The 72,089-nt window shown below is 44.6% G+C and overlaps 1 protein-coding gene across 1 annotated transcript; it reads left to right on the forward strand.

Annotated features, from left to right (window-relative positions):
* Positions 1-5,623: 5,623 nt before the first annotated feature.
* LOC147717226 (keratin, type I cytoskeletal 17-like) lies at positions 5,624-50,463 on the forward strand. Its single transcript, XM_086924176.1, has 8 exons — positions 5,624-6,265; positions 28,350-28,432; positions 34,862-35,018; positions 38,143-38,304; positions 41,268-41,393; positions 43,735-43,955; positions 47,262-47,308; positions 49,917-50,463. The coding sequence occupies exons 1-8, from the start codon at positions 5,690-5,692 to the stop codon at positions 49,931-49,933; spliced, it is 1,389 nt and encodes a 462-aa protein (XP_086780302.1). The 5' UTR covers positions 5,624-5,689; the 3' UTR covers positions 49,934-50,463.
* The last annotated feature ends 21,626 nt before the right edge of the window (positions 50,464-72,089 follow it).

Here is a 72,089-nt window from a genome sequence, read left to right on the forward strand (position 1 = left end):
TTGCTGCTCGGCGTTGGCGTTTAGCTTTGGTAGCCCGGCTCCATACCGCTGGAGCACTGCGCTGGCTGGCAGCCCGCACGGAGGAGGATGCAGCTGTCCCCGTGGACGTTGTTGTTGTACCAGACTGCGTCTCCTCCTCCTCCAGGGCCACCAGCCGCCGATATTCAGCGACAGTGGCATCCAGCCTCCGTTGCCGGGCCATTCGAGCCAGCTCCTTCCTCCTTGATGGTGTCTTGGATTTGGAAGGAGCAACTACATGAAGAAAGAAAGACATAGTCTGTAACCAATGCTCCTTAAGATTAACACAAAATGATTGAGCAGAAAGTTGTCACAGTACAAGTAGCAAATTGAAAGCACAGTACTTAACTATTGAGGACAGTATCTATGTAACCTCCGACTTCTTCATACTTGCTCTAACATTAGTGGGAGTTTAAGGAACAAATTCTACAAGCACTATGGACTTCCATTGCAGTCGACTATGACAGTACACCAGTCTTATTCTTCTTCTTCTCTCTTGTTTAGGAAAATTGGTACGTTATCTTATGCAAGCCGGCATAATGCCAGCGCAGTGAACTTGCACCCGAGAAAAACAGACGCACACCATGGTGAGTGAGACAGACTTGCGTTACTGTATCGGTCCAGTACATGCAGGTGGTGAAGCTCTTACTTTTCTATTAAGGGTGGCACTGAGAATACTCTGTTAAAAGGGCTACTGCTTAATTAATTTAGCTTTCACCCTACAGTGCAAATGAGTATTAGAAAAGGAAAATAAAGAAGCTAAATAATCTGATTATCTATCACTTCACATGGGATGTATTTGATGACATATGGGATGACTTTAGGTGCTTTGCTTATTATTGGGTGAACAGTGATACCCCCACACATGAATGACGTACTACTAATAAACTAAAGTTATTAAGAGAGGTAGGGAGTGTCCACCGTAATAACCGGATATATGCTGTGCTTGCAGTTGCAATACAAACTACTGCTACTATTCATGGTAGTATTTGGACAAAATTACAACTTCTTTTCCTTGCCTTTCCTACACTGGAACGGACGTGCGGGTGCGGTGTTACATGCTCTTCAAAGTAACACTTAGTTCATCCAGTGACCGTCTACTCTCTCTAGATACACATATGCTATCTAAGAGTCAGATAGTACCATGAATGATCCAGGCATCCATCCATTCAAAGTATATGCACACATACAGTTTCTGTTTCACCCACCCAGGCTGTTCTCCTTACACCCATCCTTGCTTCATCATTCACCCAGCCATGCACCATACCATATTCTTTCCTTCCCAGCCACCTCGGGGACCAAGCAAACACATATCATTCTTCTTTGCCAGTCATCATTACATTTCTCGTCCTTCCACACTTACTTACACCCTTCTTTCGCTTTTCGTTCATCCCTTGGGATTCTTCTCGCCAAAAACTTCACAGCTAAGTCGAAGTACATTCAGAGGAGGCTACTACCTGGTTTATTTATAATACACCCGTGCAGAAAGCACACTCTGCAGTCTTCAATCTCAAATGAGTAAGGAATGTATAGCTTACCTCTGCCCGCCACCACCGTGTCATCCCCCACAGATTTGTCCGGCACTTCCACCGCCTCCGCCCCAGAGTTGTCCTCGTCCAATGCCACCACCACCTCGACGCTGGCCCCGCCTCCAGATGTTCCACCTACAAAGTACATTTAATAATGTTAGAATACACCACTCACTACTATATAATATTTGGTCTAGGAGGAAGAAAGAAATGTGAAAAAAACAGTATACAATTTAATAATTTGTGACTGTCTACTGTAAAGTAAAAATGTCCCTTTTTCCAGGGAAGGCTGTGGTCTTGCTGCACTTTTTGGCACAACTGATGAATGCTTGCTTTTTATTTTTAACACGCACCACTTTTTCTCCTAACAGACAGAAGCTTGACTTCTAAGAACAAGAGCAGGATCAAGTTCAAACCAGGTGAGAGCTCGGCTTGACCACAAGAAATGTGTCCAATTAATCGTCAGCACTAAGCACTTTTCCATTTCCAGTTAAACGTTTACTTTTATGACAAACTTGATTTCAATAAATGTGTTTACTTTTAATAAAGCTTTTAAACTCAAATAGACTCTGTGGTTTTTGGTCATCCAGACTAGAGTGGATGAGCTAAAGGTTTTGGAATTTTTGCAAGCATAAATCCATGCCTCTGCCATCGGTGACTTTGGGAGCTAAATGACTCTGCCACACTATCTAGTCAGTAAGGAGATTGGGGGTTCAACTACAAAGTCTGTTATCACTGAGGTATGTGGAAAGTCTAACAGCACCTAATATAATTGATAAGCTAAGCAATGCATTATTTAGTGTCCATAGTTCTGTTTGTGCAGATTTGTCCCTGCAACAGTAGTAGAATGGATTGTCCTCCTATCCAAACCAAAAGTAAAGTAGTATCTTATTCTTTCTTGGTGGTCATTCACCTTTTTATTGTTGGCAATTGTCAAAGCATAAACATTTAGAATACTTGAAAAGGCATTATGGACAATCCCAGAGGACTGCACTCAGTGCATAGAGCTATTGCTGACTAGAATGGGAGTCCAATGGAAATGCCAAATGTGCAATCTTAGTTAGCTACACAGACAGACTAATAAGAATAATCTAGTAATACCACACGGAGTCATAGTCGAGGCAGGATAAGAATTTAGATCCTGTCTACAAGAAGATCAAAGACGATTTAGAAAAAATCGAATGAGGAACGCTAGGAAAAAATAAGTACTCTATATTAAAATTAAAATTTACTGGGGCCAGCAAAGGAGCCCTCGCCTGCCCGGTCCTGGCCTGCATCGTCAACAGCACCCTCCTCCTCCTCCTGTGTCCTCCTCTTGCCCCTGGGGGAAGCTGATGTACAACATGAAAGAAAGAAAAACAGAAAACATGGATGATATTTGTCAAACAAATCAAACATTTCAAAAGAAGTAACAAAATATTTTTGCGAAATAGCAAATAGACAACTACTCCACGGGATATATTATTGACCAATCTCATGTGGTCGACTACGTTATTACTTTAGTATTGCTTGATTTGCGGACCGTCGAATTGGAAATTACCTTATGTAACTCACTAAACAAAGTACTAAAAAGGTTTGCCTAGGATTGGCAGGCAGCAGTCCGCAGCACGCGAAGTGACAGCCAAAGTCCATCGTGATTGAAGATCAGCGACAACACTAAAGTTTCCTACTACATTAACCAGTCATTAAAATACTCAAACTATCAATCCACCACCACTATTTCTTCTTATCGCCATGTGTACAAAGGAAGGACTGGACTTGAGTCTGTAGGGGCTGATTTAGAAGCCCCTTGCGGCTCTTTTGCTCCATTGTTGCGTGACTTTTGTGACGCAGCGGCAGCACAAAAGAGGCGCAATGGTGCGGTGTATATTAACAACGTGACGCATATGGGAGATGCATCACGTTGTAAAGCCCTGCGCCAATAGGGGGCGTTCCGGCGCAAGGGAGGGCGTTCCTGCGCAGGAACGCATCCTAAAAGTGGCTGAGGGAAATCTACAAGATTTCAATCAGTCACTTTGAGGACAATGATGTGTGACTCAAACCCTGCGCCTGCTTGAAGCAGACGTACGGCTTGACGCAGCATTGGGGAGATAGGGCACCCCAGAGCATTGATGGAGCTGCACCATCGTTGCGACGCAACTCCAGCATTACGCCGCCTTTACGGCACAGATGCGTAACGCTTTGGTGACGTTTTGGGCCCATGGTGCGCCGCATTGTAAATACGGCGCACCATGGGTGATGGTGGCGTGACGCACAATTACTGGCGCATCCCTGCTACTTTGCAGGGATGCGCCGGTAATTAAAAATCTGAACCTTAGTGTGTAGCATTACGCAGTTCTTTAAACTACACTCATACATAATTTCACAGGCCAATGAAATGAACACAAAATCTAAAACAAATAAGCATAGTAGCAACACTACTGAGAAGAAGGAGAGCAGTGTACCTGAAATGCACAGAAGATTTTGAAATATAATTTACCTACAATGTAATGAGCAGCATTATTGCTCTTGGTAAAAAACAAAAATTTGCAATATAATAACACAGCAGGAGAAAACATAGTAGTAAAGAAATAGCTACTACTACTCACCAAGCCCGGGGATCTCAAGGCCAAGGAGGTCGAGAAGATCTCGCTCACGGGTCAGGACATCCGTCCAGCGGTGGGTGGCCTGGTTGTAGGTGCGCCAGACCCGAGAGTGGTGGTAAATGGCCTGGCACACCTTCTCCCACCGCTTCCGGCGCTCCCGGACCCCGTACCCAGCACTGATCTTGCCGCCTCCCATGATGGTCCTGGGGAGGCGGCGCTGAACATAAAAAATGAGTTGGCCCACCTCCTCCGGGGTAAAGATCTCCCTGGGTACGACCTCCTCCCCCCTCAAACGCCCACACGGGAGCCGGACACGGGGTGCGGGACCCTTCCCCTTCTCGGGATGCTTCCCGGCTCCCTTCACCATGGTCTGGGCGGAAAGGAATAAAGAAAAGAAAATAGGGAAGAGAAGAAAAGAAAAGAGTTTAAAAAAGTAGTTTAAAATTAACCAAAAGTAGCAGCAAACACAAAAATATAGGGCTAGAAAAATAGAGGGATAGATAATAAGTAAAATAGATAAAAAAAACTTCATACAAGCAAAGGATGGCAGAGATTTAGAGAGGATACAAAGACCATGCCCAGAACCATAGCAATGAATGAGAAACAAGATGGCCGCGCCCGTTCACGACCGCGCGGGTACGTTCGCGCGAGATTTTCCTTGCGAACACTCGCGAAACTGTACTGGCGAGCCGCACACTTTGCGAGATTACACTTCGCGCCCGGAAACGGAAATACGTCAGGCAAACAAGATGGCCGCGCCCTTGAACGACCGCGAGGGTAACTTCGCGCCTTGCGCTACGAGCGGCTCGCAAAAACGCACAAAACCTTGCGAACTAACACGCCGCAAAAAAACAAATTGCATATTCGCACGAATTCGCGGCTTCCGAATCCGATCTCGCGAGTGTTCGCGCCCCGCAAGGCGTATTTTCACCATTGATCAAAATTCCTTCATTGCTGGACATTCCCATAATGCATATAGGAGAGTTAACTTCTGCCCACAGCTGTGTAGGCAGTACATTCAAGAAAGTTTTAAAAGGTAATTTGGTTACTGATATTGGCTTGCTTCTTCTAGGTAAGGACACCACATTGAAGTCAATACTTTTGTTAATCACAGATCAGATCAGAAGTCACCTCTTTCCTTGGCACCTGTCCAAGACTTCTGTTCCTCCCGATGTTTAATTTGTAATCCGCAAGGAGCAGAATCTTCTTCCAGGTACTGTGTGTTTTTTTAGGAACTGAAACAAAGACAATGATAATCCCTTCCAAAGGTGGAACCACCCTAGAGAGATGAACTGTCGCTCCCAACAAACATGAAGCTGAAACCCTCTGATGGACAGGTGGGTGTAACAGGCATCTGTGCAAACCTCAGCATAAATCAGTTCCTCCTTGGCATACAGCTCCACTGCTGGCGCGCGCTCTGGGAAGGAGCAGATGCTTGGGGTGCCACCCACCGGGATAGGTATTTAAGGAGGCTCTGGGGCATTTTTCTTCGCACAGCTCAGGTGAGGGATTCGGCTGCCACACTGTACTCTGATAGTTCTTCGACTGATTAGCACCATGTCCCATTACTCCTCCTCGCGGTCCTTCAAAGGATCTAGCGGCTCGGTTCAGTACTCTTCAGATGGTGCGGGAGGCGCTGGTGGCATGGGGGGCCAAGGCTCCTTTGGGAACTTTGCCTCTGGTGGAATCGGTGGTTACGGGGGTTTTGCTAGTGGTGGGGGCAGCACTGGGTTTGTTGGCAGCTCTGCTGGAGGTTTTAGTTCTGGCGGGGGCTTTGGGGCAGGTGGGGGACAAGAGGTTCAGTTTGGCTATGGAAACGCTGGGGCCTATGGAGCTGGTGGAGGGTACGGATTTGGTGGGGGCTCTGGAGGTGGCTTTTTGCAGGGAGGTGGAGGTGGCTTTTTGCAGGGAGGCGGTGATGGGGGCCTCCTTGCTGGGAGCAATGAGAAAGCCACCATGCAGAACCTCAACGACCGCCTGGCCACCTACCTGAATAAGGTGAAGGAGCTGGAGGATGCCAACACTGAGCTGGAGCGCAAGATCCGGGAGTGGTATGAGAAGCATAAACCTACATCAAGCACAGGAGGCGACTACAGTGGCTACTACAAGACCATCGAGGAACTCCAACAAAAGGTAGATGATGTTTACTCTTCCCATAACTGTGATTGGAGATTCAAAGCCAAGTCTCCTCACGAGACCTGGGGCAACTGCAGCCAATCCCATCCTATTTAATAACCATACCACCCGTTAGTACTCAGTGGAACCATTCCTACTGGTGGAAGAAAATAATGGCCAGCCGCCATTCTTTTTCCAATAAATTTGGGGTTGAATACTATAGTTGCCAGAAGGCATTGCAAAGTATCTTTATATTTCCATTCAGAATAGATCCATTTACTGATTTACTAAAGATTGTGTAAGCTCCCCTATACCTTCACATCTGCAATTCTTCCAATAAGTTTCAAAGAAAGGCGAGCGTGTTTAATTATTCAATTTGTGTAAAAAATCGGGGCTTGTGTTGGCGGCACCTCCCCAATAGTATGGCGTGTCGTGTCTGGTTGGCCATTGTTTGTCACTTAATCATCGTCGATTCATTTGTAAAGACTCTGGGCCTTATTTATGAAGGCCTTGCGCCGCCGGTGCGTCACTTTTTCCCATGTTAAAAGTGATGCACCGGCGGCGCAAGGCCTTCATAAATAAGGCCCTCTGAGCTCATGTAGCGAAAGACAAAAGTCTGGTGTCCCCTATTGGCCACTGTCCCTGCACCACGTGACGCATTAGATCCAATTCTATGCAGGAACCTAGCCTGTGCCAGTTGCTAACTGTGTTACAGCTATTCAACTGCACTCTCCCTCAGAAAATGTGCGCATCCTTTGTGAATGACGAAGTCTGATATTTTCTGAAATATGCACAAAGACGAGGAATATTTCTTAGCACATGTTTGTGAATATGTCTCAAGGAAATACTTGTTTTATGCTAAAAGCTGAATTGGAGCTGTGTTTCTAAAATGTTTTATTTTGGTGGGGTATGATGTCATAAAAAGGTTTCTGATATTTTATTGGATAAGGGAGCACTCCGTTCACCCTATTGTTCGATTCTTCTCTATGGTGCTACGGTTACTGGGTTTGTCAGTCCCTTGTGGTTATAGCTTGTTTATGTTGGGTATGTTGGCCCAACGAACCATGCACTGTTCACTTGGTGCTATGCACCTAAACTTATTTCATTTGTTCAACAAAACATAAACCTGTTATGATTTCAGTATCTTCTTTTTTATTTTAACTTCTATTATCTCTTTTTATCATATGTGTACTTTACCACATGATATTGTTAGCAATCGTTCATATTTCATATACAATCAAAAATAACAGCCAGAATAACCTTAACATTTCATATTCATGTTATGATTTACAGTGCCATATAATGTACATTTTTTGAGAGAGCCCAATGCATTTCGGCACTGCCAAAGTGCCTTCATCAGGGGCGAACCTGTAAAAATAAACAAAGTGACCTTGTAAAAATAATTATTGGGTGCCCATGTGTGTTGTTGAGTATATATTGTGATTGTTTTACCTTGGTACGATGTACTCAATGCTCTAACCTGCGTGAACAAAATTATAATATTTATAAGAACCTGATTTTCAATTGATCACACATCAATGATCCATGCCAATATAAAGTCCAACTAATTGAAATCCAAACAGTCAGCTTACCGCTAATGTTGTAGCTTCAAAAACTCCCTAAGTAATAAACAATAAACAAAGAACAAATTCAGTGTCCTGCTCGTTACTGATACTTTACTGCAAGCGCTTCAAAAGCGTATGAAAATGTGCCTACCTGATTGTCAAAAAACTCTGACTTTCTGTAAAACAAAACAGACAATACCGCGTATTCGATGTTTAAAAATCCAACCTTATGAGCAGCTAATCAGAACTTCTCATCTTCAGTAATGCGTTCCCACATACCTGTTCAATCCAACTGTCGCGCTCTCTCTATGAAGGATACACAAACAAACAAGAAACCATTCTCAATATCTTTCCTTGCTGCCAGTCACCGGTTCAATGATGTATTTCTCTCAGCACCGCTCAAATACCGGCTTACCTAGTTCGAAAATCATCCACACCGTCTTGCTCTAACTTGCTGTTACTCCCATAAAAAATTCAACCGCTACCAGCGTTCCCGGTTCGCTAATGTATTCTCCCGCGGGTCGGCTACTATCAATGACACTAAAGACGGACTTCACTATCCCTGACCACAACTATACTAGCGCCATCTTTGAACGGCTATCTCGGCCCGAGTTTCCACCCTCAACAATAAAAACTCATATTAAAAACCGATGTTTAATATATGATTGTGGTGTATGAATTGCGTGTGGTGCTGCGTTATTTTATGGTGTTTAGGCAAAAACATCAATGATCAATGTTAGAAATTGTAATTCAACCTCTTGCAGTATGTTTTCTTATATCATAGTTGTAAACATAGAGAAAACAAAATAGTACAGTCTTTTCTCAACATACTCAAGCAATTTACTCATTTCATGATTACAACTTCCACCTCTAATAGGGTGTGATATTATAAGTATAGATTATATATTATCCCATTATTTATTGATGTTACTCTTTTTTATCAGGGGTACTAAGTATCTACTGCTTGTTCTATGTACTATTGGCAGATTGCCTAAAACCATAATTTTGCCACCCGCTTGAGAATGGTTTCTTGTTTGTTTGTGTATCCTTCATAGAGAGAGCGCGACAGTTGGATTGAACAGGTATGTGGGAACGCATTACTGAAGATGAGAAGTTCTGATTAGCTGCTCATAAGGTTGGATTTTTAAACATCGAATACGCGGTATTGTCTTTTTTGTTTTACAGAAAGTCAGAGTTTTTGGACAATCAGGTAGGCACATTTTCATACGCTTTTGAAGCGCTTGCAGTAAAGTATCAGTAACGAGCAGGACACTGAATTTGTTCTTTGTTTATTGTTTATTACTTAGGGAGTTTTTGAAGCTACAACATTAGCGGTAAGCTGACTGTTTGGATTTCAATTAGTTGGACTTTATATTGGCATGGATCATTGATGTGTGATCAATTGAAAATCAGGTTCTTATAAATATTATAATTTTGTTCACGCAGGTTAGAGCATTGAGTACATCGTACCAAGGTAAAACAGTCACAATATATACTCAACAACACACATGGGCACCCAATAATTGTTTTTACAAGGTCACTTTGTTTATTTTTACAGGTTCGCCCCTGATGAAGGCACTTTGGCAGTGCCGAAATGCATTGGGCTCTCTCAAAAAATTTACATTATATGGCACTGTAAATCATAACATGAATATGAAATGTTAAGGTTATTCTGGCTGTTATTTTTGATTGTATATGAAATATGAACGATTGCTAACAATATCATGTGGTAAAGTACACATATGATAAAAAGAGATAAAAGAAGTTAAAATAAAAAAGAAGATACTGAAATCATAACAGGTTTATGTTTTGTTGAACAAATGAAATAAGTTTAGGTGCATAGCACCAAGTGAACAGTGCATGGTTCGTTGGGCCAACATACCCAACATAAACAAAAGATAAAAAGGTTTCTGACATATTCATCTGCAGTAATTGCCAACAAGATGAAATGGTGCCTCTAATTGGAAATTCATCTTTTGTGACAAAACCTTACGTGAACCAAGTGAAAAATCTTACAGATTTTGACGTTAGTAGAATAGCATGAATGTGAATTGTCTTCAAGAATTGTCAACAATTTAAATACAAAAATTTTATGGTTTTGATAAAATGTAACTTTTGTTCACAGTGGAATTTCACTCGTACAAAATGACGTGGTAAAAGCTAGGCAATTCGGTTCCATAAGTGTCTCCCCCAAAATTTCAGTTTTTGTACCTTCTACCCTTCTTCAACTAGCCCTCCATTCTACAGCAAACGTCTGTGGAAAAACGTGTAATATTTCTAGCAGCCCCTTGCTCGGATAGCGCCCTGGGCGAAATAAAGTTGTCACCCCCTCTGCAGCTGCTGAATAAAATTAGGTTACAGGGGGTCCCCGTTTGTGTTCACGGGCAGGGTCGGATTGGGATCACAATTCGGCCTGGGCACCCCTTAAAAAAGTGGCCCATATTCACGGATTTCACCGATTTATAAAACAGCATTTGCATTTGCTAGTCACATTGAGCTCATTTTTAGAGAAATGTTTGATAAATTACATATTTTAAAGCTCATAGAGACAGAAACATTGGTGAAATCTAGAAGCACTACCGGACATATTATCAAGAAAGGGCGATACATTATCGCCGCTTTTATTGGCAGGAAACTGCCGCTAAAGCGGGGATAATGGGCTTGATAATATCTCCTTTTAATTCCCCTAGACGCCCAGGTTTTCACCAGAACCTGGGTTCTATGGGAATTCACAAGGGCATATTATCAAGCCCATTATCCCCGCTTTAGCGGCAGTTTCCTGCCCTTAAAAGAGGCGATAATGTATCACCCTTTCTTGATAATATGGCCCTACATTTTGCCTGGGTGAGTGAGGTGAAATAAAGTGGCCCAAAGGCCACAATTCCTGATGTGGCTATGTTTACCACCTGCCCATTTTTTAACCAGAATTACTGGTATTTTAATGTCCCGGTCGTAGGAGAAGGAAGAAAATCACCAAATGCTGGTATTTTCTCGTCTGATCAATATATATACTTTAAACAAAAACATAAGGTGAACAGAGTTAAAAATGTGGTATAAATCTGCTTTCATGATCAAGGACAGATAGTTAAATACTAAACAAAGGCAGAAAAGCCATGTCAAGAAGGAATAGGGAAATTTGTATTAAGAACCCTCTTTTATTATTCTCCCAGCCTTTGCATACTCTTAAAACATGAGAATACAGAGATTATTTTTATTGTAGTTTTAGCGTGAACTCGGCCTAACAGAAGTGATTATATGCGCACCAGTCACATTACAGAATATCAAATTACTTTTTATTTTAGATCTTGGGCAAATAAGCCATTTGACCAGAATCACAGGATGTTGAGCTGAGAGTGGGACTCAGACCTATTTTCCAAATTCAGCAGCTCTGACCCTAACATTACATCCTCTCTAGTTTTCTCTCTGTGAAAGATGCCTCACATCGAGGTCTATGCAAACATACACCCCCCTCTACCAAGGTCTGAAAGACTCTGGCACTGAGGTGCCAACAACAGGCCACCAGCGGGGCCCCTTCACTAACTCTTCCCCCTCCTCAGCCAAGTATAGCCTCAGAGCGATGGCCTGGCAGGGGAGGGGTGAAGTAAAGCAGAGCTGATGCTGCTCCAGGGGCGCAGAGGTGATAATGTCCCAACGGCCACATAACCTGCTCCCTGCCAGGCGCCTCAGTTTAACAGCACAGCAGGGAAGTGAGACACCCCTTTTGAGCGTGTGCCTCGGCCCCACTGGGGCCAAGCTAAAGTCTGCAGGGGCGCGAATACTGACCGAGCGACGTTGCTGCAAGCTACCCCCTCCAAGTCTGCCTGCCCATGATGCTGGCTCCGCATTACAGTGGACGGGCGGGTAAGAGACAGCAAGGCTCAATGGCCGGCTGATAGATCTAACAAAAACCGGCCCACAGGTGACCAATAGCGGTACAAAAGGGGGTGGTGATGGACGGAGCATCTGAATCAATCAAACACTCACACCCAGTCAAAAGATCTGGGTTTAATCCATCACCGTTCTTTAGCCCACTCTGCCACCCCAGTACAGACATGGCTATATACAAATCAGTCTGACCCTGTGCCTCATGGGAACAGTCCAGCCTGAACTGCCAAGCCATGTCTTCCCTGGACCGGAAACAAGCTTCCGAGGACCGGTTTCTGGCATTCCAGCCGTCTTCAGCCCAGCTTGCTTGAATCCAGTGGCAAAGTGAGCAAGGGACTCACGTCTGAGCATACCCTGCCACTCTTATGGCGGCCAAAAGTGGTACAAAAGGGGGTGGTGATGGACGGAGCATCTGAATCAATCAAACACTCACACCCAGTCAAAAGATCTGGGTTTAATCCATCACCGTTCTTCAGCCCACTCTGCCACCCCAGTTCAGACATGGCTATATGCAAATCAGTCTGACCCTGTGCCTCATGGGAACAGTCCAGCCCGAACTGTTTTTCTTTGTTCGCCATAAGTTGGCAGGGTATGTTCAGACGTGAGTCCCTTGCTCACTTTGCCACTGGATTCAAGCAAGCCGGGCTGAAGACGGCTGGAATGCCAGAAACCGGTCCTCAGTAGCTTGTTTCCGGTCCAGGGAAGGCATGGCTTGGCAGTTCAGGCTGGACTGTTCCCATGAGGCACAGGGTCAGACTGATTTGCATATGGCCATGTCTGAACTGGGGTGGCAGAGTGGGCTAAAGAACGGTGATGGATTAAAACCCAGATCAGTTGACTGGGGGTGAGTGCTTGTATTGTCAACGCTCCGTCCATCATTTCCTTTGGCACAGGTGACCAATAGGCACAGCCCCATCGGCCGATACCCGACTGCCCGCCTTCCCAGTCCTATGCTGTTCATCGGTCAGTCACACATAAAGGCAGTGACTGGCCTCTGAGCACAAACTTCCTGGCATCTCCCCCAAATATTCTGACGTACGTGCAGCTGTAGCTCGATCACTCTAGTGCCAAGGTGCTGGTGGCGTGAATGGCGGTGTTTGTGTGTGTCAGCAGGTCGTGAGAGTGAGAAGGAAAGGAAGGGGTACATGGTGTGCAAAATGTCAACTACAGCAAAAAAAATAATAATAAAAAGACTAAAATCAATTTAGTCTCATCCATTGAAGTCAAGCAAGATAGACGCTGCTGTCTACAGGGCTTTAATGCAGACAGCTCTGAACGCCTATCTGAAGACTGGCGCCCTGGGCCTGGGCCCATTTCGCTCTTGCCTTAAGCCGGCCCTCACATTCACCCATTAACCGCCAACCATCATTCTGCTGCAGTTCTCGCGGCACGGGAGACCCAGCTAATAGGTGGAAAAAAGTAGAAGCGTTGCTTACCTCGGGTGACGTCACAATGGTGTTTAACCTCGTTGGTTGATCACTGTTGAGACGTCACTCCAGTGAATAACATAATTCCAGTGTGGATGGTTGTCGTGTCCCCTGACCCAGGAAACACACAGGAAACGGTGGGGTTGATCAGGTACCACTTTATTACAGATGTTGTACAGCGTGCTGCTGCCCCGACCTCTCACCTCCAGGTCCTGCTTCCGAGTGTCCCCTGTCCCCTCCCCTGACCGGATGTGGTGTCTGGTGTCCCTTGGCTTATGTCCTGTGTCCCAGGGTCCTAGTGCCCCTGTCCTGGGCACGACATCTCCCCCCTTGTTGCAAAACAAACATTTTTTTTAATGCGGCCTGTGGTCAGAGAGAGAGGGAGAGAGAGAGAGAGAGAGAGAGAGAGAGAGAGAGAGATGTTGTTCGATGGCCCATAGGCCTCTTCATCTACACCTCCTCAATTATTCTCTTTGGTTCCATGAGTTTCCTTCTTGATCGCTGTTTTCTGATATCCGCTTGAGCTTCTTCCTTTTGTGTGTATTTCTACAGTTCTTGCTTTGACCTTTCCGCTTCTCTTGCTTCTGCCTTGCTGATATGCGAAAGGTGCCCTGTGACGTGACACTGGCCAAACTGCTGCCTTTGCCATCCGTTCTTTTGCTTTTGTCATCTTCAACTTGCCTCCGGGGATCTCGTGCTCCATTTCCTCGCTTGTCCTTCTTTGGCCATCGCGATGCCTCCTTTCTTTCTTTTTCGTTTCGTCGCATGTCTTCCTTTCTTTTCATGAGCCTTTGTTGTTGCGTTTGCTTTTTGAGCTCTTGCAGCAGTGTCTTCTTGTTCCACTCTTCTTTCCCTTCTTGTGTGTGATAGTCTCACTCTTCTTGATTCCCTCATCGCCGTTCCATTTCTGCTTTCTTGTGCCACCACCTGTCTTCGGTGATTTTTTTCTTGTTTATGTTGTGTCACCTTTGCTACCAGTTCTATTTCGTTGCCATCTGAATTTGGCTCTCTGCTCAGCCTCCGGTCAGCATGTGCTGGGTCGTCCTCGGCCGTCATAGCAAACCTGATCTCTTTCAATTCTTTGTGGTGCTCTTCGGTCCATGTGAAACGTTTTCCTTTGTTTGTTAGCCCCCTCAGTGTGGTGCTTGTGGCAGCATCATCTTCTTCCAGTCTTTCAGTTGCCATGAGACCCATCATGTGCGTTGTGATGTTGCTCAACAGGCACAGCGCTGTTTCTTCTGTGAATTTTCCTCGCTCCATTTCTTTTGCGTCTGCTGTCTCACTAGCCTCCGCTCTTGCTAGGGCCAGGATGTTTTCTAGTGATGTTGGCTCTTTTAGTATTTTTGCACGGAACCCCGTGTCACGGCAGCCTTCTATGATTCACAATCTTATTGCTTGTGTGTTGTCAAATTTGTCAAATTCACAATGTGTTACAAGTTTCCTCAGTCTGGTCGCAAAGTCATCTGGTGTTTCGTCTATTTGTTGAGACGCAGTTGCGAAAGTGTATCGTTCAAGATCAATATTTCTTTGCTGGTCAAATTTCGTTGTTAAACATTTCTTTAGTTTTTTATAAGTAGTTGTTTCCTTTGTTGGTAGCGTCACTAGGAGGTCCTCAATGTCATCGCCTGCAAAATTTAGTAATAGACCCAGTTTCTTTGCCTCTGTCACATCAGTCTCTTCCATGTATCTCTCCAGATGTCTGATCCAATTCTCCCACCTTATTCCTACTTGTGGCTCCGACAAGTTGAATGGTAGTAGTTTTCTGTATTGTGCACTTTGTCTTTCTGGCTTGGGGTCTGTCATTTCTTCTTTTCTGTGCTCTTCTTGGCACTCTTTCGTGTGCTCTTCCTGGTACTCTTTTGTTGTTTACCGTGCTCTTTCTGGCACTCTTCTGTTTTCTGTGCTCTTCGTGGCACTCTTCTATTCTCTGTGTCCTCTTTTGTTGTTTCCCGTGCTCTTTCTGGCACTCTTCTGTTTTCTGTGCTCTTCCTGGCACTCTTCTATTCTCCGTGCTCTTCCGGCACTCTTCTATTCTCTGTGCTCTTCCTGGCACTCTTTTGTTATTTCTTCTATTGTCTTTTTCTTTTGTCCTCTTTTCTTTGCCTGGCCTGTGCTTGTCTGTTTTCCTGGTGCTCAAATCGGCACTTTTTCTTTTTAGTCAGCACTTTACCGGCTTTATTTTCTCTTGTTTGTCCTTATTTTCCTTTCTTTCCTTTTGTTTGTTGCCTTTTTCTCTTATGTGCTGTTCTTTGTCTTTGCTTGTGCTTTATTAGTGCTCAACTCAGCACTTTCTGCTCCTTTTCAACTGTGCCTGCCCTTTTACCTTGACACTCTCTTGTATCAATTTATTCTTCCTCTTACAGATCCTTTGTTTTCTCTTGTTTTCCTCTTTTAGGACACTTTTATTGCTATTGTCCTTTGATTTCCTTTTTGTTTGCCCGTTTTCCACCTTCTTTTGGTGTTTTTATTCCTTATTTAAGCCCTTTCTCGATTTTGCCTGTTTTCAAAATGGCCGCTTGTTTTCCTTTGCTTCAGATTGGTCGATTCACCTGACCTTAAAATGGCCGCCGAGAATACCGCGAGATTTCTAATCCAATCGCCTTTTGCCTGACTCCAAAATGGCCGTTCCTCTTTCCTGCTTGCTGATTGGTCTAAACCGCCTGACTCCAAAATGGCCGCCGAGACTCTTGCGAGAGCTCGCGCCGATTTCTTCTCTTTCGCGCGCTTCTACACAAGGCTTACCGGATCAGTTGGGGATCTTGCAAACAGTCGGGGTGGGCTCCGCGTCGCTGCGCTCGATCGAGGGGCCGCTTTTCTTCTTTTCTTTTGGCGATGCAATCCAGGGTGGGCTCCTGGCTTTCTTCGGTGATTTTCTTCACGATGGACACGCGTGGAGTCTTCAGATACCTTCGTCGCCAGTTGTCGTGTCCCCTGACCCAGGAAACGGTGGGGCTGATCAGGTACCACTTTATTACAGATGTTGTACAGCTGCTGCTGCCCCGACCTCTCACCTCCAGGTCCTGTTTCCGAGTGTCCCCTGTCCCCTCCCCTGACCGGATGTGGTGTCCGGTGTCCCTTGGCTTATGTCCTGTGTCCCAGGGTCCTAGTGCCCCTGTCCTGGGCACGACAATGTTCATGCTAAAGCCACGTACAGCAATAATAAGTAATAACAACAGCACTTGGCAAACCAGAACTAAACACTGCATTTTTGTCCCATTAAACGTTTGGCCTATTAATCCCAGCATGCAAAGTGCTCTTGGCTAGAAAGCCAGCACTAAGTAGGATTGCTCCTGATGACTTGTGGCTGTTCATGCTATAACGTCTTGAGTTGCTTTATATGTGCTCAGTTGTGGCTCTGGTGGTATATATAGTATTGATTCTTCCATACATTATGAAGTCAGGATATCACTTTGCACAATGCCCTGACAAAATAGAACTCACACCCGACACTGGACACTTGAAATCTACGACCCCATTTCTCAGAAGTGTACATAATATACATAGCCACCAAGTTTACCAGGTTCTTACATTGTCAGCTACTGTAACGCAGGTAGTTACTTTGGATTCTGGGACTTGCAGTCTTGGTTTTATAATGGCAGAACCCGGCTACAAGAACCTAACCTGCGGAAGGGCTGGGTAGTTCATATGACCGTGAGGCTCCGATGTGTCTAGACAAGTGTTTCCCAAACTGTGAAGATTTAAGTTGCGCAGAGTTTTAGTGGGTTGTGAAAGTCCAAGTAAAACATTAAGATGTCCATCAAATTCTGTATTTACCTTTTCACACATGCTGCTTCAAAGACAGGTCAAATGCCAGGCTCTGTCTACTGACAAATTGCTGCAGTTCTTTTTTTGCAAGGGTGTGGAAAAAGGTAGGGCTAGGACCTTTCTCAAGATTTGCCCGGCGCTAACCGCCCTTGTACCATTCAAGTTTACCAAGCAATGAGGCAGGCGCCGGAGACCAGAAGGCAGGAAACAGAAGTTTATTCCGACGGAGCAGAACACATCAGATCAGACAACAAGGTATCGTCTCGAGGTGCTCTAACAGCCTCTCGGAGGCCTGGCCTCTTATACACTGGTTTATGGCATGTGACCTTTCTTTATTACAATCAGAACATTGACATAAAGGAAAAGACATCCCCGTAATCCTCGTGTCCATCCCACCCCCATGTATCCCCACAATAGAGGTCCTCAACCTGCTGATAAGAGGAGGGGGTCATCACGCAGCTGAGTGTTCCGTCGAGTCTTAGGATGTGTGCGCCTGATCAAATCACAGGGGGTGGGGAGGCCTGGATCAATAGAGGGTCCTTTGAAGGAGAGCGACCTCGTGCAATAAGGGGCAGTGAATGGTATCTGCCGGCTTAGGCGATGGCCTCAGACCTGTGTGGACAGCTGGACACGGGGAAAGGGGTCATCAAAGGAGTGGTATTCATGCTGCGTGGACAATCGGGCTGAGGGAAGGTTTATCAACAGAGGGGCATTCATAGGAGGAGAGGAGGTGCTGGTCAGGCGCTGGTGTGACTCCCAAGGACGGGGTCATGCAGAAGGGTCACGCTCATGAGGGGGAGGGAGGGGGAGCCAGGGTGCGCGGAGGCTGCTTGCTGGGTCAGAGAGGCGTGCTGGTGATCGATCGTGGACAGGGAGACCATGATATCTAAAATGGCTGCCGTGCACGTAGTACATAGGTGACAAGCTGGCGCAGATGATGTTCAGATCGCAAACTAAAATTCCACAGTCCTCCCTTTTAACATGTCTCGCCAACTTGTCAGTTCGGATTTATCCCCATAAGGCCACGTATTTCTACTTCATAGAGGGGGCTCATGTGCTCATTTCGGAAGTCCAAAGTCTTTGGGCACATACAGTTAGAAACAAGGCCGCACAAAGGTGGCAGACATTGGATACCTAAGCAACACCCACATAATATCACAACAGGTATCAGCACGAAGGAAAACAACTTCCAACCCCAATTCTTCAAAGTGTCCCAAAACCAGCTCCCAAGCGACCATCCTTCCTGTTCTTGGTGAACCTCTGAGGACAGTCTGTGGAGGTGTTCAATGGCTTTGTAGACTGAAGGCGAGTTGTCTGGCACGTAGGTGCAGCAGCTGGATCCGATGATGTGGCATGCTCCTCCTCGGTCGGCTAGGACCACGTCTAGGACAAGACGATTTTGAAGGGTCACAAGGCGGACCGCCTGAAGCTCCGCAGTGTTGTTGGCAAGGATGCCAGCCGTGATGTTGATCATTGTTTCTACGGCCTGGGTCAGGTGTCGGATAGCACGGCTGTTTGCCATTGGGCCCCACAGGGGAACAAGTCCCTTTGCTGCATCAAGGAACTGTGCTCCGGTGGAGTCGGTTTGTCCAATGTCGCCTGCACGCCTCTGCCGGTGGTGGTTGGCAGGGGCTACATACGTGGGTGGAAGAACGAAGGCAATGTAACAGGCGCCTTTCCAACCTCTCGGGAGCCAGGTGTAAGCTTTGGTGCCACACACAAAGTACATATTCGGAGAAGCAACGAAAGAAGGGGGGTCAGCTGAGTCCAATGTTCTGGTGATTCGGCAGGCGCTGTGACCCACCAGCTGCGTTCCATGGCCTTCGAGACACACGAGACCTGTGACATTGATAACAGACAGGGCCACAGTTAGAGTGGCGGTAGTTTGTTTTTGCAGATGAGTGAAGGTGGTTCTGGCTGGATTGTGGAGCACCTGTACTTCGACTCGTTCTTTGGCTGGAATGTCTTTGATGAAGGTGGCGCCTGCGAGCGCAGGACACAGGGCAGCAGGGGTCTTTCCTGTTTTGTTCAGCCAGAACCCAGAGTAGAAGTGTGACACTGTCCGGCTGGAGGTGGCGTTGTCCTTGTGGCTCTCTTGCATGAGGATCAACCAGGCGAGGCAAGAGCCGTGAACTGAGAAGGGTGAAGGGATGAAGGGGATGGAGTGTCCAGTGGCATGCGGGAGCAACCCGCAGATCCAACAGTTCGTAGCATTCGCAGCAAGGTTGTGTTGGTGCAACAGTTGCACGAAGGAATTGTTCCAGAATTCCCTGCGCCTTTCTTGGAGCTGGGGCGACAGAGAGATTAGGTGATGCTCTTTCAGGGGTGTTGGCTGTACAGTAGGTAGCAATGCCTCATGAGCCGGTGTGCTTTCCTCCAGAATCCAGAAGGAGGTCATGAGAAGGAGGCAGAAGAGGAAGACAATGAAGAGTGCGATTGTCTTTGATTTGTGCAAGTTGTCAGTTTTTGGATTTCTATACTGGGTATTTCCTGTTGCTTCCATCATCTTCTTATCTGGCGCTTCCATCATCTTCTTATCTGGCGCTTCCATCACCTTCAAGGGGCTCGGTAGTGGGCAGGACCACAGACTTCGTTTAGCTTCTCTTCCGGTAACCCTTGATTGTGTTTAGGTCACCGTTCTGAGATTTAACTTAGTCCGTGGCCTACTCAGCCGAAACTCCCTCCTTTCGACGCAGGAAATACCCTTCTTTGGATGGCACAGTGGGATCAGAGAATTTTGCAAGTTCAAGTGCCCCAGTATCGGGATAACAGTTCAATGTCGGTCGGTCCTTGTTCAGGAGCTCTTCTTGGGTGCTGACGTTTTCTGTCGTGGCCAAATTCGCAGAGACCTTCCGGCAATGATGTGCGTGCAGCCAGTGCTTCTTCCCCTCCACTCGAAGCGCCGTTCGTGTGGTGATCAGCACTTGCCAGGGGCCCGTCCACCGGGGTTCCAGACTCTTGATCCGCTGGAAGTTTCGTATTAGAACGAAATCTCCCGGTTGGATGTCGTGGCCGGGGCCCCTGGAAGCATCGGGGATGGCCTGCTGCACCTGTTGATGAATGACAGACAACGTTTTAGTTAATTTGCACAAATAATCAGACAGTAGGACGTCCGGGACGTCATGAATGGAGGTCGGCTTTGGAGCGGTCCAGAGGTTCATCGGTCGCCCGAATACGACCTCGTAGGGGGTCAAATGGTGCTTGGTGGGAGTGGAGCGCATCGATAACAATGCCAGTGGGAGGGCATCCGGCCAGTTAAGTCCAGTGGTGGCCACTATTTTTGCCAGTTTCAGCTTCAGTGTGGCATTATGGCGTTCCACTAGACCGGCGGATTGGGGGTGGAAGACCGCATGAAATCGTTGCTTCACCCCCAACCCCTTTAGGATTAATTGGATAACCTCAGCTATGAAGTGGGGGCCATTGTCGCTCCATAGAATTCGACAAAGGCCATAGCGAGGGAAGAATTCCTTCAGTAGTACTTTGGCAGTAGTCATGGCAGTGTTGTCACGGGTTGGATAGGCTTCTACCCATTTGCTGAAGGCACACACGATGACTAGTACATACTTCAGGCTTTGGCATCTCTCTAGTTGGATGTAGTCCATCTGAAGGACCTCGAAGGGGTGATTGGGGGTCCCAAACCCTCCCCGGGGTACTACAGTTCCTTTCCCGGGGTTGTGTTGCAGACAGATAAGGCACTGCTGAACTAGGCGTCTGGCTGAGTCAGGGATTTTGTCGTTATGCCAGACTTTGGAAATGAGTTCGATCATGGGTGCAGATCCTATGTGTGCGGGGGAGTGAGCCATTGTCAGTATGGGAATCAGATATGAGTCGGGCAGCAACCATTTGCTTGCATCCTTCGTTCGCCAACAGCCCTCCTCATCCTTCAAACCCACCCTTGCCCACTTAGTCAGCTCGTGAGGGGTGCTGGCCGACTGTATGTCTCTGATCATTATCCTTGTGTCACTCCATGTTTCTGCTTGTGACCTGGTCATGTACATGCGTGTCACCGTCCTATTCTCAGCTGTGGTTCGTGCAGTGATGTCGGCTAATGCATTCCCTTGTCCGACCAAGTCTGTCACCCTTTTGTGTGCCTGACATTTTATCACCGCTAATCGTTTGGGGAGGAGAACTGCTTCAATCAGAGCGGAGACTAGATCTCCGTGGAGGATCGGGGTGCCGTGGGACGTCAGGAATCCCCTCTCCCTCCACAGGAGCCCAAAATGGTGGACCACTCCGAAGGCATACTGGCTGTCCGTATATACGTTCGTGGTGGTCCCTGCGGCTATGATGCATGCTCGGGTGAGGGCTATCAGCTCTGCTGCCTGGGCAGATCGTTGTGTGATGCAGGCTGTCTCAACTACTGTTCGGGCTGTCGTTACTGCATAGGCAGCTGAAGTGGTGCCATCTGGGAGTTTGATGCATGAGCCGTCCACCCATAGCTCTCCATCGGGGTCAGTGAAAGCAGTGTCTCGGAGATCAACCCTACTCCTAGTCTGTTCGTCCGTGAGGGTCACACAGTCGTGGATGGGAGGAACGTCGGGGTCATTCTCAGGCAGGGGCAGTAATGTGGCAGGATTCAAAGTCGTGCATCTCTTTAGTGTGATGTGGGGTGCAAGTAGCGTCAGTTCATACCCTGTCAGTCGTGCGCTAGTCAAGTGTTGAGTCTTGGTTTGGTTCAGAAGGGTGTCGACTGCATGGGGTACTAACACGGTGAGGGAGTTGGAAAGTACAATTCCCTCGCTCTGACGGATAGAGACAGCAGCGGCGGCTACTGCTCGAAGGCAGGCAGGCAAAGCTCTAGCTACAGGATCAAGAGTGGCGGAGAAGTAGGCACAAGGGCGCTGCTTAGGACCAATCGATTGAGTTAGGACAGACAATGCGCATCCCTCCCTTTCGTGGGTGAAGAGGGAGAAGGGTTTGGAGTCATCCGGGGTTCCGAGGACGGGTGCTGAGCAGAGTGCATCCCGTAATTCCTTAAAGGAGGCTTGACACTCAGTGGTCCAAGGAAGCGGGGAGGGGACATCTTTGGTCAGCAGGGCAAGTAATGGTTTCACAATGAGGCTGTAATTAGGCAACCACTGTCTGCAAAAAGAGGTTAGGCCAACCAAAGAGCGGACCTGCTTTTGTGTTTTTGGGATGGGGGTGTCTAGGATGGTTTGGATTCGGTCGGGTGTAAGTTTCCTCCCTTCTTTGGACAGAAGATGGCCTAGGTAAGTCACCTGTGGCTGACAGAACTGTAACTTCTTTTTGGAGACTTTATGGCCATTTTCTGCAAGAAAGTGTAGGAGTTGGACGGTGGCTGTCGTTGCAAGCGGGGTGGTGTCGGCTGCCAAAAGGATATCGTCAACATATTGGATCAACACCACTCCATCTGGTAGCTGGAAGGCATCTAGCTGCCTTTTGAGGGCCTGGCTGTAAATGCTGGGACTTTCAGTGTACCCCTGGGGAGCTCTACAAAATCGGTACGAGCGGGATTTTAAAGTGAAGCCGAAGAGATAACGGCTGTCTGGATGAATGGGGATAGAGAAAAACGCGTTTTTAAGGTCGATAACAGAGAAGGTGGTGGCAGTGGACGGGATGAGGGTCAGAATGGTGGTGATATCGGAGACTACAGGATATTGGGGTACAACCACTTTGTTAATCTCTCACAAGTCGATGATGAAGCGGTACGCTTTCTCATCTCCTTCACCTTGCTTCTTAACAATAGGCAGGATTGGGCTGTTGCAGACGTTGCTAACCACCTCTTCAACCACTCCTGCATCTACCAGAGACTGAATGATCGCTACCAGTGCCTTCTCACCCTCTGGCGATATCCGATATTGCGGGAGTTTCGGGAGCATAGCGTCCTGTCGTACAGTTATGTGAATAGGATCAATCATCATTCGCCCCACATCAGAGTCATTTTTGGCCCACAGGTACGGAGGTAGGGTGTCAAGCAGGGACAGGTCAGCGTCAGTTATGGAGCACATGTGTCGTGGGGGACGGGATCTGGGCATGTCTGGGTTGTCGTACAGGATGACTCGTATTCCATCTGGGGAACACCTAATGGTAGCTCGAAAATGTTTCAGTAAGTCAATGCCCATAATGGCGTCAGGGGAGTTGGAGGAGAGTAGAAATGTCGCGTCAGTGGTGTTGTTTTCTAGGTCAAAGGTAATAGGTACGGACAGGGGGTTAGTGGAGGGCGTTCCATCGAAACCTATCGACGTTATGTGTGAGCCAGACAAGGGTGCCCTTGGAATCAGTCGTTTTGATAACACACTACGTGTCGCCCCAGTGTCTACCAAGAATGGAGACTCTGTACCCAGGACCTTAGCAGTGACATAAGGACCTTGCTGGTCAACACAGAGCTCGACTGGATCCCTCCCTTGCCCCTGGCAGTCCTATGCAAAGTCGGGGGCATTGTCACCTTCGGATAGCTGATATTGGTTCTGTCGGGGACGGTCAAATGTGTTCAGTCTCCCTGATCTGTCATTGCTGGTGTCGATGGTGCTCCCTCGTCCTTGTACTCTATTTCTCGGACCACCTGCCACATCCCTGGAATCCCTATTTCTATTCATCTCTAGCAGAACCGGACACTGGGATTTCCAATGGCCGAACCCTTTGCAGAAGGCGCATTGGTCATTGCTAATGTCTCTACGTCCAGTGTGGGATGTTGGGGTGTGATCTTTAGGAGGTAGATCTCTGGGGGTGGTTGATTGGTAGTTCCCCCTTTGGGGTTCCCGTCCTACCGCTATACCCTGTATCTGGGCTATCATTACCCTTTCCTTTAAATCTTTCTTCTTTTTCTCGGACGCCCTATCATTCTCATTCTTTTGGTGCTCGTAATACTGAGCCATCTGAAGGATAGCTGCGGGTTTGGAGGCCCCCCAACTACTCTCACTCGTCTGCAGTTTTTGGGAGACTTCTTGTGTTAGTCCCTTTACATAATTTTGCACAAACAGGTGCTGTCCGGTTGCGGTGGTCATGTCTTGGCCACTGTAGTCGGAGAACACTGTCTCGAATCGGGAGAAGTATTCTGACACATCTTCCTGGGGTTTCTGTCGACAGGCCGTGACTATCGACCAGTCTACTTTTCTTTCCGGGACCAGTGTTTTTAACTTCTGAACTAGTTTGTCTGGGAGTTCCAGTATGTCTTTCACTGGTTTACTCCCCGGCTCTCGCTGTCTATCTAGTTTACCGAGTTGGTCCCAGGTATGTCCAAACAGATCCGTGTGGTCAGCCTTCCGGATTTGCTTCCACACATCAGCTGGCAGGCATAACCCAAAGAACAAGTCAATGTCCGCTAAAGTCATTACTGTCGAACCCAAGGCTGTGCCTAATTCGGTATAAAATGCCGTCGGGTTCTTTCTTAAATCGGGCAGGGTTTGTTTGAAGGTTAGGATATCCTGTCGGTCCCATGGTTGGTAAACCCAATTGTACACAACCCTCCCCTTTGCATTTTCATTATTAATATCATCGTTCGTTCCCTGGCCCCGTGGCGGGATCCAGTAAGGAGCCGCTTCTCTGATAGGCATCATAGTATTGGCTACTTCTGCCGAAGTTGTTTCAGGGACCGTAACCTTGGCTTCTGGTTTCTGTTCCGCGAGGTGGCGGAAGACCTCAAGCATTTGCATGAAGAGTTCCGTCGCCTCACGTTCAGTCCCATCTCCAACATCAATCTTCCTATACAGTGTTGTTAGTTTAGCGGGACCCTTACTCTGATACCTATCTTCATACGCGTTCAGGGTGTGGTAGCTGAATCGCAAGATGAAATGCCGTCTGTGGCTGTCGGCATGTGAATTATATATGCTCATTGTGTATTCTTCGCTCTCCCTTCGTTCTACCAATGTCTTTGCTATTTTGTCGATCCCATCCCGCTCATCTTTGCTTAACCTACTTAGCCTGGTTGATGATTGTTTGCTAGCCTCGGGGTCGTCTGACGAAGTTGTTAATGTGGCTGGTGCGGAGGCCGTGAGGGCCGGTGCACTAGCACTAGGGTCACTTTCACTCACACTCGGGGTTTGCAGGTTTTGTTGGCTGGGAGCATATGGAGGGGGCATGTAGATGATTGGGGGACCTAGCAGTAACTCATCGTTTGCCCGTTGTTTGGGGGGCAATTCAGGGTAGAGTGCAGAGGGGGTCCTAACAGGGCATTGGCCTGTTGACCCTGATTCTTGGTTTTGTGTAGCTTCTTTTCTTTCTTTTATTTCCTCTTCTAGTTGCTTTGCGGCTAGGTGGGCTGCCTTTCGTAATTCTTTCCCTATTTTTGCTTCTTCTCTTTTCTTTCGTTGTTCCGTTTCTTTGCGCCACATGCCGATACTGTCGAGCATGGTGGGCGTGGTCTTATTCTTCTGGAGCGCTATTTCTAATGTTCTTATTTTATTTTCATTAAAGGAACCTATCAGTGGCCACTGACTTTCAGGGTTCTTTTTCGTATATTTATGCCATAGTTTAGTGTAAGCTATAGCGACTAGTCCATACTTAGTGAACATGTCCTTATTAGGGGTGCCCTCCAGTGGAGCTGGATGGTTCATCTCTAATAAGCGGTCCGGGCTAAACAGGCTACCAACCAGTGGGGAGAAGATAGGCATGACGGATTACAACGGGGACAAAAGTCTGCACTACCTATCTTATCACGGCGGGCAAAGACTAGGCAGAATATTTCTATTCTCCGTTGTTTGCCGGCGGTGAATACCTCAAACGAACCAATACCGAATAATCGGTCAATCAAAACAATTCAGTGGGGAGAATAAGTGGGCACGAAAAGTTATCGTTACCTACTCTTTCTCTCCCTGCAAAGAGAGACCTTGTTCTTCCCTGTTTGCAGAAAAAGAATCTCCAGACAATAATCCACGAACGACAGTTCGGGAAACAGTGGGGGAGGAAGATAGGCACGACGGATTACAACGGGGACAAAAGTCTGCGTTACCTATCCTTCACTGTTTGCAAAGAGAGAGCCTGTTGTTTTTCTCCGTTTGCAGACAGCGAATCTCCAGAGGTTTCAACAAAGCGTAATACTAGTATTATCCAAACAAAAACAATTTTCCTCAATTCGTCGTGTTTACACGACCTTACCCGGACCGCATGGACGGTTTCCTGTCCTCTGGATCCAGCGCCCGATCGTCCTCTCTCCTTCGTGATGTTCGCGGCACTCCTGATGGTTCCCAGTCAGGACCGTAGATCACTCGAGAGAGGTCTGTTCAGAACTAGTGAAGGTCGGATGATCGGCTGTCAGACGAGGGTCTATTGGACACGAGCTCTTCCCGATCGTTGCAGTCGTTCACTCTGTCATCGGGACCTCTCCCACTGGATCCACGTGTCGCTGATGGGCCCCACCTGGGCGCCAATTGTGGAAAAAGGTAGGGCTAGGACCTTTCTCAAGATTTGCCCGGCGCTAACCGCCCTTGTACCATTCAAGTTTACCAAGCAATGAGGCAGGCGCCGGAGACCAGAAGGCAGGAAACAGAAGTTTATTCCGACGGAGCAGAACACATCAGATCAGACAACAAGGTATCGTCTCGAGGTGCTCTAACAGCCTCTCGGAGGCCTGGCCTCTTATACACTGGTTTATGGCATGTGACCTTTCTTTATTACAATCAGAACATTGACATAAAGGAAAAGACATCCCCGTAATCCTCGTGTCCATCCCACCCCCATGTATCCCCACAATAGAGGTCCTCAACCTGCTGATAAGAGGAGGGGGTCATCACGCAGCTGAGTGTTCCGTCGAGTCTTAGGATGTGTGCGCCTGATCAAATCACAGGGGGTGGGGAGGCCTGGATCAATAGAGGGTCCTTTGAAGGAGAGCGACCTCGTGCAATAAGGGGCAGTGAATGGTATCTGCCGGCTTAGGCGATGGCCTCAGACCTGTGTGGACAGCTGGACACGGGGAAAGGGGTCATCAAAGGAGTGGTATTCATGCTGCGTGGACAATCGGGCTGAGGGAAGGTTTATCAACAGAGGGGCATTCATAGGAGGAGAGGAGGTGCTGGTCAGGCGCTGGTGTGACTCCCAAGGACGGGGTCATGCAGAAGGGTCACGCTCATGAGGGGGAGGGAGGGGGAGCCAGGGTGCGCGGAGGCTGCTTGCTGGGTCAGAGAGGCGTGCTGGTGATCGATCGTGGACAGGGAGACCATGATATCTAAAATGGCTGCCGTGCACGTAGTACATAGGTGACAAGCTGGCGCAGATGATGTTCAGATCGCAAACTAAAATTCCACAAGGGGGTTAGTGTTTACAAACTCCTCTCACTTAGCAGTCAGAGAATGAAAAGTAAAGTGAATTATTTCACACTCTTTTACATAATTCACTTTATTGATGTGAAGGGAAAGGCTGTATAATGTACGTTGTTTGTAACTTACAGCAACAACATGTGAATACCTGTGAATGAAGTGTACAGATTCATCAGTTCGGAAAGCGAAAATGAAGCACATTTGTTTTGTAATCCGAAGTGATTGAAAGACTTTAATAGGATCAAAACAGGCCAAGACTCTTTACTTGGTCATTCACAAGTGCAAATATTCACTGAAACCTGATTTTCATACATTATTATTCGTGGGCAATATAAAAACCAGCTGTGCCCTCATGCAGTGGTGAATAAGAGGGAAGGGTGTGGTACTGAAGCTACTGGAGCATGCTTTTAGAACATGCCGAAAGAACAGGGAAACTGACAAGGATTCCGGTGTCACGTGGATGTTACTATCTGGGATTTATGTAGCGCCCAATCTCCCATTAGTATTGCTTCACAGCGCTTCCGGAGTGATTTTGACATATTCATAATATTACATCTCCATTCACAGGTATACAAGATTTTCGGGGTTTCTTTTTACGATCATTGTTTTCAGGTATGTAAGTTCTTCAATTCAAGTGAGCCAAACTGCAACTCCCAGAAGGCATTGTGAAGTTAGCTGAATGTCCTGGAGGGAAAACTGGGTGTCTCAGTGACATGGAGTCATCTGGAATATTTCACTTTCAGGTGCCTGCACTTAGCATTCCCGGATTTACAGCCCCACAGATGTAATGGGAGAAAGCAACCCTACCAGAGTGCAATGCCTGCAGATTGAAAGATGGCGGGTGCACACGTGACATGGGGCCACTTGGCATCGTTGCAAATGTGCCCTTGGCAATGGAGAAGTCAGCGAATAACCCAACAGAAGGAACATCTCTTAAAAAGGCCAATAGGGCTGGGGAGGATTCAGTCACTCCAGGGCCGCTTCTCATTTGGCTGCTGAATTGTGGGCCTGGGCTAGAACAGGAAAAAAGTCAAGCCCTGGAAAGGAAAGGCACGTAGTTTAAAAAGCAAGGACTGGTTGAAGAGGGCACATGCTGGCATCTGTTCTTGCATGCTCGCTCCCAGTAATCCTCGTTTCTCCCTTTAGATTGGCAAGCAGAGTTGCACACAGTACAAGTAGGGCTCCCATGCCCAGAGATGCCAGCACATGTCTCTCTGATCTCAGCCTCACGCAGTTTTTTGCTTCCTAGATTTTGGTCGCCACTTTGGACAACGGCAGAGTTATTCTGACTCTTGACAACGCCAGGCTGACTGCGGATGATTTTAAAATGAAGTAAGTGTCGTCACAGCTAAAAAATGGTAGTGCATTATTTAGTAACTTATTTTCTGCATTTTGTATCCATTGCGATTTTGTGACAAATCAAAATCGTACTCATGCACAAAAAATTACACATCAGCACAAACTTATGATTATGACAATTTGCTAAGTAATATCCATTTCTATTTTTCTATTTACTAAGCTTGCAGGGTGGGCTTGTCGTTATTCTATTCCTCTCCAGACCCGAGGTTCACTGATTAAACACGCCGTGCTGGACAACTCATGCCCTGCCTCATACCAGACCCCCTATGACATCATCATTCACATGACATCTGTGCCTGAGTTTGGGCGGGGCCTGACTAAGGGACAGGACAGGCAGGGGATTTGATCAGGAGTGCTGCTTGTTGTACAATGTGAGAGTCCCAGTGGGCAGAAAAAACATCTGGTGGAGACCACTGGCTACCACCGGCACAAATTAGCTAGTAATCAAGGCCAGTAATGTTTGACTGGCAAGACTGTCCAACCAGTAGGAAGAGAAAATGTTTAATTGAGGGTGTTGTTGTGGCTTCCCTTTGTTGTTTTCCATCTCCTATGCCAGGAAAGCCTGATGTAGCATCTTATCTGAAACTCTATGATCGCATCTGCATTGGTGGGTTAGAAGAAAAGCTGGGGAAGTCATTTGGAAGATGTGTGCAATACTGTGTGTTTGTGGTGCTCTCTTCTAGGACTTAACGAAAATGAAATATTTTCAGAAGCTACAGCTTTGTTTCGCTCCTTCAAAACGGAGATGGCACCTGGAGTCTGAATAGGAGAACCTCTGTCCTGCCCACACCTCTTAAGGAATGCTATTATGGTTCTGTTAAAAACAATATCGATCCTTGTAAGTTATGGATGTAGCTTTATTCAGGTTAGTTACTGGTAACTCCCCACCAGTAGCAACATCCTTGCTGCTCAGCCCATCATCCTTTCTGCTCCTGGTGGGGCCTACCTGTAACCTGAAATAAATCTAACAAACCTACATCTTTTATAGCCTGCGAGTATCGATCCTTGATTACAACAGGTTCTAACCGTCTTCACTGGATCTTTGATGCAAGCGAATACGGAGTCAGCAGAGGTAAGTTACCACTTGTAACTTTTGCCTGGTGTGAGTCACCAGCACAGGGGTTTCAGTGCATCTCAAATTCGAGGTTGGCATCCTTGATACACTTCACTCAAGTAAGCATTGCAGAGAGGAGACAGTGCGAACCCCACATCCCAGATGCTCCCTGGAAGAAAGGAAGAGTCAAGTACACTCCATTAATGAGCCGTTTGTGGTCTAAGGCCATTGAGAAATCTGAAGACAGACTAAATCAGTGTTTGAGTGAGACCGTACTTGGGATGCAGTTCTAGGCGTTTAACGGAGGATCCAGGCAGCGAATGGACAATGTTTTGTACCAATGGTCCTATGGTAACATTATAACCGCTGGCCTCAAAATGTCCCTGCAATCCTAATGCCTAGACAGCAAGCACATAAGTCAGGAGCTAGGCTGGTTGTGATGTAAGTATTTGTGTTGGACTTGGGCCTTTTTGGCTAAAGTTCCTTAAACTTTTTGCCTCCCTCCTAGAACTATTTCTGACATTGTTTTCCGACTTGGATGCTTTGGGCACTTTGCAACTGCTGATCAGTGTCAAAGTGCAAGTGCTCCCTCTATAAAGTGTTTTGATAATTGGTTGCCTATAATTGGTATGTTTGCCTTACAAGTAAAGTGCACTATGTGTGCCAAGGCTGGTTATGCGAATGCTCCTAGTGGGCCTACAGCACTCATTGTGCTACCCACATAAGTAGCCCTAAAAAGGGATCTCAGGCCTGCCACTGCAGTGCCTACACGCAGTTTGGTAACTGCCTTGTTGTCCTGACAAGTGCAACCACTTGCCAGGCGTTACCCTTCCCTTTATATGCACATCAGACACCCCTATAGTAGGTCCAAAGTGCCCCCCTGGGCAGGGTGCAGTGTATGTTAAAGGTAGGACATGTACTGAGGTGTGTATCATGTCCTGACAGTGAAATACTGCCAAATTCGTTTTTCACTGTTGTAAGGCCATCTTGCCAATAGGACAGAATGAGGAATACTGTGTCCCATGATTTCAGCATATCTTCCCATAGGCATAAGATGGAAAGATGAAGTTTAGTGTGCCTGAATTCAGAATTTAATAACACATCTTTCTATGAAGATGGTTTTTGAATTGTGCGTTTAGAAACCAGGCTTTTAGAAGTGGCTGGTTTCTTGTCCTGACCATCATGTGTGCCTCTGCCTGGTTGTGTATTGACTGACTAGATTTGGATGTGACAGGGTCTGGGAAAGTGTCCTGGCACCAGGGAGGTGTAGGTGAGACAGCCCAGGCTGGCCTGCATTTGGTGTAAGGGAGGAGTAGCCCCTTTGATGCGAAGAGGCCCGTGCTGCTGCCACAAAAGAATTGCTCCAACTCCTGTGGAGTGTCTGGGGCCCAGACCCTCACTACCAAAGGGAGAATGTGTTCACTGGCAGGAAGACACCAAGAACTGGTTTGGACCGGGCTCAGAGCCCCCTGAAAACAAAGACTTCAAAGGTATTTAGGGGTATAAATGTAAGAACTGAAACCCCTGAACTCAAGACTGCAATCTCGACTGAAACGACTTTGTGATCAAGAGGAGCCTCTGCCAAAGGAGAACAGCTGAAGAGACTGAAGAGAAGGACTTTGCAACTGGTAACCTCGCAGGTTAAGGGCGCTCAAAATCTCTCCAGGGAAAGAAAGTAAATTCTCAAATTTGTGGTGCTGCAAGGTGAGAAGGAGGGTGGTTACCAGACTCCCCTCGAAATCCACATGTGTGGGAACAAAACATTAAACAATGGGGGCTCCCACCTGCGCTCCTATATATCAGTTAATGATAGTTATAATCCAAGTAAAGGTTTACACAATATAGAAAAAATGCATCAAACAATTATAACACACACGCATAAACTGAGTGTTGTGACCTGAGGTTCACTGGTCACATGAATAAACAATGTCCATCCCTCAAAATCAGATCTAAATGTGTAATCCAATATATCCAAAAGTTCCACTTGTTTCGTCGAACAGATCTTCTTTATTCTTGATTTTCTTTAATTAGTCACATTCCTAAAGCGTGTCACTTTCCACAATAATCAATCTACAGCCAACACGTGTTTCGTCTGGCTCTATACATTAGCCATCGACTTCATCAGGGCTTTCAAAGTATATTCTGAAATTAAAGGTTCGTCCTAGAAGGCTTGTCTACTTCATGTGTAGTCAATAATCCTCCTCCCCTTCCTAAGCGCCTTGAAACCCTCTGGGTATGTAGTGCGCTATACAAATTTTATGACTTGACTTGACTTGACTATCACTTCCTTCTCTTAAGTGTTATAAGGACAGGAGTCTATTTCCACTCAAATTAGAGCATTGATGATTGTCAATGTCATGAAACACCTCCACTTTACGCAATTTAAAGAATATCCCTTTACTATGGCGATCTAATTTTTGATGAAATGAGAAAAATTCGTACTCGCAAATCTTATTTCAAACGCTGTCCGGAGAAATCTCGGTCACACAACCAAATCCGAGATCGGTTGAAGCATATTATATTGATGTCACGAGGTGTCTCAATTTGGGGATGTATATTTCAAACACACTTCCAAAGGATCTAAGTTTCTCGGTTCTATCAGCCAGATTTGAATAAGACGATGACTCTATGATACACGACCCACTACGGATACTATTTTAGTGGTACATTGCTGATAGAACCGAGAAACTTAGATCCTTTGGAAGTGTGTTTGAAATATACATCCCCAAATTGAGACACCTCGTGACATCAATATAATATGCTTCAACCGATCTCGGATTTGGTTGTGTGACCGAGATTTCTCTGGACAGCGTTTGAAATAAGATTCACGAGTACGAATTTTTCTCATTTCATCAAAAATTAGATCGCCATAGTAAAGGGATATTCTTTAAATTGCGTAAAGTGGAGGTGTTTCATGACATTGACAATCATCAACGCTCTAATTTGAGTGAAAATAGACTCCTGTCCTTATAACACTTAAGTGAAGGAAGTGATACATGATATTGAGTACATGAAGTAGACAAGCCTTCTAGGACGAACCTTTAATTTCAGAATATACTTTGAAAGCCCTGATGAAGTTGATGGCTAATGTATAGAGCCAGACGAAACACGTGTTGGCTGTAGATTGATTATTGTGGAAAGTGACACGCTAAAGGAATGTGACTAATTAAAGAAAATCAAGAATAAAGAAGATCTGTTCGACGAAACAACAGTCTAAAGACATTATTTGTGGAACTTTTGGATATATTGGATTACACATTTAGATCTGATTTTGAGGGATGGACATTGTTTATTCATGTGACCAGTGAACCTCAGGTCACAACACTCAGTTTATGCGTGTGTGTTATAATTGTTTGATGCATTTTTTCTATATTGTGTAAACCTTTACTTGGATTATAACTATTATTAACTGATATATAGGAGCGCAGGTGGGAGCCCCCATTGTTTACTGAAGAGAAGGACTGCCCTTGCAGTGTGTTCTGGGGCTGGCCCGCAGTTTGCTGATGTGACTAAGGAGTGGATAAGGGACTTTGCTGTGTGCTGTGTCCCCCTGCTTGAGAGGACTCTGCTGTGTGGTGTGTCCTGAAGTAGCTTGCCTCCAAGGGCCCGGGGAGAGATGGTCCCCTGTTGTGGAAGCTCAGGAACATCAAAGTTTCCAACGGAGTCTCAGCGATGCTTGGTGCATGTGCTTTTGCACGCCTGAGACTGCTGTGTGGTCTGTGGTGCAGTTTACGGGTGCCCCGAGACCGCATTGCCCCCGCAGTGTGAAAAATCGTCGATGCTACTGCATTGCTGTTTGTGGCTCATTCCGTCATCGTAACTGAGGCCGTGAGTGAGGATTGCAGCCGCCAGCCCGAGCCACAACGTCACTGTGTTACTGGGAGTGTGGTTGCAAATACTTTACACAGTGCCTTGGAGATGTGCCTGACTGTTCGTGCCAAGCTACCAGGGGCTGAGCAGCGGTTATCCGAGAGTGTGTCGCTCCTTTCCCTGACTAGAAGCAAAGGTCCCTATTTGGACTAAGGTACCTACCTCAGTCAACTAGAGACCCCCAGTTCTAACAATTTGCAATCCCTCCTTTGTGTGATTAGAACATACCATTCTTATCCTCTGTGGAACAATTCAAAATCGTTTACTTCTTTCTAGAACTTAACCAGGACATGGTGTATCCTTAGGTAAATAATATTTGTGTAGTTGGCACCCCACGAGCACACCTCGTGTAAGCATGAGCGAATTTTGCGGATCTCGCGTTCGCGAATTTTGCGGATTTGCGGATTCGCAATCCGCAAAATCCGCGAATTCCCGCGAATTTGCGGATTTTTTTCTTTTTTTGTGTTCGCCCGTGTTTCTGCCAGTTCGCGAGGGTTTTTACAATTTCGCAATTTGCGAACTTACCTGTCGGGTCGCAAGTTTTGCGAACTTGTTGTTTCTACGTGTCCAACCTGTTTGGGACACTCTTCTTCATCACTGCCACTCTCTGTCACCACTGCCACTCTCTGACTACTCATGCCGCCCTCTGGCCCACCCATGCCACCCTCTGTTTCATCACCACACCCTCTGGTTGTCCAGTGTACATTATTTTCGGCAAAGCAAAGCACACCTTCCCTGCCTCAAGTGACCTGAATTAATTTGGGGCTGATTAATGTGTCACAGAATATTTTTTTAGCTGGCACCTGCTTCCTTAGTGCGCCCTGATTAGTGATCTTTTGCACTTGCTAAGTGCTTTCATTGTTGCAAAATTAGTTACAACACCTGCCCTGCCCCAACTGACAATAATGAATTAGGGGCTGATTAATGGATTTTAACTTCCAGCCTGGCTCCTGCTTGTCTCCCTTAGCTGTAATTCATGACCTTTGTGGCATATGTGTAACTATTCTGAGGTTCAGAGCAGGGTCACATAATAGTTTCAACTGGCAACTGAACTCTGGAGGGGCCCCTCAGGAAGCACTACAGGAAATGGCTACTAATGATGTGCCTGAACTTTTGAACCTGGTAAGTAGTTACTTTCAGTTTTGCTTAGATCGTATTTCTGCAATTTCGCACTTATTCGCGGGGCGCGAACTCACGCGAACAGTGCGAGCAGTGCGAGCAAAATCCGCTGCTCGCGGATTTGCGGATTTTGCAGGAAATTCGCAAATCTCGCGGATTGCGGATTTCCCGAAAATCCGCAAAATCCGCGAGCGGAACGGATTTTCCGCCCATGCCTAACCTCGTGCAGCCTGTGGTCTGAGTTCCTTGGGTAGATACTTGCTGCTGATTCTTGCTGCTTTTGTCTGTGGCCTCAATGGGCCAATCATTCCAGCCTAGCTGAGCCCTCAGCCCCTCTCTCTCTCCAAATATTGTTCCAGGTATGAGAATGAGCTGATACTTCGCCAGAGTGTTGAGGCTGACATCAACGGGCTTCGCCGAGTCCTGGACGAGCTGACCCTGGCCAAATCTGACCTGGAGTCAGAGATTGAGAGTCTGACGGAGGAGCTGGCGGCACTCAAGAAGAACCTCGAAGACGTAAGGACATTTCAGTTTCGATTAGTCCCATTAGTTCCTGACTGCCGCCATCAAGGCCTAAATTTGCTTTAAATGTTTTTAGACAACTACTATCTATGTAGATGACTTCCACTGAGATCCGTGTTAGACACGTCTATTGCATGAGGACAAACCAGTGACAGTGAAATCCATACTCACAAGTCAACCCAATCCAGTCAGGTGAAATAGCAACAAATACACATTGAATGATATGGTATGGGATGTGTTGAACCTTGCGGCATTCTGGACCACTCAAATCAGGAAGGTGGTTCCAAGAACGAAATGCGTGGCACAATTGCCATGGCACTTCTCATTTTAGCTACAGAATCTCAGAATAACAATTTAGCGAGGCTATACATTTTAGACGAAACGTTAATGCAGTTTTAGGAATAAAAAGTGTTATTATTTGAAGAGAATTTTCACCTGCCACACAATGAGCAAATGCAGCGACCATGAGATCTCCATATTATTAATAATGAAGAACATAAGAAATATTGTATCTCTGCAATCTAGTAAAATGTTAAGGTAGACTTCTGGGGCTAGGATTAGGCCTCAGCAGAATTTTGATTGGGCTGGAGTAATCAGGGTCATTTCGGTAATTCTGTGTTATGCTATGACGTGAAAATACCAGTAATTACATAATTACTCCTTGTTGCATAATTACGAATCATTTGGGGGTAAAATCCTGATGCAAGCACATTTAGAGAGTGCGAACCTCACACTCAATATTCTTTTTCTGCTGCATTTAGCACTGTTTCTTAGGGGAAAATGCATGCTTGCATACATTTTTGATGCGAGGGTACATTTTGTGCTAAGAAACTAGCACTAAATGCTGGTAGTAAATTGAGGGAAAATCCTACCCCCAGAGCACATTTAGGGGCCGATTACAATGTCGGACGGACTCAGGTCCGTCCAACATTGGTCAGGAGCAGTAACCCACGGACCTGCTGTCATGTTACTGCTAATACTTTGCATTCGTATACTTCAGAATGCAGGCTGGAATGCATGCCTGCATTGAGAAAAGCAGGGGTGCAGTTCATCCCTGCACCCTGTGGCCGGCACCCCAAGGTGCCTACCACCGGGTGCAGGGATCAATAGAGGGGCACCATAGATGCCCCCAGGTTACCATTCGGCAGCCTTGCACCCATGGGGGCCCTGCTGGGGGCCCTAAAAGACATTTTCCGACTGTCTTTTTTATGCCAGACAGACCAGCACAAAAAGGCAATGAAAAACTGCCATCGTACTCCCTCGGTCGTAAAGAGGCGACCGGGGGAGTACTGAAGGATTTCCGGATGGCAGGCGGGCTCTCCGAGCCAGTCGTAGGCCATCCGAAAATCCGAGTCGGATTCCATTCTGACCGAGCCCATTGGAATGGCTCGGTCGGAATGGAATCCGGCCGGCACTGACCGATTCGGTTGGAAGGGTTCCGAACATGGTTCAGAGCCCTTCCGACCCGAATCGGAATCGGCCCCTTAGTGTGCTCACTATTCGTGTTGTTGATTTTAATGGTATTTCTTACCGCAAAATACCTCCTTGTGTCAGTTTAGGTTGCAGGGGGGTATTTTTTCTCCAAGAAATGGTGCTAAATGCAGAATTACTCTTCTCATGTAATTCAAGCTTTATCTTGCAAAATTGTTAGGTAACTCTGCATGATTACACTACACAGAATCACTCGAGCTACACCCACCCTTAGCTTGGATCAAATAGATGTAGATCAAAAATTTGCAATGTAGTGATGGGGCATGGACTTTAAAGGTTCAGCTGGCATGGGTTTTGGTCTAGGAAGAACTTTTTCAAGGCAAGAAAACGGTATCCAAACAAAAAATCAAAAGCTCTCAAACAAAAAGGTAGGGCAGCAGTTGACTAAGGGGAGGTTTTCTCGAAGAATATGATGCATTGATATTCTGAGAATTTAGTGTTCGGTCCGGGAAGCTTGAGTCAAAACACTAAAAGTGTGTTGACATAATATAAAAGGACTCTAAATAGAAGTTCCAGGTGGTCAAGACAGGCCAGTATCTAGGGACGACAATGAGAGCAAAAATGGGTATAATACTGCATCAAATATACACCGACGACTCGCTGTCCATATTTGGTGTGGCAGTCTGTCGGTTTGTGATGCCATTGGAATCTTAAGATACTGTTTTCTTGACTATGTCATGAGGCTATCCTGCAATCCATGTGTGATCACAGTCCTTGATGACTGAAGTATGGCAAAGGTAAATAAGACCATGCCCTAACTATTGTCACTAGCGATGCACTTCGATTCACCGACCATCAGTGCTTAAAATAGAAGTCAATTACTCAATATCTGAAAGTATATTTTTGCTATTAATAAGTACTGGTACATTTCCATTAAAGGGTTGCACTAACACAAAAGTGCATACTGCTGTTATGTACTTTTAAATAAAAAAAAACCACTGTAGTCACTCAGTACCATATCATTTAGAGAACCAACTACCTTGAGTGCCCGCTCTCAGGTCAAAGCACCTTTAACAAACCTAAAGGATGGCCAACATCTATGTCTAATCCAATGTGATTCTCTAGTTTTATGGCTATTATGTACTTCTACAGATAATGTCAGGTTCTTGCTCGTCCAGCCGCCCTATTCCATATGGTATGTTTCTTCTGACACCTCCTATTACACAGCAGTGACACACACACTCGCCCAAATCACATTGTGCATTATTAGCAGAGATTTCTATTCGGCCCATCCACTAGCCACAAATCAAGAGTGTCACCTTCATCTAACATCCATCTGCCTGCTCTGATTTGTAGAGCAGTTGTAGAGCAGAGTTTACGTATTATCCAAAGCGCTGTTGGCTCAAAAGTAGAGCAGAATCCAGTTACTGTGACAGAGAATCCTCTCATGCTGAGCCACTAGCAGTGCAAAGTTTCAAAGCAGAGCAAGAAAACTATCATTATATACAAGAGTTATTTGAAGAAAGCTTGAGTGTAGGACATCACAGATGTCAGAGAAATGACACCCTAGAAGTAATGTGGGTGGCATCATAAATGAAACATCACCTAACTGCACGTTCCCACAATTGCATTACCTGAGCTTTACCAGGCCTTAGACAGGCAAATGACCCTATGAAGTTTTACACAGGAAATGAAGGCGGCCCAGAACCAGCAGGCCGGAAGCCTCAATGTTGAGATGAACGCGGCACCAGGAGTAGACTTGCTGAAGGTTCTGAATGACTCAAGAGTGGACTACGAGAAGCTTGCTGAGAGGTATCGGAAGCAGGTGGAGGAGCAGTACCAGGCTAGGGTGAGTAGACACATGGATCATTTCAACTCTTTCATCTTGATCACCTTCACCTAACCTATTGATGACATAACCCACTTGACATGCAATTTACAATGGGAAAAGAGCACATTACAACTCTGTCTGTATCATCTACATATTTGTTTCATGGTAGAGATTATGTGTTGAAGTTTCAGTGGGAGACACCATTTTGAATATTTCGTTCCCTGGCCTTTCATTGTGTTTTAAAGGTTAAAGCAATCAGCTAGCCGTGCTTTTGGGATGTTTGGTCCAATGCTGGTGCGCGAGTCATTGACAGGGGATTTTAGGATGGAAGGTAAAAAAGCGATAGGTTCTATAGGAAATTAAAGAACACCATTACTTCAACCCATTATTAAGAAAACATTACCAACATTTTTTAACTATTTGCATTGGATTTGCTTCTCTTATTTTGGAGAGAAGCTTTCTCACCATCTCCTCCTCCACCCCCACATGCCTGTTAGTCACATTTGGCCCATTCTCTTGAATGGAATTTGGGAACGAAAATTTTTCTTGATCATGTTTATTGAGCGCATGAGTTTGTTGGGTATGGGGTAAAGATTTTTACATGAATGTCATACATAATATCGATGTCAAAAATATCGGTGGCAGAATATCGGTCAAGAATATAAAAGTCCTATCTACATTACGGAAAGTACAAAAATATCGAAAAAAAATATCGTTGTCAAAAATAGTATTGTTAAAAATATCATTATTTAAAAAAAAATATTTAAAAATGTGGTAAAATTAAATAAATAGTACATATAATTAAAATAAACATAGCAAAAATATGTTTAAAATTCTAAGTAATACATATAATGTAAAAAATAAAATAAACATATATATTTAAAGTATTATATATATACTTACTTCATAATATTTACAATTAGTTATTCTAAAAACTTATAAATTGTTAATAAACATTTTATAAATTATAAATACATACATACACATACAACAATAATGTAAATACAAATATCAAAACTATATATAACAAACTACAAAAACAAATGTTAATAATATTATACACTACATAAACTAAAACAGTAAATATTGGATAGCGTAGGGGTACAAATTACTATTCCAACTCCAGAGGGTGCAAAGGTAGGGAACATGTTGGATAGCGTAGGGGTTAAAATTACTATTCCAACTGCGAAGGGTGCAACGGTAGGGAAAGTGTTGGATAGCATAGGGGTTAAAATAACTTACTAATAATTAAAATATATATTTTTTAAATGTATATAATTTAATTATTAAATTACAATACATTAATGAACAATACCAATAAATAATTATTTAAAAATAATGACCAATTAATAATTAACAATTAAATCGATGATAAATACAATTAAAGAATAATTATTAAAAATATATTACCAAATAAGAAGAAAAAAATCAATCCCAAAAAACAATAATTATTAAAAAACAATTAGCAGTTAATAATTAATTAATAATGAATTATTGATAAATACAAAATAAATTATAAAAAATCAACTTTAATTACCAATGAATAAGGAACCATACATTTATTTCCCCCACAGAATATTAATTATTAAAATGTTATTACCAATAATAATTGATTAACAATAAATTAATTAGCAATACTCAACACTAAAATAAAGCATTACTTAATTACAATTAAACTACTTCCCTCCCTATTGCCCTATAACCTTACAACACACTTCAATAATAAATTAATACACTTAATATAATTACCAATTAATCAATTAATGACAATTAATTACCAATTGATAAAAATTCATTAACAATTAATAATTATTTAACATAAAATTAATTATAAATACCATTAAAGACAAATTTAATAATTACGTGAGTAAAATTAAATTATTTCCCACGCTATTCCCCTAAAAATCCAAAACCCGCTACAGAACTAAAACGCAACATGTATTTAAAAATATTTACTAATTCCTAAACAAATTTAATTAATTTACTATCATTTAATTACTTCCCACCCTATTCCCCTATAAACCCACAACGGTACTAAAACGCATAATTTACTTAAAAAATTATTACTAACTTCTCAAAATGTAATACATATATTATAAAACTAGTACAATAATTAACAAAATTTATAAAAACAAACATATAAAATACATAATATAATACATAACACTAATATTAATATCGATATTAGTAGCATCAATATTTTTGCTATCGATAATACTAACTTTCATATTAACAAAAACGATATTTCTTACCTTCAGGTCGATATTCTGGTTGTCGATATTCTTGATTTCGAAATTCTGTCCCTATGATATTTTCAACTCGATATTCTTGTAGGTCGAAATAAAAAACTCGATATTTAGACTGTTTACCTTTTACATGATACTCATAAAGCAAAGTCAAGGGAGATTGCATAGGAGCGAGGAACACTTTCCACTACATACTATTGGTCTTGTGTTTGAGAGGGCAGTATGGGCCAGATGTATGAGGAAGGGGACGGCCCAGAGTGGGTGCAAATTACGCATCTACTTTTTGAAAATCTGACTGTAAGTTTGTGCTAAATTCTAATTTGAAGAGGGATCATAGAACGACAGGCCCAAGGGATATTAAATAGCCAGGTTGCAATTTGTAATGCCCTGAGATTGGCTACCCCCCTAAGAATGGCTTTCTGATTCACAAAAGGGGTTTAGTACATGGAAAAAATACATTTTTAGCAATTCACTTTGCTTATCACAGAGTTTACCAATGTAAAATGGTTTCATGCATTTGTTATAGTAATGAGCACCCTAGCGCGAAGAACAGTTGAACGCAACACCATTGGTGTTTCTAGCAGTATTAATTCTTGATGGAAAAGTTTTGGTAATTTGTACCAATGAGCAGGCAATGCCTAGTCATGTCATCCAGTAGTCATCTGTCTCATACATCAATCACATCTGTTTTATTAAAGATGAGGTCTTACAAATGATGCATTGTTTTCTTTGTAGAGCAAAGAATTTATTCAAAAAGTGGTCGCAGATACCCAAACCATCCAATCATCGAAGAGCGAGATATCGAGTGTCCGTCAGAGCTTGCAGAGTCTGGAGATCGAACTGCAGGCACAGCTCAGCATGGTGAGTTCAGAGCTTATTCTCCTCAGCACAGCATTATGGGTAAAGCCACAATTCCATAAACAGGTTCATGTTGTAGGCAGTGTCTTGGTTTGGTTAGAGAGGCTTTGTAGAATTACTTACTTTTTTATCACCTTTTTGGGTCCAGAATTTAACCACTATATTCAAACACAAAATAATACTGAACATAGGTATATTGCACAAAGCAAGCAGAATCAGCCCATGAAGATTGATGTCGGCGAATAATATGAACACTATTAATATCATTTCTTTGACCTTGGAAAGGTGATTCGGCCGTCCATTGAGAAAAACATGTGGCCTGCATTAACTGGACAAGAAACTGAAACATGAGTCTGTGATGCTAAGTCAGCTGCCTTGCTAAGCATCCACATAATTCCCACTGGAAGTTATGAAAGAACTTGTTAAAAATATAAATCTACCCAGATAATCTCATAATGTCCTCGTTGCTAGAAACCTGAACCCATATTTGTGGCATCTGCTTTAGCTGCGCTGTGGCATTTGTTAACTCTGTAGGACAAGGGCAGCCGCTGTGGGTCACGAGACATCAATTCAGATTTTCAGGCTATCTATGTAAGATACATTTATAGTCAGCGTCTATAAATAGAATTTGCTTACAAATTAATTTTCTTGACAATTTGCCCTGGATCCAATATGCTTGGACCTGTTCTAGGAAAGAAGTATCTCTTGGTCTTCAGGACATGGCAGCTACCCAACTTTAGTAGAGAGTTTCGAATTATTGTCTTTAAGTAGACTTTGAAAATAGCCCCCTCGATTCATTGTCATTAAGCAAAAGCAGCATGAAATGTTCCTAGTTGTCCAAAGTCGACCACTTGAGTGAGTGCATTTGCAATATGAGTGTCGACCGTGTGTGACAAGGTCTCAATTTCTTAGCGCAGTCAAAGCTTCCACAACAGAACCTCCCTTAGAGAACTTTTTTCCTCTTCAACTTCATCCAAATAATCTTCTACTGTAATGTGCTTCAAGGCAGATGTTCAAGCTGTCCTTACTTCTCTCCTAAAGTCCTTCTACATCCAGAGGGAATAAATAATGTTGCTATGTATAGACATATGAGGTAGTGATCACCCCCAGTGTCTGCTGTCCCATTATGTATCACCTGTAACCTTGGGCAGCATCCAAGGAGTGTGTATGCATTGATTAACGCAATGGGTATGTAGCCTTTGTATGATGCTCAACTTTAAGTAGTCTCAGAAAAAGCCTTTTTTTTGTAAAAATTCTATACCCAAAGTAACCTCTGGAAGAGGAAAGCCCTTTTCTGATACAACTAAAACAATAGATGGCATCTGATCATCAGCAGACAAGCTTTTTGCATTACTTGTACCACCATCACTAACTTTAAGATAAGTGGAAGTAACTAACATTTATCAAATATGTGAATACTCACACTGACTCATAAGAAGATCCTTAGCCTACTTAGGACAGATCTAGCCTTGAGGATGAAACATTTTCATAGTAATTATTTAAATACAGTTTTCTCAGTTACTGGCAAAATTAAGGAACCAAAAGTAGAAATAATGTGTAAGATACTACTATTAGGGCAGATAAATGTTCACAATAAAGTCCATAATAAATATGGACTGCATGGCCTCCTCATTACAGGGTACATGACTCTGCAGAGTAATGAAACCCAAGGCTTTCAGTCTATGAACTGCTTTAGGCACCTTTCCTGTAAGGGCCAATGCGGTGCACATCATTCCACAACAATGAGCCATAGCTCTTGTGACAATGCACCATTTAAAAGGGGGTGGAATTATCCTAGACTCCTATTGTTGACTTTGAATGCTGTGTTTTCTTCCTGGTACTCGTCCTCCCTCGGTAAAGTGCCCTATTTTCTCCCTACAGAAAACTAACTGTATTAACACACTACATTGTACCTGCAATTGGTCTATTGACATCAATGCTCAAATGTTGAAAACATTTTAAAAAAATCATGTTATACAAAATGCTGTTTTATATTGAACAAAACGGGAAGTGTCTGTTTTAACACCTCACCTATACCTGGGATAATGAAAGAAGCGACATTTGGAAACAAAATGTTTTCTTTTTTCCTTATCATAGCTACTAAATGTTGGGGTAGGTTGTTTGTTTGGATGCCTCTTCTACCTCACATTCTGTATCACTATAAGCCCCTGGGCAGTTCTTGCACATCACCAATAGGGGGTTCTAAGTGTAGCTGTAATTGGCTTTATAATTGGGACGGCATATGTAACAGCATTTTTTTTGATAGAGCAATTATTGATTTGATCTTATTTGTACCAAGAATGCATGCTTTTTTGCTTAACATCACCTCTCCTCCTACTCGCAGAAAGCCTCATTAGAAGCCAGCCTAGCGGAAACAGAAGGGCGCTATTGCATGCAGCTGGCACAGCTGCAGACCAGGATCACCAATATTGAATCAGAGCTGAGCCAGATGAGATCCGACATGGAACAAAACAGCATTGAGTACACAACCCTCCTGGACATCAAAGCGCGGCTGGAGCAAGAGATAGGAAAGTACCGCAGCCTACTGGAAGGGCAGGACAGCAAGTGAGTGGGATTGAATAACAACAACACTGAGCGGCTCCTTTAAAGATGGCTACTTAAAATGGCTTCTGATTGAGCTTTTTCACTGGCCAATGTTGTATGAAAAAAGGATATAGTATGACCCAACATACCAGTACAGATGAGCTCTACAAGGTTAATGTGGTTGGAGCTATTCTGTACATACAAGGATTAGCACTACATAAATGTACTTTGCCTGAAAGCAAATAGCTCAAATTCTGACTCAAAATGTGCTTTGCATCAAGCTGCAAATCATATCAAAAACAATTAATTAATCAGCAAAAAACTATTTTAAAAAAAAAGAAAATTGGGCTCATTGAAACCTGATAAACTCTGTATTCAACGCTTTCACACAATAGTTTGGATTATTTATACTGCACATGGGCTCTTTCAACAGGGACAAAAGCGGTATCTTCTTGCCCCAGGTAAAGAAGACTTGTGGCAGATTACTTGTTTATGTTTTCTGATTATTAAGAATCGTGTGAATCCTGGGACAAGATTTATTCTAGAATCAATCTGGTCTGCAAATCTAGGTATCAGTCCGTCCTCCTTATTTTTGGGTGAGACTATCAAGGATTAATAATATCTGGTTATCAGCTTTTGATAGCTGATGCAACCACTGTTGTACTACTAACTATTGCTTAGGCATTGATGAAAAGGGGCATTTCATATTTAAAACTACCTGCCATCATCCATCTAGTGGTGGCAGGAGTATATCTCATGTTTCTGTTTTGAACAGGCAACTGCAATGATGACTTATAGGCAAAACTTTATAAATAAATAAATAAATAAATAAGTACTTATAGATGTAAATTTGCTCCAATTACCAAGTTCTTACATTTTTTGAATTTAAAGAGAAGTTAGCTAATTAATAAAAGCTTCTGCCACTAGGCTGAGGGTCTCCTTTTTGAACTGGATTGTAACATAATAAATATAATGATATATTAATATATCAAACTGTTAATTATTTGTCTTTTCATCTCCTCTTAATATTTCCATACTTTTTTCATTTTAAGTGTATTTGTATAGCGTTTTCCCAACATTAAAAGAAAGAACAGAATGTTTTTTCTTTGACAAAACAAAACACATTTATTTTTCAAAAAACAACCAGTTCATTGGAGAAACAAAATAGTTCTCGCCTAAAAAAAGATTCAATAATTGTAAATCTGAATCAGAATGAAAATCTACTTATTTAATATTGTGACTCAACAGTGGTGTTTTTTAAACTTTCAGCCTGATTCTCATTCGCAGACCTACTGAGCTTCAAATGAGCTCTTTAATCTGGCTCTTTCAACCCTGTCCAGCCTAAAATGTCCTACTAGCAGGTCAGCCTGTTCCTTGGACAATTTCTCTCTGGTCACACTTGAAGAAGTGATTAAAGCATTAAATGTAGCCAAATAAGGTTCCCCCGCTGATCCATGCCCCCCAAAAACAATGTCTCTTTTAGCCCAGAGCTGTGCACCTACCATTAAAAAAAATTTCAATCTTTCCATTCAATCAGGCTCAATCCCCACCTCCTGGAAGGAAGCGTTTGTCAGACCCATCCTAAAAAAACCTCTGGTGAATCCGCAGGAGCTCAGCAATTATCGCCCCATTTCACTGCTCCCCCTGTTAGCCAAAATACTCTAAAGCATCGTAAATAGACAACTAAGCAGTTATTTGGAAAATAATATCATCCTGGACCCTTCGCAATCAGGGTTTTGCCCAGGCTTCATCAAAGAAACCGCCCTGTTAGCCATTACTGATTCATTGAGGCTGACCGTGGATGCCGGGGGATCTGCCATTCTGATCCTCCTCCACCTCTCCGCGGCCTTTGATACTGTTTCCCATACTTGGCTCGCGGAGAGGTTAACGTCTTACGGCATACAGGGTCTAGCCCTTAAATGGCTTAAAAACTTCCTAACGGACAGAGCCCAGACAGTTATCTTGGGCCCGTTCCACTCAGCTAAAACAACATTGGACAAGGGTGTCCCACAGGGCTCCTGCCTCAGCCCTACCCTTTTTAACATGTATTTGGCTCCTTTGGCTGAGGCAGCAGAAGCACTAGGCTTGGAAACAATCTCTTATGCTGATGACACCCAGCTACTGTTCACCATCGGCCCGAACCCAGAGGCTGACAGGCTCTGGTTTACTAAAGGCATACTTGCAATATCCAACTGGATGACCGACAACTTTCTCCAGTTGAATCCGGGAAAAACGGAAGTAATGCTGCTTGGAAAGGCCGTTAACATCTGGAATAATGAATGGTGGCCTCCACAACTGGGTGCCCCTCCGGTCCCAAAACTGAATGTAAAGAACCTGGGGGTGAAATTAGACCGCTCATTGTCTATGAGGGATCATGTAGCAGCCATCACTGGCTCCTGCTATCACAGCCTTCGTTTACTTCGGAAAATCTTCCCATATATCCCAACTGACCACCGTAGAACGCTGATCCAAGCGATGGTCATTAGCCGTTTGGATTATGGGAACTTCCTCCTGGCCGAGGTCGGGACCACACTCCTAAATAAACTTCAAGTCATCCAAAATACCTCGGCAAGAATGATCCTAAATATGCCTGCGGATTCACCATCACTACCTCTGCTAAAATCTCTTCAAAATCTGTTGCTTGTCCTTTAATGCTCTAAATGGCCGAGGTCCGAAATATCTACAAAAGAAATTAAAAAGATATGCCCCAGGTCACCTGCTGAGATCGGGCACGGTGAGATTGCTACAGATTCCCCGCATCCGTCTCAAGCTAACAGGCGGTATGGCTTTCTCCTACCTTGCCCCTAAGTATTGGAACAGTCTCCCCAAATACCTTAGGGAAATCCCATTGTATACTTCATTTAGGAAACACCTAAAAGCCTTTTTGTATTAAATTGCAACCCAGCTCAGCTGACGTGTCAGCGATGTGCCACTCTAGGCAGCGCCGAGATGCCCCAGGGTGAGTCGAGCGCTATATAAGAGTGAATAACATAACATAACAATAACATTGTGTAATCCACAAAATGGGCAGACACATTTTGAGTATTATTTCTTTAGACTGTTAAATATTTTATCTTAATACCTCTCCACTAGTTCAACCTTTAAGTTATATTCAATAAAATAGGATATGAGGTTATTCTTGTAATGGGACAATTAAGGTCCGTTGATGAAACATATGTTTAAAATCTTACCTACATCATGCTAAAAAGTTCTTCGCTTAGGACCACTAATATGGGAAGATTCCTAGTTAAGATAAAGATGGTAGCTTGAATTTTGCAGGTATTCAATTGTTCTGACATTAACTTCCCACATAATTTTGTCTCATAGAGTACCGGGTGGAGACAAGAAACCTGCCGATCAGACCAACAGAGGAGGTAAGCAAGACAAGCGCCATTTTGCACTTTAATTCAAAGAATGGAGAGGGGCTCAATCTCTCCCGTACTATTGTGAGTCTAGAGATATTTGGGGGTGCTGGTCATACTCTCCATGCATGCTGAAAGGTACTCTAGGGGATACTTGCTGACTGTAGGTTCTTTTCAGTTTATGGGGCCTTTACTTTGTGTGTGGCACAGTCAGTTGTTACTGTGCATTATCTGTGGTCGGTGTTGTTGTTTTACCATTGGTGTAGGCGTTCTTGCGGTGCTATTGTACTCCAAGTGGATCACTAAGTTACTCCTTTAGATATTCCACTCCCCAAGGATACTGATAGCGAGCATTAAAGTACTATCGAGGAATTGTCGTTAGAGTCTGATTTAGAGTTTGTCAGGTGGGTACTCAAGTCACAAAGCAATAAATATCCCATCGGCCTTAATACAAGTGGCATAGTAATAGATGCACTTGTAATAAGGTGGACGCGCTATCCATCACACTTGTGATGGAGTATCCGTCCGCCAAACCCTAAATCAGGCCCTAGGTTTGAACACCAGTCTCAGAAAGACACAACTATCACAAACAATAAAGTCGATGTACAGTGAGGGCTATTATGCTCTTTATTTACAGGTTATAATGATAGAAGGGCAGTCATGTGAAGGATATTGAATATAAACAGAAGAACCTAGAACCCTCTCTAGAGATGAAATTACACTGGAGCTCTTAGAAACCCCATCCAGCAGCATTAGCACATCTGCTAAATGTGATATTATACTGTCCTCGGTTGTTTGAGTGGGGGCAATCCACAGCTGTGATTTATGTCCTCCACCAATCATTTAGCCTTGCTGGTAACCAAAATGTTGCAGTTTACCTTTCTATGAAAGTAAAGCCATCTTTTCAAGTCTGGTTTAAAAACGGGTAGCTCAGTGGGACCGCGACAGTAGTATATTTACTGTATCTCACACCCCATTATCCACCACCTAAAAGCGAACTGTATGCATGTCTACATTTTGAGATGTGCTAAATGTGTGTACTTGACAAAGCCTTGAGACCGCCGGTGTTTGATTATCATGATCGGCAGAGTCCTGATTGGTGGAAAGGGAAACCAGAAACAGTTCTGGGAGACCAGACTCTTTCTCTACCAATCGAAATGTTCATGTTCCGGGGAGCCACTGGTGCAGGGAAATAAACCTTCAAACACACACGGAGGTCCCAAGGGGCAAACCAACTTTAGGGGAGAGAATCTTGTGAATGGATGGCTTTGTTTAAAGTAAAGCAGTGGTGATGGTAATCCCTATGTCACCTGGTTCCCCCCAGCAACTGCGGCATGCACTGGTTTTGTCTTATGAATGGGTAAGATGCATCTTTAGCTGTGTCTTTCAGCCAGCAGGACACCATCCATGGACTAATGGTAAAAAGGAAATAGCCTCATATGTCCTCACTCTGTGTGGCTTTGGTCTACCCAACTCATCACAAAATGTTGGGCAGATCCAAGGGCGGTATATGTTCACCCTCAAGTGCAGTCCATGGATGGTCCGAATGCATCTTCCCCCCTAAGGAGCAGCATTGTTTCACATATGTGTGGGTTTGAGTCTGGCCGGTTAATCTGTAGGGCTTTGTTACCTGTGAGTGGCTCAAAACACGTATTACTTCAGCTGGACCTTGCTCTTTTCCAAGCGGGTGAGGGGGACCATTTTCTTCTCTAGTTCGATAGTTCAGACTCAGTGGCAGATGGGGAGTCTCATAATGCTAGGCTTCTTTCTAAGATCTGGCCTAGTGACTGGAGCTTCTGCTCGGAAACCAGGCTCGCACATCCGATTTGGCTCAACATCCTGTTATTCTGAGCAAATCACTTTCTCCTGTGCCTAAAAAAATGTGTAACGTAATCTGGTCCTCTTGTAAAGCACCCTAAACCCCTTGGGCCAGGTTTGTGTTACATACACATGGAAAAAACAGCCTGAGCATTCCTGGTCCTTCGCCATGTGATTTAGCTCACCTGGTGCAATTTTTTCCCAAAACTTTGAAACCTTTAACATGCTTGCGAAGTTAATGCCATATTTTACCAATGCTCGACTCAGGGTTTTCATTTCACAAAAGGCTTCCTTAAACCACCAACTTTCAAGCCTGTGAATACAAAATTATATCCATATCTGGGCAGCAGGCACATTATCTCATTGATCTATTTAATGCTGATATTGGCTCGATTCAGCAATGATCATGATTGAGTATAAACAAAAGTAATCCTTAACATCTTTCTGCATGAAACTTGCAACTCTAAATGTAATCAAACGGCTATGTCTGGGGGCTTAATGGACTAATGCTTCCACTATAGTGGCCTATGTTCGACCTCATTGTCACATTTTCGAATCCTGGCAGTCCCACTCAGCCTTTCATCCTTCTAAGGTCGAAAAAATTAATACCGTTGAGTTGAGTAACAATAAACATCTGTTATTCGGTGCCGAGTCACACTTGGGTGAACATGCTCTTTACAAATACACGTTATGTTTATGATATCAGACCAATAACAAAGAACAACAGTTTATGTCTTTTTTTATTGTTATGCCAATTTGTTTTCAATGTTGTCCGAATGAAACATTTTTTTCTCTCTGTCAGTTACAAGGGTGAAATAACCAGACAGCTGCCCAAGCACGAACAGCATCTTCCTATAGTGATCCTGTCCGAGAGGCGTCCGAGTGCCCCTGACCCTTCTGCCACAGGCTGTGGCAATTTTGAAAAACTCTCCATGTACAGCTTCTGTGGGTTCTTCAAGGCTTCTTCAGCATTTTATGTCGGTCTTTTGTCCTTGTCTTTGATAGGGTTTTTTCCTCTGTCTTCAATGGGAATGTAGTATGTGGTCTCAGCTCCCATCGTCTTTATGTACATGCCCCTGATACCATCGTCTCCTCTCTGCACCCATACATGACATACCGTCCTCTCCCCTCCACACTTCTGCTTCCTATCATCTTCTCCTCTCTACACTGGACCCTGAATAACAATATCCTCCTCTCCGAACTTCTCCCTGATGATATCTTCCCCTCCTTGCCTTGATGAACCCTCTTCCTCTCTTGGTTCTCTTCCTCCTGCTGTTTCAGGACTTCCATGGTTGTGTCATCTTGTTGTCGCAAGAAACGTACATTAAAGTTGGTTCTTTGGCTGATGCAAACTTGACTCCTGTCTCTGTGATCTAAACTATGTTCAACGATCAAATGCGGTTTAAAGAAAATTCGAAGACTCAAATGCCAAATTAGGCGGCAATATTTTAAATATGTTTAGTGCTTTGTTCCCCCAAAAAAATAATGCATGAGAAATGTCAGTTTGCACGTATAGATAAACTGCGAAATGTAAAGCGCTGCTGTTTTCACACAAGGGAAACATGGGAGGAAAATACAGTTCGGATCACAGAATACCCTTCATGATTAACGCAACACAAGAATGCTTTGGTCTTGATACATTTATATGAACGAAGCGGGTTCCACTCTCACTGGTCCGCTGTGCTTATAGTGAGTGACTTCCTTATTGTTTATTAACTCCTCATTCTGAGTCAGAAGGGCAACATACCCTCACCAAGGCAAGTGCCATGCTTCATCATAGGATCCGCTCCTTACTCTAGAAGGATGTTGTAGGTTCCTGTGGGTTCGAGAAGAGCCCTTTAACAATGTATATCAGTAAATGGAAGCTCTTGCTTGTTCCTTGTGTTTGATTTTACCTCAGGGGGGAGTCAGATCAACAATTCATTTGTTCTACAGATAGTAGACCACAAGAATACAATTGCCTCAAGGTAGAATTGGCTCCAGGTCATTGTTCCTCCCTAGCACAAAATTAAAAACAAATGGGTTTTATGACCTTTCATGTCTTAATGGTCAACATGTTTCTACCCATCTCTATAGCTCACAGGCATTCTTCAGGTCTAAGGGCCAAAAGTGCACAACTTAGTTTTTCTGAATGTGAATTGTGTAGGTGAAGGAAAGAAGGAGAAATACTATTTACCTTAATACTCATTGAAAAGTGAAAGCAGTGAGTGATGTGAGTGACAGCACAGGGTGCTGCAACTCCTTGCTTGCTGAGGACGAAGTCCAATCAATCACATAAAAGTATCAACAAATTAATAAACAACCATGTTTTTCTCACTTTTTCTACTAATCTGTGGCAATCTCATTTCCATTTAGCAAAGCAAGGGGTGAAGGCCATAAAGATATGTCTAAAATAAAATCTTCTGTGGAGGAAAAGTGAGAAGCACTGCAATGGTATGATGTTTTTTTCATGACGCTCCAAGGGAGAGTGAAATGCTGACCCGGCTGTATCTCCCTGTTTAGGGTTATGTGGCGTCAACATCCTCATTTCCGTAAATGCAAGGTGTCAATAGCCATTATTGCCTGCATGTGTGGGTAATAATGCAAAATTGCCCACCCAATTTGTCTAAGAAAATAGACTAATACCAGAGGCACCGATCTACAAAGGTATCTATACAGCTCATAAATACTAATAATCACAGAGTCGTGGCATTATAGGTGCACTGTTATTACAACTGTAATATCACAGCAGTACCATTAGCAAATAAAATACCCCATGGCATTATAATATACCCCACTTCCTTTTTATAGGAGGCCATGGAAATTTGGATGAGAAACTAGTAATTATTTCTTGTGTAGAAAGATATCACACGGGATTGACTTTTCGAAATGTACAGCGAAAAATATAGCAAACCATGAGGTCTCCCCCCAAAAAACAAAACAAAATCAAGATGGCCGCCTCATGTGCGTCGCCAATATTTGCAAAGATAATGGCCATCTTGGAATACTTTATCAACATTCTTACAAAACTAGCATTCAAGGGTGGATGCAAGTGTATGCATACATAAAGAGTAGTAGAGAAAGCATATCAGCATTGTCATGGCAAGCCAGCTTCACAAGCAAGAAGTAATGGATTTCCCACTGCTTGTTTGAAATATGCATATTTTTTGTAGAGTAGGAGAAATGAAAGGCAATGACCCAACAATACATTTGAAAATATTTTTTTGTGTTTACATTTGAAGAGGTAGGAAGAGACATGATGAAATGAGCCCGAATTCTGGAATATAAAAGCTCCCCATCACTGAAATTATTATGACACACTTTCTCTTCCTTTTTATGAGAAATAATTATTTGAGACGCCCAAAAGTCCATTCAACTAAATAGGTTGGCAAGAGAATAAAAGTCGCACTGAGCGAAGGACTTGCAGAGAGATCTTCTGTATTTTTTTTCGTTTTTAGAAGATAAAACATATAAAAACTACACACATTTTGCGGCTGTATCAAGATATCTGCGGTATCGCCCTTTGTGCTGTTGGGCTGAGCTCGTACTGCGGCCTGGTCTGACGCGTACGAGGACCTCCTGCAGAATGGAATGAGGGCCCCCCTGGGCCTCCCCGATCTCAAAGGTATTCAGGCCCCGTACTCAAAGAGGCGACGTGGTGGTGTTCTCCGCAATGACTCACGGCCTCCAGACAGTTACAGCAGCTTAGTTTATTACTCGTTTAGCATCCATGAGATCTGATGGGACGCATACGAAGAACGGTGGCCATCGCCCTCTAGCGGCCGGCAAACCCGGCGCACTCTCACCCACCGTCACCGGCTGGAGTGCGTGCAGACCTTGGCTGCTTTCGTGCCGGGAGCGTAATGTTTGATGAACAAACGCTGTGAAATCTGTCTGTGAGTAGATTGGTACCTTGCTGCTAAATATGTCAGAGTAACGTACAAAGGGAATACACTAGGCGATTGTATCAGGCAGGGCCGGGGTTAGAGATGATGGCGCCGGTGGGACAATGTTTGTTGGTGCCCCTCGATGATCACCTCCATCACGGATTCCCTCAGCAGCACCACCCTTTAACAGTGCCCGAGTCTCCATAACCACTCTGTCTCAGATGCATAAATAGCACCACTTATACCAGTGTAGGGTGTCACAGTACTTTGCATCACACACACATTACACAGAGACAACCAATCATACCTGTGTAACTCCGCATATTGAAAATGTTAAATAAGACAGAGGACTACAAGGTGTAGGAGCCTCATGTCATCCATACTGGTAGGCAGAATAGTTTAATAGTGCTTGGTCTGGAGAAGCACAAACTCAGAATTTAAAAAGGAACACCATAGTTGGGGGTTCTCTGTAATATGGGAATAGATTTCTGCCTAAATTAATCTTTTTTGCAACATTAATCTTTGGTCAAATCTATACTTTGCAGAGTGCTTGCAGGTCTTTGATCAAAGTTAATAGTTCAGTACAATTACAAAGTGCATAGAATGTAAATAGGTCAATGGGTTACTGCTTTTAAAAGAGACATCATTTTGTTTCTTGCAATTTATAAATTCAAATCCTATATTAGGATTTTAACCTATAAATTGCAAGAAACGAAATGATGTCTCTTTTAAAACGAGTAACCCACTGACCTATTTACATTGTATGCACTTTGTAATCTGCTCGGTACTTGTTTTGGAACAGGCATATTAACCCTCTGCACTACTTTATAGTGGGTCAAAACCCAAATTAAACAAAACTCCGACCTCTCTTCAAGAACATTAATCACAGGATTTATCCTGACATATTTTTGTTGCCTGGAGGAAACGAGCGCGGCAGCAGCTGGTGCTTTAAAATAACAATGAAAATGCAAACAGGGCGCCCCCTGCAAGGCAGCACCCGGTGCGGTGGGACCGGTCACACTGCCCTAGAGCCGGCCCTTACAAATGCAAATTAGCACCCCACTATTTAATGCCGCGAACTGTCCAACCAATCAGGAGGCTTACTGGAGTGTGCCTACAATCAACGCCATCCTGAGTTGACGTGTGTGACGGTAGAACATGCAGCAGATGTGGACAATAGACCTGTGTCTACAGTGTGCAGCGTGGGTTTGGAGAGATGGACATAAACAGTGCACAAGTCCTAAAAATCAGAACTGGGGAGACAAGCTAAGTGACTTCATGGCACGGCACGGCACGGCACGTGACAGGGCATGATGTTATGGCACTGACTTTGCTCGTGGCTTCACAGGAAGTGACCTCACAGGAAGTGACATCAGATATTAAGACCACAAAGATATGTTTCTCAGGTCTAGCATGAGTGCATTCAGGGCCGGACTGGCCATAGCGGGCACCGGGCAAACCGGGTGGGAGGCGGTTTTGGGCCCCTGGGGGCCGTTTTTGTTACAGGGCCGTTTTTGCTGCACAGCTGCAAATTTGGCCCTGTACCAAAATCGGTCGAAAACCGGCCCAGCAAAGAGCTCGGCGGCACCTCCAGCCCCCCGAGTGGGGAGGGGGGCGGCCGAGCACTTTGCCAAGGCTGGTTGTGGTTCTCAGTCCGGCCCTAAATACATTTAGGCGTATTACCAGATTTACCAAATTAGATTTTCTGTTGAGGTTGAGCCAAAAACATGGCGCAACACCGACACAAAATTTGGGCTTCAAGTAATACATATATATATTTTTTAACTCTGCCACAAAGAAAATGGCAACAAAGAGAAACATGGCAGTAGATGTGTTCTGCTTAATTTGTTGGAAAGTCTGCATGTTAAAATATCATATGGGGTTAAGGCACCTGCTGCAGAGATCTGTCTGTGCCTAGTAAATCTCAGGGAATAATAATAATCGTTTTTTCTAGTCCTAGATTTGAATCAAAGTAGCATAGATGGCTAATGTGTCACCTGCAAAGCACATCATGAAACATGTGGATGACATTTTTATTTTACGTAGCAAGGTAAGTGGGTTACTGCTTTTAACATAGAGATCCTTTTGTTACTTTCAGTTCATAAATTTTGGTCCTTATAATAAAGCACAGTGTACTATGAAGGACATGAGACTCCTACACCTTGTAACCCTCACTGTCTTGTATAACACATCTTGTACGTTGATTTACACACCTACGTGATGTATTGTCAAAGTATAATGTTTATGTGCGGTGTAAAGGATTCTGACACCCTGCATTGGGATGAGTAGCGCTATAAAAGAAATAGAATGTTGATATTTAAATTCTTATTTATGTAAATATGGGGCAGACCAACACATTTAACATTTTTACAGTACATGTGTATGTCTTACATAGTATAAGAGAAAATTTTCCCTAGTGCACCTTTACAGGACAGCAGTTAAACATTTAAATGAGTAGCAGACCTCATATAGACCCACTCTATACGTTCACTAACTAATCACTATAACAACAGAAATGTAATACATCATTTATTTTTATAAAAAACACATTAGTACATGTACAGTTCATTCGTTAAAAAGCCTCTCATTTGAGTGCTGAATCATAAAATTATACAAGATACAATCAGTTAAAATACAATCTATAGTGCATACATTTCTAAGTAAAAAAACATTCAATTTTGCATTTATAGAATTTGAAGATAGGAACGAAAGGAGGATGGAAACAGGAAAGGGAGAGACATATACAAGACACAAACATTTTGTCAATGAGTATTGCACGTATATGAGACTAAAAATACACCTAGTCCTGACAACATATAATTCTTGTTCAATGGAACACGTGTTTGCCTCTCTTAATCGTGCGGTATGGCGTCGACGCGTTTCGATGGTTTCAATTATAGGTTACCATCTTTATCAAGACTATTCTAATGTAGTCTCTCCCACTTATTTCGGCACTGGTTGGTTGCCCGTGGTATCACATAGAGTTCCTCTCACATATTATCGAGTCTTATTAATGTTCGGCTTGGATGGTCGAATATTACTCCACTCTTACACTTTCGTTATGTTTCTGTTCCTGGCTCTGGTTTTATATGATGTTGCCTTATTCGCGTGATTCTTCCAATGATCCTTTTCTGACCTTATCTTCCGTTTGTCTTTGGAGTGTTTTATTCGGGAGTTCATGTATAGCACTGTCACTTTTTATGGTGTAGGGGACGCGCTATTCCGGTCGTTTTATTAGGGTTTTGTCGCTTAGTATTGCCCACGGGCCGGGTACCTCTTCTTGTCCGTTACTCACTGTGGCAGGATCCTCGTCTCCCACAGCCCTCGTCTCCTTCGGTCTATTGAAAAAACAAGGCGGCCAGTCCTCTCCTGTCGGTTACCGTTATGTCTTGCATAGGCCTGGGTGTGAAATTCCGCTTTGCTCATGGTGTTTGTGGCGTTTTTCCCACCCTGCGCTGCGTGCAGAGCAACGAAAACCTACACTCCCGAAGCAGAGTTTTTTCCTCGCTGGAGCTCACCCAGCTTAAGTTGGTGAGCATGAGTAAGGAACATCTTACTCCAGACCACCTCCCGATTATGAGATTTCGCAACTCAAGCGGTAGGGGATGGCTGCTACTGTTCACGTTGAGAAACCTTCCATTCGTGTTGAGGAAGCTGCCGCTTGAGTAGAACATCTATTTGAGTGGCAGAAAGAAGTAGCGCACACTTGCGTTGCACATGGTGCTGTTCTCACTGATTTTCCTGCGCTGGACAAACACCCAGTGCTAAAAAACAGCTCGAACGGCATGACCTAAGGCACTCTGCCTCTTGCGGAACTCCATCTTAGTGCAGCACAGTTTTTACACAGAACTCTGTGAACTCCGCCCAGGCCTAGTCTTATATACAGGGACTGTACAAAGTCAAAAGAATGCCTCTCTTAAGTACCTGTGAAGTGATATGATAGCAAGCAATGTGCCTTCATTTTTGTTTCATTGCAGTTGAATCTAAGTGTGAGGCACAAGACCTAGTGGGCCCTTAACTTCAGACTTTATCTTTGGCCCAGCTGGAGGGGAAAATAACAGAGCCCCCTCCTCACCTGCACGTTGCTGCTGGGAATGGAAAGCAGATAAGGTGCAGGCACTGATGACAATGTTCTGGTGTCTGAAAATGACACCGGGACAAGTTCAGTATATTTCAGTGGGACCCAACTTCTTGGCAGGATGGAAGGTGTCTACCCTGTATAAATAGTGGGTAGACACCTTCCACTTGCGTGTACCCACAACTTGGGCCCTGATCATAAACCAAACTTTTGCCCACAAGCATTTGGACTTCAAGGATTTAATGGAGACAAAAATTGCTTGTCAAGATTTGAAGGTGAGGCAGCGTAGGTTCAATGTGAGTTCAAATTAAAACAGGAGTCAATGCAGGTATCCGAACAATGATAATATTGTCATACTAATGAATCATTTGGTATATGGTGCTCCAACATTTCCAAATTTTCGGAATACACCATGAACTTGTCACCATTACCTTAGCCTCATCCATCATCAGGCGCAAGCAATGAGAAGATCTGCAGTCACACGTTCTTGTTATTATGCAGACACTTATGCGGACTGACATCACTTCCAACATCCCACAGCCAAAGTCTACCCCTGTAGAGGCTCCTGATCCACCACAGTAAGCAGATTCACTGCAGCAGTCTGAGGTATCAGGACTATTAGTCTAATGAAGGCGATGCTCGCCCTTTGCATCTGAACGGGAAAATACATCAAGCTGCTCATAAAGCCCATATGCTGACCCACAGATCTTATGAAGGTGCTTGCATGTAACCTTGGGACCGGCTGAAGTGGCCTTTTTTGGTTCAAGCCCATGTAACCTGGAACTCATCGCACTTAGACATAAGCTCATTCTGGAACTCTTTGCCACTAGGCATTAGTGTGCTCTGGAACTCATTGTAGTTAGACTTGTGCTCGCTCTGGAACTGCTTGCCACCAGACATAAGCTCGCTCTGGAACACATTGCCACTAGACATAAGCTTGCTCTAGAAGTCCTTGCCACTAGACATAAGCTAGCTCTAGAACTCCTTTTAGTTAGACATAAGCTCACTCTGGAACTACTTGCCATTAGATGTAAGATCGGTCGGAAACTCCATGCCACTAGACATAAGCATGCTCTGTAACTCCTTGCCACTAGACATAAGCTCAATCTGGAACTCCTTTGCACTAGACATAAGCTTGCTCTAGAACTCCTTTTAGTTAGACGTAAGCTCACTCTGGAACTACTAGCCATTAGACATAATTTTGGTCTGAAACTCCTTTCCACTAGAAATAAGCTTGCTCCTGAACTCCCAGCTGTTAGACTTAAGCTTGCTCTGGAACTCTTTATCATTGGACATAAACTCACTCTGGAATTCCTTACCATTATACTCAAGCTCCCTCTGGAACTCCTTGTGTTGGACTTGATGATTTTTGCAGGGTAATCCACAAACCTTTTACTTCTTCCTCCTATTTTGTCCTGCCCTGTTGTTGATTTTAGGACTTTGGGTACTTTACCACTGCTAATCAGTCCTAAAGTGCAAATGCTCTCTGTGTAAATTGTGAACATGATTGGTTATCCATGATTGGCATATTTGACTTACTGGTCAGTCCCTAGTAAAGTGCACTAAGTGCGCAAGGGCTGGTAAATCAAACGCTACTAGTGGGCCTGCAGCACTGATTGTGCAACCCACATGAGTAGCTCTGAAAAGGTAACTCAGACCTGCCACTGCAGTGTCTGTGCGCAGTTGTTAATTGCCATGTCGGCTTTGCAAGTGCACCCACTTGCCAGGCCCTAACCTTCTCTTTTCTTACATGTTAGTCACCCATTAGGTAGGCCCAATGTGCCCCTGTGGGCAGGGTCCAGTGTATATGAAAGGTAGGACATGCCCTGATGTGTGTGGCATGTCCTGATAGTGAATTACTGCCAATTTTGTTTTTCACTATTGCAAGGCTATCTGTTCCTATAGAACAGAATAGGGAGTTTGTTTATAACATTTTATAAACATAACTGCCATTGGAAACAAGGTAAGAAAATAAAGTTTAGTATGCCTGAACTCTGAATGTTAAAATGCATCTTTTAGTAAGGGTGATTTTTATATTCTGTGTTTGAAAATACCACTTTTAGAAAGTAGGTATTTTCTTGTTTAACCATTCTGTGTGCCTCTTCCATGTTTGTGTTTCGACTGTCTAGTTTTGGAGTGACAGGAGCTGGGGGTGGGGGTGCATTCTCTCAGACAGCCGCCCCCCGTGGGGAGGGTTTGATGTGTGTCCTGCCTTTCCTGAATGAGTCAGGGCTGGAATAGACCTGAACTGCATTCAGAGTAGGGGAGGAGTTCTTACTAGCAGCTGAATATGCCCGATCTGCATGTAGAGTGGTGGGAGGAGATTTCCCTTGCACCTGAATAGGGCCAGTCTGCCTTACACAATGCTGTCTCCACCTCCTGCCATCACAGCTGCAAAAGAGAGGACAGAACTGGCTTGGATTGGAATCAGAGACCCTTGCACAAAGAGAATAAAGACATTTTAGGGTATGAGTATTAGACTTAAAACACCTGAACTTTAGACTACTTCTGGAATCAAGAGGAACCTTTGCCAAGGAGAAGAGCTGGAGAAACTGAGGAGAAGTACTGTCCTTGCTGTGTGTCTCGGGTTGGCCTGCAGTTGCGGTTTCTGCCAAGGAAAGGAGAAGGACTTTGCTGTGTGCTGTGTCCCCTGCTTGAGAAAAGTCTCCAAGGGCTTGAGTAGAGCTTGCCTCCTGTTTTGAAGTCTCAGGAACACAAAGACCACCCCAAGCTCCCTTTAACTTCCTTGCTAGGAGTTTTGACCTGCCAGGAGTGCCTGTGACTTTGTGTGGCTTCTGGAGGTTGTTTCTCCTGCTGAGAGCTGGAAAGCAATGCAATAATAAGAAAATTGACGGATCGCTCTTCTTGCAGCAGTTTTTCTGACCCGTGGTGCGAGAAGAATCTCCCCGCACTGCCACGCTGCTGCTGAAACCGACACAGTGCCGGTCGCCGCTGCAAAAATCGACACATCAAGGGATCTCGGTTGAAGAAACCGATGCAGCTCCACTCAACGACGCTGCATCATGCGCCAATGCATCCCAGATTTCCACGTATCGTCCCTGTGCGGCAAGTTTTCCCCGACGCATCACCCATGGATGGGAGGCACCTCAGAATATATGCATCACTTCCCCTTACAGACCAGACCTGACACATCGCTCCCCTGTGTCCAGCGGAATTGTCGCACCGCATCCACGAAGGTCTCAGGAATCAACGCATCTCTTTGTTTTTCGACGCTTCCCATCGCTGTGGCTGTTTGGCTTGGTGAATTTTGTCGCAACAACAGGTACTTTGCAAGAAATCACACATCCATATTTCTCTATGGATTCAGTTGCTAAAACCTTTTGAAAGTCATTTTAATTAATACTTGTTTGTTGGATTTTTGTCATTTTGGTCTTATGTTTAGATAAAGATACTTTATTTTTCTAAACCAGTGTGGTGTCCATTTGTGGTGATATCACTGTGTTACTGTGAGTTTTGGTACAAATACTTTTCACATTGCCTTTGGGATATGCCAGTCTGCTTGTGCCAAGCTACCATGGGGGTGAGCAGGGATTATCTAAAGTGTGTATCCCCCTTACCCTGACTAGAAGCAAGTGTCCCTATTTGGACAAAGGTACCTACCTCTGCCAACTAGAGACCCCCATTTCTAACACCTTGCCATTAGACTTAAGCCTGCTCCATTCTTGACTCTTTTCAAGAAATAACTAAAGACTACTCTAAGTGGCCAGGGAGTGTTAATAAGACACTTTCTTTCCCCATTTATGCAAAGTACTCTGAAGTTGGCTCTGGCAAATGCAATCCAAAAACAATAAAATGCAATTTAGAAAATGTATTTCAGAAACAGATCTGCCTGTTAAACTTTGGACCCTCTTCTTTTAGACAAAGTCATAATCAGAAAGGCCTGCTGGTTGTGGTCCAAGAGATCAGCTTCATTTTTAGACCTTTTAGTGTAGGATCACTTGCTTCTATGAATTTTCCAGGGTAGCAGATCATACTCCAAAGGCAAAGAGCCTTCTTTTTTTATTATAATCAATCAATTTTATTTTGTGGAATGTAAGAGCAATGTACACAACTAAATGCCTACATCTCAAGGCTGGCAGGGTGAAGTGTGTAGTTATCAAATTCACATCCCGAAGACCGGGCACTTGAACATCAATTGCGAAAAATGTATGTTGTGACTTCCACTTTAAGAACAATTCGCATATTGTTAAAATAAAACAGAGAAATAACAAGACAAATAAACCCCCGTCCCATTCCCTGACCCCCCACCTTCCTCCGCATCAGTTCCATCTTAAGATAACGTCCCTTAATACCAGGCCTAATGTTATCATTTGCGTGTAGAAGTCTATTCAACTCTCCGGCTTCTGAGTGGCACCTAGGGGTTCTAGTAGCAGTAATCTGAGAATCTGTAATTACTTCGGGCATGTCACCTCTCTCATATCTTTTGTCAATAGATGTGAAAAGGGAGCCCACAAATTCGGAAAATCTTTGCGTTTCCCGTCCACGCTGAGCAACAGGCGCTCCATCGCTAATAAATGCCATAAGCGGTGTATCCATGTTAGAACATCTGGTATTGTGGGTGTTCCCCATAGGGCTAGGATAACCTGGTGGGCCGCTAGCAGCGCCAGAGCAATTTGCCTACCTCTAAGAGAACGCAACAGAAAAGCCTGTGGGTGAAAGAGCGCTAGCAGAGTGTATTATGGGGAGCAGGAAAGCGCTGTCTTGAATGCAGCATCAATGTCATTGAAGATTTGGGACCAATAGCGTTCCAGTTTCGGGGAGTGCCATAATAAATTAGCTAGTGTGCCAGTAGATCCACAGCCACTCCAGCAAAGATCCGTTTTGGTTTTGTTTCAACAATGAACTCTAGCAGGGGTGTAGTACCAGTATGTGATGACCTTAAAAGCAGATTCCTCCCCCGCGGTATTATGTGCAGTGGGATGCGCTCTGTAAATAATATGCTCCCATTCTTTGGGTGACAGAAGCCTGCCCACTTCAGTTTCCCATCGTACCTGCGCTTTAGTAGGCTGACCCGAGGCCTTCTTTTTTTAAACATATTTTATTGAGTTTGAAATTTAACCAGACTTCCTGGCCGACACAGCCGTTCTAAAATAATAGTATTACAAGCAATAAAGCAATAGCAAAAGAAAATACCTGACCATTATACTCCTCCCTCTCACCACCCCAGCTTTTTTTGTCATTTGTCCAATGTCCTGAAGGCCACATTGGCCATCACATCCCGGCTACTCCTCCCCAAGGCCCCCTCCCAGAAAGCTCAGATTTCACCATGAAGCATTTGGAGAATGGGATGAACTGGCACCAGGTCTACACCCCTGTACTCCGCCCATCTCTTCCATATTTTTGGGTGTTTTAGGGGCAACCTCTTGCCTTGTAGACTGCGATTTCTAAACCCATACAGCGGTCTAAACCCCGCTTCTACGCTGCTAGCGATGAGGGTACCTCTGCCTACCACTCTTTGACCATACCATGTTCCGCGAGGGTCAACACCAGGTACAGAAGGTACTATTTATATCTATTCGCACCTAGGTCATCCATGAGGTGCCGGAGGGCTAACCTCGATCTCTTGGGGTTCTGACAAGATAGAATCTCATTTGAGCATACTAACACTCCCTGCCAGAATATGTCCAATGCAGAGGTCCACAGCATAACAACAGGTTCACTGCAGGTCCTGACCAACAGTCTTGGTCAAAACATCTGCCGCGCGACTCCATGAGGCATTTCTGGCAAATAGCCAGTTGATGCTTAAGAGGGAATCCCCCTCGCACACATATAGCACCTTAGCAAGTGCTTCACATTTTTCAAATTACTCACTCACTTAAATTAAGATTGCACCATCACTTATTTATTGGTCCTGAGGAAAGCCAGTTTAAATTATAAAGGCCTGGCTGAAACATGTAGACCCCACTTGGATGCAGGAGGCCCTAATTAATACTCCTACACATCCACCAGCCTTTTTTAATGCTAACAGAGGCCCGGTTATTAAAGTCTAAGTTACCCTCGGGTACTGGGACCACTGTATAGTTTTTAACTTTCCCTTTCCCTTTCACGCCACTACACTACACACTACCTGCTCCGCTGTATTCAGGCGTCGAAGCACACCCGGGACACATTCGGTGTCACTGGGTGGGCCCGATGATGAAGCATGCCAGCAACAAGGTTGGTGGGTGAGGGCTTCATGAACAAACAAAATAGTTTGCACCGAGCAATGAAGCTCGCGACCATGATGGCCGCACTGTAGCTCGGCTCCGTCAAACTTCCTGCCTAAACGCATATCCTGATCTCCATCCTGTCCCGAGGCGACACACTCGGCAAGAAATGGAAAGGTGAAACAATGCTCCCACTCACCGTCTGTCCCGGGGGCTCCTGTGTGCCGCGGATCGGGAGTTATGCCCTTGCTTGGTCCGGGGCCTCCGCGGCGTGCAGACCGGGGACTTGCCTGTGACGGTCGGCCAGAGTAAGGGTGTCGGCGTCGGCCCCTGGTGGTGGAGAGGGGTCGGCTGAAGAGGCCGTTGTGCGGTTGTGCCAGTGGCGACTGACCGGGCCCGGTCTGGCGGCCTGGGGGCCCTGTGGTAGGGCGCGGCCCGCATCGGATGAGGGTAGACCGTGCACGAGGCATGCCCCCCCTTTGTTGCCCTGTCCGGCCATCTTGAAGCCCTTTGCCCGGATTCGGTGGGCGGTGCCCGTGGGGCGGTGGCGCCGGCGGTCCCCAATTTTGGTGGCCCTCCTTTCTGCACCCAGGTTGCCATTTCTGGGGCTCGAGGGGACTCCAGGGGTGGGCCTTGCTTGAGAGCCCACTCCAGAAGTTGCGGCGCGGAGAGTCACGGCTGAACCTGCAAGATGGCGACCGGCGCCCTGAGTCATGGATCTGCTCGGGGCGGCGAACCTGGGTCGCTGAAGTGTACGAGGGCCGAGTTCTGCAAGCGTGAGCCCACGATTGGTGATGTCCTTGACGCCCTATATTCTTTACGTGAGGCCATGGTCTTCGGCGCTGTAGTGCAAGATTATAGGTCTGCCGCCATGTCTGTTGGGCCGTCTCTCATGAACGCGGCTCGACTCCGAGTGTGTGCTGCTTCATCCCCCTCTGCTGCTGCGAGGAGTGCCGCCGCCGTGCATCTCCAAGACTGTACACCTGCGGCCCCGAATCTCCAGGTAGCTTTGATTGTGGCGGGCATGGGCGGGGGCCCCACGTCGGGGCCCGCTTATGCCCGACTGACTGGGGAGCACGGTGGATGTTCGATTCGAACTGCTTTGGTGTGGTCCCGCTGTTACCCTGCGGGGGAAACCTCGCTTTTTTGGGCGGCGAGACTTCACCCTGACTGTTTGCTGCTCCTGATGTTGCTATTGGACAGTCTAGACTACCGCAGCCATTGCTTGCTTTGCCGTTTGATACTGGGGTCCTCCGGTTTACGCCCTTGGCCTGCTTTGTTTCGACTCTGTGTCCATTCCACCTCGAACTATTTGCTGCCCACTACTCTATTGCGTATGACAGCTATGATCAGAAGAGGACAGGGGTGAGCCGGAATGGACCCGGCGGATTACTGGTTAACGGATGGAGATGAGGAATGCTCGCAGCCGAGACAATATGGCCGATTCCTTCGAATGTTTCTGATACTTGAGGTTGTGTCGATCTCGCTCAGATGTGGGTTTCATCTGTGTGAATGCGGGGGGTAGGGGCCGACTGACTCGATTGCAGATCTCCTCTCCCACTGGTTCCTTTTCCCCCCTTTTTTCTGTTTTGTTTCTTTTCTTACTTTCTAATCTTCCTATATTTCGGGTTCTATTTAGGGCGACAGGCACGCTGCTGGGGGGGGTAGGCCGTAGCCTTCTGCAGGGGTGCAGGGTGGGGTGGGAGGGATGAGGTCTCTTTACTGTTCGTTTTTCTTTCAGTTCTATGGCTCTTTTGTATCCCTTTATCGGGACGCTGTGTCTGTGCGTGTCTCCCATGGTGTGATAGCTGGTGGGGAAGGGGATGGCTTGCTTGCTTCTACGGTACTGATTGCACATATATCACGACTTACACGCCCTGACCCCGATAGCGGGTCTCTTAGTCCTGCGCGCTTTTATCGGTGTGGGGCGCGTGCAGTAGCGCGGCGTTCTTTCTTTCCCTCTTTCTGATATTCTTTCCTCCCTTCCTCCCTTCTTTTTCTATTTACTTGGGTTGGTATAGTGGATGCATATACTTACGCTGCTGCTCTGGTTCCTCTGTTATGTACTAGCACATATTTAGGTGGTCGATGGGTGCGTGATGGGCCGCGGTGGGGACTGTCTTGAACTGAGGTATCTATAAGTTGATTCCTGTTAACCGCTGCTGTTACCCGTTTCTATCGATGCCCTTCTGTTTTGATGCTTGAAACATGGCCCGCCATGGGAACTTAGACGATTAAAAAGTTGCACCTGATCCTGCTATACTTCCTATTATATTATAAAATTAACCTTCTCTAATCCTGCTTCCAGCGGTTATATTCAGCCCTTTAATGTTGGATCGCTTGCTTGTACAACGCTGGGCGACTGCCGGGAAATTTCATTATTGTCTCATGTGCTTTCATAATGTATCGTGGCCGGCCAGACTGGTTGTAGGCCCGTATATGTACGCTTCCATCTGCACAATAAAGGTTTAAAAAAAAAAAATAGTTTGCACCTTACCATACAGCCTCGAGTCACTCCACAAATAGGCTAGTCCTTTTTGATTGAATATACAATGCAGAAAAGTTCCACACTGTGCGGAGGAATGTGCCTTCTTCTGCACCTCACTGGCGACAGGCCGGGGAGGCAATCCCTCCATGGACACAGCTGATGGCGAGTAAAACATACTCTTTGTAGATATTTAAATGGGATAAATCTAGGGCGACCAGATCTTTAAAGCCAAAAAACGGGACATTTCACTAAAATAGAAGAAGGACTACAGTTTTATTTCAAGCAAGCGCACAGAATGACAGCGCTCCTCAGCAGAGATTTACTGAACAGGCAGCAAGAACATACATAAAATGCTATTTTTAAACCCAGAAGCTTACCTGTTAATTAAAATGCTTTCTTGAAACAACTGCTAACTATCCCTGCTTTGTAAAACATAAAAAAGCACCTCCCACAGTTTTCAGTCGCCCCTCTCTGAAAACCAGGACAGAAGCAACATTTCCTGAAATCTGCCCGGACAGCAGGTGAAAAACCGTGACTGTCTGGCAAATCCGGGACGCCTGGTCACACTAGATAAATCAGAGTCTGGCCAGGATGGCGGCCTCCTGGAAAGAATCTGGGAGATGCAGGTACTGCGGAAAATTGGTGTATCATCTGTATCGGAGGGAAGAGGAGGTCACGCCCAATGTAGGAATTTCATGAGAGAAAGCTGAAGGTTGAAGGTACCATGGGTCATCCTGCATGAGACAGGAGACATCTCAGAATGGGGCAGGGGAAGGGTCCAATTTTATCCATTGTAAATGTGTAATATACCAGAGAATAAGGACCTGCCATGCAGCATGATGTCAGAAGACATAACTGTGATTGTCACAAATTGTTTGGATCCAGAATATGATGAGATTCAATGAAAAGCTTACCTTGAGAGCAACCATGTTTCTTGAGTTTTCTGGATTGTCCGGAGAAGTCAGCATCAGGACAATAGCTTGCAGGTGTCTTACAGCCCAAGGAATGTTTGCTGAGGAGGCAGGTGAGTGGGACTCCTGGAAGGTCCTAGTCAAGCTTCTGCAAAGGCGAGAGGACATAAAGATGGCAGAAGGAGTTCAGACCAGGAAGATGAAGAATGTATTGACAAGAGTGACCAAGATGGCATTCACAGGACATGTGAAATGCTAGGAAGGAGGCATGTGTATTAATCTTCTAATACGGCTGTAAAGAAAATCCCAGGAATGACTGTGGACAGTATAGCAAGCAGACTGATCAACTTCACAAATGAGAGGGAAATATTTGATACTTTTTGAAATGGCAAGAAATATTGTTCTGCAATTTTTGAGTGGAATATCTTTAAAAGAGAACAGACGGAAAGAAGGAAAAAGTCCCATCGATCAGTGATGTAGCGTGGGGGTGAGGCAGAGGGATGTTGTCCTGGGCACAAAATTCTTAGGGACATTCTTTGGGAGGCATGGCCGGCACAGGTAAGAGCGGTGGGGTGGATGGGACAGACGTCCAGATAGTTAAATTTTTTATTTAATTTTACCTATCCCGTCATCTGTCAACTTCTCCTCCCCCACCCCACCCCACCGCCAACCGCTCTTACCTGTGCCGGCTACCTCTGTTCTTAGGGGCACAATATTTAAAAAGAAAAGTTGTAGAACACTTGCATGCCTGGCAAGCTGGCAACCCATGCTATGCCTCTACCTTCAATCCACTATGTGAACCACCACTATGGAAACCCAGAGCAATCCTGACATCTTCCATCAGTGTTTCAGTGTTCGTATTCTGTACTACGGGAAAGGCTGCAACAATTTATCTTTGGTAGACCAGACAAGCTTTTCCATGAAGCCAAATACCAAAATAACGATGCAGGCTGTGGGTACCCTTCTCACTTTAGCTGCTTCAGTTTGGTCCTAGATTCTCAAAAGATGGCTCCATAATTAGAATCAACACCAGTCTCCATGTGTCACCTTCTGACAAACTTTAAGAGGGCTGACTTGTCATCCATTCACCTGGAAGTGCTTCACCGCAAACTGGTGCTATAAAGTCTGTTCAATGACTTTGCACTCCTGTACTAGAGAAATATTGAATAACATTGGAAAAATAATAAATAACATTCACTGGCCTTGAGAGAACTCGGTAGGCTCTAATGCCAGGAAAATTAACCCCTTCCACCTTGCTGCATAGCATCAGAAAGGGATAATTGTGGTTCTTTGCGGGTTCTAGAGATCATCCCTAGGACTTGTCTGCTTCCGCTTTGGGACTTTTTTTCTATTCAACTGCCTCTATTTACCTGTCTTGATAGAAAACGACCAGTAGAGGTCAGTAAAATACCAGAACTGCTTTCTGCTTGTTAAACTGCCTCTATTTAACTGTCTTTATAGAAAACATCCAGTAGAGGTCTGTAAAATACCAGAATTGCTTTCTGCTGAGTAACTTTCTTTTAAAAAAAAATATTCTGGCAACTGCCTCTATTTAACTTTCTTGATAGAAAATGACTATCAGAGGTCAGTAAAATACCACAATTACTTTAGCATTCTCTAGATTCCAGTCCATAGAAATTGCCTTCCACAAGCACCCATAGACAATAATATTTTTTTCAAATCTTGTATTTTCAGTGATATGACCACCAAAGGCCCTGATTTTATATTAAAGACAGAACTGTGGACTATACCATTTCCTTCAGCGTCCAGGCAAATGTGCTGCATAGCTAAATACACATGAAGTCCCAAAGGCAAAACTGAGTGCATGCAAATGCTTGTTATGCTGACTGTTGCCACAGCATCCTTTGAATTCAGTGAAGGCGCTCTATGTTTAGCTGCTGCTCTGGCAGAGCACAAGGGGCCCTATTATACAGAGGGTGTACTGTCCTGCTTTGTGCCATGTGCAGCCTTAGCTGTGTGCGCCTGGAGAACCGGGATGTGTGCCCAAATACTGCAGATGCTCTGCTCACAGAACAGGTCTAAGCTTCCAAGTGCACGGTGATTAACTCATTAGTGTGAGGAAGAGCAGGTGTTTGAAAGGACTGGTTTGGAATTTACAGCATTCCAGGGCAGGTGCACTGAGAAGCCCTAACTGTCTGCATGGGATGTATGGGGTACTCCAGGAACCTATTTCCCACCTTTAAAGGGGCACCCTCAAGGGCCACACTGACTGAGTGCCACCTCAATTTGGTGCACAACCACTGCACCTCTTGACAGCTTCTTTGTCCTTGGGCTCTCATCTGTAATATAGCCCGGGAGCAAAGGTAAACAGTTCCATCATTTAAATTAGGCCACACCCTTATACGACTGAGAACACACTTGGAACAAAACTCTATCCTCACCCCTCCCAATCCAAATTCTGCAGCAACCACAGCACCGAGACCGCTCTACTCGCCACCACAGATGACATCTGCACCCTCCTCGATCAAGGACACACCATGGCCCTCATCCTGCTAAACCTCTCTGCAGCACTTGACTCCGTCTCCCACCGCACACTCACGGCTAGACTCCACAATGCCAGCATCCAGGGAACCACCCTCTAGTGGATCCGCTCCTTTCTCACCAGCAGAACCCAAAGAATCAGACTGACACCCTTCCTCTTAGGTACCCGGGGAAATCAACTGCAGAGTACCCCAAGGATAGCCACTCAGCTCCACACTCTTCAACATCCACAAGACCCCCCTCACTGCCATCGTCAGACAGCAAGGACTCAGAATAGTATACTACGCCAACAACATCCAGCTCATCCTCTCCCTCACCAAGGACCCCATCACTACCATACTCAATTTCCAGGAAGGAATGAAGGACGTCGCATCCTGGATGAGCAACAGCTGCCTGAAGCAAAACTCAGAGAAGACAGAGGTCCTCGTCTTTGGACCCTACCCCCTCTGCATGGAAAAACACCTGGTGGCCCACAGCTCTTGGCAGTCCTCCCCCCACTAACCACGCTCACAACCTCAGCATCATACTCAACTCCTCCCTCTCCATGACCCAACAGGTCAACGCAGTTGCCTCCAGCTGCTTAAACACCCTCCATATTCTCTGAAAGACCTTCAAATGGATCCCCCTGAATCAAGGAAGACTGTCACCCAGGCACTCATAACCAGCAGACTGGACTATGGAAACACCCTCTATGCCGGGATCAACAAGTCTTTGCTCTGCAAACTCCAGACTTTACAGAACACTGCAGCCAGACTGGTCCTCGACATCTGTTATAAAATATATATGAATATCAATACAAATTCATGCATTTTAAAAGATATCATGATTAGATATTTCACATTAACATGAGGCCTGGAGCTCAAGAGGGCTTCCCATCTGACCTTGACTGGATAAGCTTCAATAAGCTATTCTGTACCCGCGTACAGGTCACCTTGCTTGTCTTGACTACATGATATGCAAGTGTTAGACGGTGCAGATCCTGCCTTTCTGGTCTGCCCATATCTGGCTGTTTTGCATGGTGCAGATATTGCACATCCATGTCAGCTATATTTGGCTTGGTGCCTTCTTCTAGTTCCGCTGACATGGCATTACTTTAGGTATATAGCACCTAGAAACTTGTCACTCTGGGAGGAAGCGGTCTGAGAGCCCCTAAGGTAGCAGATCTGACTTCTTCCTTGCTAATTAGCATTGATACATGCTTTTGGTACCAATAAATACATTTCACTCTGTTTCAGAGCAAACCTGCTGTGTCTGGTGAGTTTCATTCATATGCTTCTGGAAGGGGGCCAGTATTTCCCCATCAAAATGGTGTCAGAAAGTGGGACATATTGGAGGACTGTGATGTCACCAGTTGGTAAGTGAGATGTAAGCTAAAAAAACTAACTTGACTTGCTGCAATTGACTTTTCAGTCTTTCAAATATGTATTTAACCCCTTCCATGCTGTGCCGTTTCCGCCGCTGTGCGGTAAACAAAAGAACAGGGCGGGCCGTGACGAACCCCAGCCGTCATCAGCACACAAGCGCCGCAGAGCGTGACGGCTGGGGTTCGTCACCAGCATGGAAGGGGTTAACACATAGTATTAATAAAAGAGGCATTGACTGGCATTTAAAATAGACAGGGGACTGTAGAAAATGTTTTAAAAAATATTCTCTGCATCAACACTAATTGATATGTGGCATACACTGCAGGAGAGCCTGGGTTAGAAAATAGTTTATGTGTACCTACACATATAAGAAGTAGTGAAGCAGGTGACAGATAAGTAACTAAGTTACTTTATGTCAATAAATATTGACAAATGGCTAGACCCTTTGGGGGTTTTATAAAATCCATTTTTCAGTAGACCCTATGCTTGGAGGGGGTATTGTTTTTACCCACAAAAAGAAACCCTCCCAGAATATAGTGAGTGGAGCTTCTGATTTGCTGGTTGCACCGGAACACAGGGAATAATTTTGAAATATGCGTAGTTATGTCATGGATGAATGACTGCATTTGAAGAGGGTGTGGATCTTCAGTACTGAACCTCTATGTTTCCTTAACTTGTATAAAAAATGAAGCACATTAGTGCATTAGAGAAGGAAATGGGTTTTATATGTGATGTCACTGGCTGGTCCATAAGTGTACATTTTCCTTTTTTTTAACCTATTCTATCCCTCACCTAACAACTTTTCCCTTGCAGGAGACATTTTGAATTTATCTTCCAGGGTGTAAGCGCACATTGTGAGTACAAATCAAACATCACAAGACAGGATCTCAGATGAAAACCATGGTAAGCACACTAGAAAGCTGTTGAAAAGGAGAGAAAAATTCAATTGAAGGTAAGAATATGAAGTATAGAAAATATGTAAAGTACTATGGACAGTGTAGCAGTTACAAAGTATAGCATATAAAAGGAGACTGGTTTTGCAAACATTGTCCTGAATTCCACTTGTCCCTTTTGTACCATGCAATTCTGCAACAAATTATGGCAGCAATCTCATTATATAAAAGTTTTATTATAGCATCTCTGATTATGTCAGGGCTCATACCATAGTAGGGATTGAATACTAGCTTTTCCCTTATGTTGCCACGTTTCTGCAGGTCTACATACTGGGGCTGAAGTTAGTGGTAAGCAATAGTTCCAGGGTTGGAATGCCCTTTTGAGTCTGTGCAAACCTAGTGACTTGCATGTTTAGGGGGTTTCACCAATTCTTCTAAAATATTCTCATAATGAGAGGGTTTGGAAATGTACTCTTGACAGTGGCAGACGTAAAACTTCTCCAGGGTTAGGAAAAAGTGGTTGGAGGAGAAGTGAACTTTGGAAACATTCAGATTTTCACATGAGCAAATCTACACATGCACCTTTTGTGTATATTAAAATTATGCCTGTCACTCTCTCTCTCACTATCAGCTGGCATCACTGTGAGTGACTGTATTCTGCTCTTTCACAAGGAGCATATTGACCCACAAAGTAGTTTTGTACAGT

This window comes from Lissotriton vulgaris, chromosome 5, assembly GCF_964263255.1.
Source record: "Lissotriton vulgaris chromosome 5, aLisVul1.2, whole genome shotgun sequence".
NCBI lineage: Eukaryota > Metazoa > Chordata > Amphibia > Caudata > Salamandridae > Lissotriton > Lissotriton vulgaris.

Coding starts and splice junctions, on each gene's coding strand:
- LOC147717226 (XM_086924176.1), top strand. CDS start 5,690: ATGTCCCATTACTCCTCCTCGCGGTCCTTCAAAGGATCTAGCGGCTCG. Junction 28,433..34,861: donor GCGGATGATTTTAAAATGAA/GTAAGTGTCGTC, acceptor ATATTGTTCCAG/GTATGAGAATGAGCTGATAC. Junction 38,305..41,267: donor AGGAGCAGTACCAGGCTAGG/GTGAGTAGACAC, acceptor TTTTCTTTGTAG/AGCAAAGAATTTATTCAAAA.